Here is a 71,710-nt window from a genome sequence, read left to right as displayed (position 1 = left end):
TAGCGCTTAAATTGGCCTTGCCGGGTCGAATTTGGGGTACTGTGGACACAATTCGACGGTATTGGCCTCCGGGAGCTATCCCAGAGTGCTCCATTGTGACCGCTCTGGACAGCACTCTCAACTCAGATGCACTGGCCAGGTAGACAGGAAAAGAGCTGCGAACTTTTGAATCTCATTTCCTGTTTGGCCAGCGTGGGAAGCTGCAGGTGACCATGCAGAGCTCATCAGCAGAGGTGACCATGATGGAGTCCCAGAATCGCAAAAGAGCTCCAGCATGGACTGAACGGGAGGTACGGGATCTGATCGCTGTATGGGGAGAGGAATCCGTGCTATCAGAACTCCGTTCCAGTTTTCGAAATGCCAAAACCTTTGTCAAAATCTCCCAGGGCATGAAGGACAGAGGCCATAACAGGGACCCGAAGCCGTGCCGCGTGAAACTGAAGGAGCTGAGGCAAGCCTACCAGAAAACCAGAGAGGTCAACGGCCGCTCCGGGTCAGAGCCCCAAACATGCCGCTTCTATGATGAGCTGCATGCCATTTTAGGGGGTTCAGCCACCACTACCCCAGCCGTGTTGTTTGACTCCTTCAATGGAGATGGAGGCAATACGGAAACAGGTTTTGGGGACGAAGAAGATGATGATGATGATGAGGTTGTAGATAGCCCACAGCAAGCAAGCGGAGAAACCGGTTTTCCCGACAGCCAGGAAATGTTTCTCACCCTGGACCTGGAGCCAGTACCCCCCGAACCCACCCAAGGCTGCCTCCTGGACCCAGCAGGCGGAGAAGGGACCTCCGGTGAGTGTACCTTTTAAAATACTATACATGGTTTAAAAGCAAGCATGTGAAAGGATTACTTTGCCCTGGCATTCGCGGCTCTCCTGGATGTACTCCCAAAGCCTTTGCAAAAGGTTTCTGGGGAGGGCAGCCTTATTGCGTCCTTCATGGTAGGACACTTTACCACTCCAGGCCAGTAACACGTACTCAGGAATCATTGTACAACAAAGCATTGCAGTGTATGTTTGCTGGCGTTCAAACAACATCCGTTCTTTATCTCTCTGTGTTATCCTCAGGAGAGTGAGATATCATTCATGGTCACGTGGTTGAAATAGGGTGCTTTTCTTCAGGGGACACTCAGAGGAGCCCGTTCCTGCTGGGCTGTTTGCCTGTGGCTGAACAGATATGTTCCCTGCTGTTAGCCACGGGGAGGGGGGAGGGTTGAGGGGGTAGCCACGCGGTGGGGGGAGGCAAAATGCGACCTTGTAACGAAAGCACATGTGCTATGTATGTAATGTTAACAGCAAGGTTTACCCTGAAAGACTGTAGCCACTGTTTTCTAAAATGTGTCTTTTTGAATACCGCTGTCCCTTTTTTTTTCTCCACCAGCTGCTTGTGTTTCTATGATCACAGGATCTTCTCCTTCCCAGAGGCTAGTGAAGATTAGAAAGAAAAAAAAATCGCACTCATGATGAAATGTTCTCTGAGCTCATGCGGTCCTCCCACACTGACAGAGCACAGACGAATGCGTGGAGGCAAATAATGTCAGAGTGCAGGAAAGCACAAAATGACTGGGAGGAGAGGTGGCGGGCTGAAGAGAGTAAGTGGCAGGCTGAAGAGAGTAAGTGGCGGGCTGAAGACAGGGCTGAAGCTCAAATGTGGCGGCAGCGTGATGAGAGGAGGCAGGATTCAATGCTGAGGCTGCTGGAGGATCAAACCAGTATGCTCCAGTGTATGGTTGAGCTGCAGCAAAGACAGCTGGAGCACAGACTGCCACTACAGACCCTGTGCAACCAACCGCCCTCCTCCCCCAGTTCCTTAGCCTCCACACCCAGACGCTCAAGAACACGGTGGGGGGGCCACCGGCCAACCAGCCACTCCACCACAGAGGATTGCCCCCAAAAAAGAAGGCTGGCATTCAATAAATTTTAAAGTTGTAAACTTTTAAAGTGTGTGCCTAAAGTGCTGTGTGGCATTTTCCTTCCCTCCTCCACCACCCCTCCTGGGCTACCTTGGTAGTCATCCCCCTATTTGTGTGATGAATGAATAAAGAATGCATGAATGTGAAGCAACAATGACTTTATTGCCTCTGCAAGTGGTGATCGAAGGGAGGAGGGGAGGGTGGTTAGCTTACAGGGAAGTAGAGTGAACCAAGGGGTGGGGGGTTTCATCAAGGAGAAACAAAGAGAACTTTCACACCGTAGCCTGGCCAGTCATGAAACTGGTTTTCAAAGCTTCTCTGATGCGTACCGTGCCCTCCTGTGCTCTTCTAATTGCCCTGGTGTCTGGCTGCCCGTAACCAGCAGCCAGGCAATTTGCCTCAACCTCCCACCCCGCCATAAACGTCTCCCCCTTACTCTCACAGATATTGTGGAGCACACAGCAAGCAGTAATAACAGTGGGAATATTGGTTTCGCTGAGGTCTAAGTGAGTCAGTAAACTGCGCCAGCGCGCCTTTAAACGTCCAAATGCACATTCTACCACCATTCTGCACTTGCTCAGCCTGTAGCTGAACAGCTCCTGACTACTGTCCAGGCTGCCTGTGTACGGCTTCATGAGCCAATGCATTAAGGGGTAGGCTGGGTCCCCAAGGATACATATAGGCATTTCAACGTCCCCAACAGTTATTTTCTGGTCTGGGAATAAAGTCCCTTCCTGCAGCTTTTGAAACAGACCAGAGTTCCTGAAGATGTGAGCGTCATGTACCTTTCCCGGCCATCCCATGTTGATGTTGGTGAAACGTCCCTTGTGATCCACCAGAGCTTGCAGCGCTATTGAAAAGTACCCCTTGCGGTTTATGTACTCGCCGGCTTGGTGCTCCGGTGCCAAGATAGGGATATGGGTTCCGTCTATGGCCCCACCACAGTTTGGGAATCCCATTGCAGCAAAGCCATCCACTATGACCTGCACTTTTCCCAGGGTCACTACCCTTGATATTAGCAGATCTTTGATTGCGTGGGCTACTTGCATCACAGCAGCCCCCACAGTAGATTTGCCCACTCCAAATTGATTCCCAACTGACCGGTAGCTGTCTGGCGTTGCAAGCTTCCACAGGGCTGTCGCCACTCGCTTCTCAACTGTGAGGGCTGCTCTCATCTTAGTATTCATGCGCTTCAGGGCAGGGGAAAGCAAGTCACAAAGTTCCATGAAAGTTCCCTTACGCATGCGAAAGTTTCGCAGCCACTGGGAATCGTCCCAGACCTGCAACACTATGCGGTCCCACCAGTCTGTGCTTGTTTCCTGAGCACAGAATCGGCGTTCCACAGCATGAACCTGCCCCATTAGCACCATGATGCATGCATTGGCACGGCCCATGCTTTCAGAGAAATCTGTGTCCATGTCCTGATCACTCACACGACCGTGCTGACGTCGCCTCCTCGCCCGGTATCGCTCTGCCAGGTTCTGGTGCTGCATATAGTGCTGGATAATGCGTGTGGTGTTTAATGTGCTCCTAATTGCCAAAGTGAGCTGAGCGGCCTCCATGCTTGCCTTGGTATGGCGTCCGCACAGAAAAAAGGCGCGGAACGATTGTCTGCCATTGCTGTGACGGAGGGAGGGGCTACTGACGACACGGCTTACAGGGTTGGCTTCAGGGAGCTAAAATCAGCAAAGGGGGTGGCTTTACATCAAGGAGTATTTCAGGCAGGACTTCACGGAGGGTTCCAATAAGAAATGGTGCACCTAAGTTATTGTTCTTATTGGAACAAGGAGGTTAGTCTGGCCTCTGATTGATACATGGCTAGATTTACCTCGCTGCACCGTCTCTGTGAGTGACTGCAGTGTGACCTAGAGGAATGAGTCCCTTATAAAAGGCCAGGCCTCCAGCTCAGATGGGAGAGAGCTGCCAGATGAGCAGCACATCTCTTCCCCGCTGTGGAAGCACAGACCTAACGGAGAGCGCTATCCTGACAGAGACCCAGAGGGGTTGCCAGATGCCAGGGACACTGAGAAGCTGTTGGGGCTGCCACTCACTGTCCTCCCCCAAAGCTCGCTGTTGCCAGCGGGGAAAGGGCTGGGGGGAGTCCTCCTCTCTGGCCCCTATCCCGGAGCAGCCTGCCTGCACCCCAACTCATCCCCAGCCCTGCCCCACTCCAGAGCCCACACCCCCAGCCAGAGCTTTCACCTCTCCACCACACCCTCAACCCTCACCCTGAGCCCCTCCAACACCCCAAACACCTTATCCCCAGTCCTAGCCAGAGCCCTCATCCCCCCATACCCCAACCCTCTGCCCCAGCCCTGAGCCCCCTCCAACACCACAAACCCCTCATCTCCAGCCCTAGACAGAGCCCTCATCCCCCCATACCCCAACCCTCTGCCCCAGCCCTGAGCCCCTTCCAACACCACAAACCCCTCATCTCCAGCCCTAAACAGAGCCCTCATCCCCCCATACCCCAACCCTCTGCCCCAGCCCTGAGCCCCCTCCAACACCACAAACCCCTCATCTCCAGCCCTAGACAGAGCCCTCATCCCCCCATACCCCAACCCTCTGCCCCAGCCCTGAGCCCCTTCCAACACCACAAACCCCTCATCTCCAGCCCTAAACAGAGCCCTCATCTCCCTACATTCCAACCCTCTGCCCCAGCCCTGAGCCTCTCTAACCCCCCAAACCTCCCAGCCCCAAACAGAACCCTTACCCCCTACACCCCGACTCTTGCCCTGAGCACCTCCCAAACCCCTCAGCCCTGCACCCCCTCCCTCTGCACCCCCTCCCATCTCCAAACTCCCTCCCAGAGCCTGCAGCCTGCACCCCAATACTCTGCCTAAGCCTAGGGCCTGCACCCCAGACGTCCTTCCTCACCCAAACTCCCACCTGGAGCCTTGGGGAGGTGGGGGGCCAAGTAGGGGCGGGTTCTGGGCACCACCAAAATTTCTACAAACCTGCCACCCCTGAACCCATATATACACGGAATGGGTGTGTAGCAAGGAGCCTAGGGCAGCTGAATCGGTTCAGCTGTGTTATTGACTACAAGCCGGCCAGTGTGTTGCTGTCGGATTTTCCCCACTGACGCAGTGGCGGACCGCTCCACGGCTGTTAGGGCCCTGGGTTGGGACGCAGTGGAGTGAGGGGGCCTGGGTTCCCCTACCACCGCCACCCCACCGTCAGGAGTAGCAGCCTCCCCACTTGGTTGTCAGGAGGCCTGATTGGTCTGGCACCCGCCTGAATCAGGACGCCAGACGGTTGTGCTGACTCTCCCACCAGAGAGCTAACCTCCCCCAGGCTGCGACGGCTCCGCCGGACTGTAGGCCAGAGCCCCCCTACTTGATTGCTGCCCCGCCCTGATGAAGGGCCAGGCAAATGGACCTTCTGCTGCTCTGCCTGCCTGACTGTAGGCCACAGCCCCTACTCGACAGCAGCCCTGTCCTGAATGAGGGCCCCGGGCAAACAGACTCTCTACCGTTGGCCAGAGCCATGAACACTGAGCTATTTCCCCTGAACCAAGGTACCCCGGAAGTATCGTAGCGAGGGACATGGTCTCCCACCCAGACAGATGGGGAGGGAGCCGCGAACCCCCTACAGCCTCTCTTTCTACTTGTTCATACTTTTTCTCTAAATATGTCAAAACACAGCACGCTGTTAGGGCCCTGGGCGGGGACGCAGTGGAGCGGGAGGACCTGGGTTCCCCTATCCCCGCCACCGCACCGTCAGGAGCGGCAGCCTACTTGATCGCTGCCCCGCCCTGATCAAGGGCCAGGCAAATGGACCTTCTGCTGCTCTGCCTGCCTGACTGTAGCACAAGCACGCAACCTTCCCCCGGCCAAACACAGAAAAATAATACAAAATAAATGTTCAGAAGGGCCGATGGTGCCAAAAATGTACACGACCGGAAACGGGGACGGAGGGCGGGATGTAAACTCTACACGGGGCATGGAAACCTGTCAAAAAGTACATGGTGATAAAAGCTATTGAGCGGTTAACTACTCACGTGGCTGGGCAGGGCTAGATACCACTCACCATTGCAGATGGCCTCTAACTTCTCCTGGCTCTGCTGGTCCAGCTGCCGGGCAGTGAGGCCTACACACACAAACAGCTCATTACATCCCTGCGTCCCCAGAGAGGGTGTCAAAGCCTCTGTCACCCTCCAAGCAGTGGGGCTTTCCCCTGCCCCTTGTTGTCCAGGACGCACTCCTGAGTCCCCAGGGGAAAGGGCGAGTCCCCAGGAATGGCTGTGGGGCTGGTTGCCAAAGGAGAGCATAGCGTCTTGAGGTTCCACTACCAAGAGCCCATGGTGGGGTGGGGGGAGAGGGGGATGGGGACTGCATGGGGAGCAGTGGAGTTCGAGGGGGCCCATCAGCCGATCAGGGCAGTTTGGGGTGAGCTTGCTCCTGCGGGTTTCTGACACCCCTGATTCATTCGGCAATCAGGAGCCCAGGGGTTTCTTCTCGCTGCCGGCAGGGACTGAGGAGAGCCTGGGACTGGATCCAGCCCCTCTGCTTAAGGGACCCCTCTGCACTGTGGTTACCTAGAAACCTGATGGCCGCTTCTCGAATGGGAGCCTGCGGGTTTTCCACAAAGGCCATGGCCTGGCAGAGGAAGGTTTCTGCCCTCCCCTTGTAGCACGCCACCTAGGAGCCAGAACAAGGGAGCACAAGGTTATTAAAGGCCTTTCCATCCTGCAGGCCAGGTTCCAGATCTGTGGAGTGTCCTGCTTTCAGCCCTCTTTCCTGTGCCGGGGGGATCACGCAGAGGGACTACAGCCAGGGCCAGGTGTGGTCCCGGGGCTGGGGCTCGGTGTGGGCACGGAGCCGGGCAATGGAGGGCTCCCTCACCAGGCAGTCACAGCCTCGCCAAAGCTCCTTCTTCTGGACGAGAGCACCGAGCTGGCTCCACCTGAGGAATTCCAGAGCACTCCTGAGGGTGTCCCAACACACCTGTAAAACAAGAGGGGTCGGGGCGAGCCGGCCACGGTTACGGGAGCTGGAAGCCAGGGCCGTCCCTCGGCATACGCGGCTGCATAGGGGATTATGAAATTTGGGGCACCAAATTGCCCTAAATTTCATGGTGCCCCTAGGCGGCTGCATGCTGCACATGCAGCAGCCCCAGCCCCAGCGACCCGCCCTATACCTCGGCCAGACCCGCCGCGGGCTGCGCCCACTACAAAGGGCAGGGCCGTCCCTGGGGGGGCCTGGACAACTCCCTCCGCCCTGCCTCTTCCCCTTCCCCCCTGCTCCGTCCCCAGCCCGCCCCCATTCCACCTCTTCTCTGCAAGCCTCTTCCCCCAGTGACCCCACATTCACTGGCAGTGGCAGGAAGTGGAGCAACCCGGTCCCAGCCCGCTCTACTCCAAAGGATTGCCCCCCGCACTCACCGGCGGTGGGAAGCGGAGTGCCGCAGCTGGGAGCTGGCAGAGTAGAGCGGACTGGGGCCAGGCTGCTCCGCTTCCCGCTGCTGTCAGTGAGTGTGTGTGTGGGAGGGATCCCTTTCCCCAAAGCCCCTCCCTCGAGCGACACAGCTGGAGCCGGGGCGAGGGAAGCAGAGCGGGCTACTCCCAGCTCTCCTCTAATCCCCCAGGACACTCTGGCCTGTGGGCCCCCCAAAAGTGGCCCCACACAGCTCCTGCCTCCCAGACCCTGGTCGGGGGGAGGGGGAGGCCTGGGACCCCACACAGCCCCACTGCGGGAGGGCTGGATAGGGCACCCAAATGGCTAGGGACAGCCCAGCTGGAAGCCACTAACATAGTTACTGGAGGCCGTGTGTGCTGAACGGTTCCCGGCCCGCGGCTGCTTGCGGAAGGGCGGAGGTGTGGCTAAGGCAATGGCTGGAGACCTGACTCAATTCCCAGCTCTTCCTGCAGGAACTCAGGCAAGTTGCTTCGGCCCAGGGCTACAAAGGGATTTAGGTGCCTAATGCCCATGGGCATTCAATACTTTTGAGGCACTAGGCCTCACACTGTGCCTTAGTTCCCCACCTCCTGGGGGGTAGGAGGGTGAATTCATTACTGCTGGGAGCATTTGGCTCCCAAGTGATGGGGACCATGAGAGCGAGCGTGGGCACAGGCACCTGGGGCAGGGCGGACGGGGGGCTTGGGCATGTCATGGCTAGTAAGACCTGACCGGGCTGCTTGGCCAAGGGCACATTGGGTCTTGGGCACCATCCGGAGGCTGGGTAGCTCTGCTCCGGGTAGAGACCATGGCCAGGGTTGTGCTCTTCCCACCAGCACAGCCAGGGGAATGTGCAGAGGCCAGTGGCTGTAGGAGAGGTGAGCTGACCCCTCCGCCCACCCATTCTCTCAGCCTGGCTGCAGCGGGGGAGTGTTGGGCTCAGAGGAGGCAGGGAAGACTCAGCAGTTGGGTGAGGCGCCATGGTCATGGAGCTACTGGACTCAACGTTCAAGTGATTTTGAGCACCTGATTGTCACAGCACTGAGCACCTGCCCTCTGCCGGCCAGACCCTTGAAAGGGGGGTGTCACATGTTGGCCCCCCCAACAAATTACTGGTCACTCTGTAACGATCTCAGCTGCAGGCTCCAGCTCGTGGCCTCACCTGGGACACATTGGGACGCTCATCATGCAGGAGGAGGAGCAGCGGGACCAGGCTCTGGAGGACGTGCTCCTTCATCTTCCTCCTGCTGGGCCCCCTTACAAGCTCCAGCAGGTGTTTAAAGAGGGCGATGGAGAGCACCCGGAGTTTGCTGGACTCCTGCAAGAGAGGATGTGGGGAGGAGACGCTGTGACGGTCATGCTCACCCAGCAGGGTGAGCGCTCACTGTGACAGAGATGTCTGCCCTGCAGGGGGTATTGCTAACTCACCCCCAGTCACAGGCACAGCTGGGGGCCAGAGTCTCATGGGCATAGCGCCACTGAAGGCAATAGAGATGCAGTTTTCCACCAGCTGAGGGGCTGGCCTGGTATCTTCTTGGCCAGAAAACCTGTTCTGTTCCCCCCGGGCCCCACAGGGTTTTGGTTTAAAGGCTCACCCCAGGGCGAGATCCTGCATCTTCAGTCTGGGCTGCCCTGTCCCTTCGGTCAGCTGGGGATCCAGGAGACCCTGGGAACAGCTTTAGCTGGACCTGTGCCACTACTAAATAAAGAGCGGCCGGGTCCCAGCAGAGTTCGGGAGGGCTGAGGGTACGATTTAGCCTTGTGAGAGCTGGGGAGGTGGGTGGTGCCTCCAGGAGCCCCCACTGGGATGTTACCCCTGGAAGGCAGTAATGGATGGGTCCCTTTCTCCTGCCCACTTTGCTGGCTCTCGCCGTGCAGTGGGGGACTGAACATCAGTCTGGTGAACACGCTGGCGGGGGCTCGTTTGTGGTTACAAAAGGCCTGGGGAGAACTAGCCCCTCCTTTGATGCTGCCCTGCCATGAGAATGAAGGGGAGAGGAAAGGGTGGTAGCTGCAGAACCTACAGATGGAGCCGTTTCCTTATGGAGCTGACAGGCCAGCTGTGGGATTCCTGGCCAGGGAGGGGAGGGGCAGGATTTTCACCAGGGTACCATCACTTGTTACCCTGGAAGCCAGCAGGAGCATTGCGGCACCCTGTGCTGCAGAGGCCCCCTCGCTGCATTCAGGCTCAGGAATGCATGTCCTTCCCTCAAGGGGAGCCTCGTCCCCAGGCTGCCCTGATCCTTGTCAGCAGGCCTGCAGGACACCAGGGTTCCCACCCTTACTGCCATATGCTCTGATGGAGAATGGGCTAGCAGAAGAAGGCGGGAATGGGTTCATGTCATTTACGACAATCCTTTTTCTGGCTAGGGCCATAGCATAGGTCCCGCTAGCCCACCCGCCAGCCCCCATTCATACGTCTGTGGCTTGAAGGGTCTCCCGCGGGCCGCCAGGCCTTACATCATGAAAGAAAGGCAGGAGTTTCTCAGCCACTTGCACAGCCACGGGGCTGGCGCTCTGCCTGTCCATGCCAGCGAGGATGTCTCTCAGCACCGTGATGGCATTGGAGATGATGTCCCTGTCTGCCTCGTGTAGCCGCTCCATGACGACTGGGAGTTGGCGCTGGAGTTTCCCTATCTGTGTGAAAGGAGGAGCTGCTTTACGAAACACCCTCCGGTGACCCAACAAGACATTTCCAAAACAACGTCTGCCTCCCCTGCAGACAGAGCCACGGGAACTAGGAGTGCAGGGCGTGCTGCAGCACTCCAAGGTTTTACGCGGGGCTCTGCTCCTGGCCCCACACACAAGGTCCCAGCTGCCGGCCCTGCGCCAACTCCCAGCTGTGGCCCCAGCCTCGGCCCCCTTGCTCCATCCATCTCCCGCCCCCCTAGAGCCATGGCCCTGCTCCTGACCCCAGCTCTAGGGGTGGTGGGGTGTGTGCACAGGTGTAAGGGGGTGCTCAGCACCTCCACTATCAAAAGTCTTCTAGCGCCCCGCCTCCAGATGACATGTTAGAGCCTCAAAGCCCTTGCACAGCCCCAGCTAGGATCGCAGGCAGCGGGGCCGGCTACCTGCAACATAAGCAGCTGCTTCCTTGTACCCCCGATCCCAGGGGGTGGTATTTATTAGCAGGTATCATCTGTGGAAACTTCTCTGCACAACACCTTGACCCCAAACAAATCAAGTGTATTCTTCTTATAAGGGTTAGAATAGCACCTCCAGCGCCTATCTGCAATCAGGGCGTGTGCTGGGGCCTTTCCAGGCACAGAAAGAGACATTCCCTGGCCTAGAGCTTACAGGCTAGACACACAAAGGAAGGATTTCTATCCCCATTGTACAGACATGGAACTCAGGCACAGAGAGGCGACGTGACTCACCCATGGTCACCCAGGGAGTCTGGCAGAGTCCGAAACTGAACTTGGGTTCTCCTGAGTCCCGGGCCTTACAGCCCAGCCTCGGCGAGGGAGCCGATTTTGTACACGAGTTCTAGGCTTGATCTGTTACTAAAAGCCAGATTCAATCATTTCTGTATTTAGCTTTTGAACTGTTCAAAGACAGCCCCAGAAAACCTCAACCGGGATCAGGGGGAAAAGTGTCCAATACAGGCTTACCGATTCCGGAAGGAAAAATAAAACACAAGCAAGTGAAAACCAGGCTGAGGACATGGAACAATGGGAATGGTGGATAACAAAGAGAATTACAGTCATGCCCTCTCCATGTCTGATCGATTCATCGTCCGGGTTTAATAAACCGGACTGACCTGCTATTCTCAGGGGAAGTAAATTATCATTAGGGAGAGTTGCCTTCAGATTGTCTCCTCTTTGACCAGGCTGCCAGATCTGTGTATTTAAGTCCCAAGGGTTTTCTCTGCCTTCACTATACTGTGTCTATCACACTTGGTATGAGGTCTGAGCAGCAAAAGGCCCTTCTCGAGCTCTTCAGAGGAGCGAGTGCTGCGGGACAGAGCTGTGACGTCAACAGTTAAAACCTACGAGGCTCAAAAAGGGGATTCGTAGGAAAAAATGGTTCCAATTGAAGCAAAATGGCTCTTTCCGGGGGTCCCGGATCACTGGTGTCACCAGCAATCCCTGGAGCTCTAGAGTCCACAGCTCTGCTGCTACTCTAGTGCTAGGGTTCTTTGGATCACACACCCAGAGACGCACCCTGCAGGAGCCAGGCCCTGCCCTGCAGAACAACAGACAAAAGCCAGGCAGGGACTTGCCCAAGGTCACCCAGCAGGTCAGTGGCAGAGCCAGGACTAGAAACCAGGGCTCCTGACTCCAGGCCACGGCCAGGTCCCCTGGGAAGCTTTCAATGACCCCAGCCCTGCATCAGCTCCCTGATGAAGGAGTTGCCAAGACTTTGAAGGAAAGAGCTCAAATTCAGAGGGATCATGGTAAATTGGAGGACTGGGCTATAGACAACAAAATGAAACTCACCCAAGACAAAAGTGAGGTGCTACATTTAGAGAAGAAAAAGCAAATGCACAGAAACAGAATGGGGGATAACCGGTTGTACTGCTGAGAAGGATCTTGGAACTGCGGTGGATCACAGCCTCAGCATGAGTCAGCAAAGCGATGCTGTTGCAAAAAAAAAAAAAAGAAAAAAAAGCAAATGCAATCTTAGGTTGCATTAACAGAGGTATAGCCTGCAAGTCATGGGAGGTGATAGTACCACTCTACTCAGTGCTGGTTAGGCCTCAGCTGGAGTACGGTGTCCAGTTTTGGTCACCAATGTCTACAAAAGATGTGGAGAAACTGTAATGGATCCAGAGGCGAGTGACAAAGATGATCAGAGGGATGGAACACAAGCCATACGAGCAAAGATTGAAGGAACTGGCTATGTTTAGTTTGGAAAAGAGGAGATTAAGGGATGACGTGCTAATGGTCTTCAGATTCTTCGAAGGCTGCCAAAAAAAAGATGGCGAAAAGTTGTTCTCTCTTGCCACAGAGGGCAGGACAAGAGGGGATGGGTTCAAAAGACAGCACTGCAGATTTAGATTAAATCTCAGGAAAACCTTCCTAACTGTAAGAAGAGTAGGACAATGGGACAGACGACTAGGGAGCTTGTGGAAGCCCCTTTGCTGGAGGTTTATAGAAGGAGGCTGGAGCCATCTGTCTCGGCTGGGATAGACACAACAAATCCTGCATCTTGGCAGGGGGCTGGACAAGCTGACCTTGCGATCCCTTCTCACCCTGCGGTTCTATGAGAGCTGTCCCAGAGCACCAGGAGAGGGTTTCGGCGTGTTCTGCCTCGACCATAGCGCTGGCTAGAGTCACGCTCTCTCTCTTCGGCCCAATGGCGATACCCAGTGGGAGACTGAGAGACACCCTGAGGCCGTGGAGGGGAAACACGGCGCTCCTTCCCTTGCTGCAGGGGCTGGAACTTACGGCCAAGGGGGCGACGCCAACCTCTTGCTGAGAGACGTCGTGATGAGGGTGCAGCGGTCGCTCCTGCAGCGTGTTGAGCAGCTCCCGTAGGACCTTTCCTGCGGTCTTGGGGTGGGATGTCAGCACCCTCCACATCTCCACAGCAACGCTGCAAAGGGAGAGAGCCGATTTCACCTGGCCAGAGCCCCGCCAGCCTCCTGCACCCACCGCCACCCGCACCCTGCTGGGTCTCCCGCCACCGGTAGGCCCTTTGTTGCCCTCCTGCTGCAGCAAGGGCCCCCACTGCCTGGGGCAGGCTGCATGGGGGCCGGGTCTGAGTGTCAGCCCCGGGGGAGGCCGAGGGTAGCCATCTGGGGTTTTGCAGGCTGGCCTGTCTCCACGGCATGTCAGCCTGCAAAACCCTCCAGAAGAAGCAGAAGCTCTGCAGGGAGCAGGAGGTCTCTGGAAGGTTCTGCACGCCCCTGACCCTGGCAGCGGGACCAGTCCGGGGGAGCCGGAGCGCAAGCGGCAGCAGCCCCAGCCCCATACCTGTCACATGACAGCGAGCAGCCCAGCAGGGTTGTGACCACCTCCTCGCTGTACTGGTGGCCCAGCACGACAAGGGCCTTGAGCAGCTGCTGCTGGGCCAGCGGCTCGCTGATGGAGTCCAGGTTGTGGTATATGCTCGTCACAGCCTCCGACACCTGGAAGAGAAATGGGGAGCTGGGGGCTTTGGCTTCCTCGCGCTGCTATTGATCTGGGGTGCCAGGGAGCTGCCGTACCTGAGAGCCATCTGCCCTCCCACATCCTCTTCTCCAGCTCCAGGCCTAGAACACAGGGCCAATTCCCGGCCTATCGATTCATAGACTGCAAGACCACAAGCGGCCATGGAGATCACCTAGACTGAACCCCCCGCATTGCACAGGACCTGCCCCCCAGTAATGCCGAGCGCCCAGAGACAGAGTCTCCCACGGATGGGCTCCCCCAGCAGGCTGTTCTCACTGCAACTCTTACCCTCTCCAAGCTTGGGCTGGGGACCCACAGGATCACATGCAGCATGTGCCTGGCCGCCACCGAGTCATGGACGCTGGTGTCTTTCATGCCCTCGATAGCCGTGAGGAGGAAGTCCATGTGCTCGGAGGGGTTGAAGTACTTCCCAAACATCTGAAAGAAACCTGCCAGTGAAACCCCTTTTGCTGCCCAGTGCGGTTCCAGTCGGACCGAGCAGCCAGGAGTGGCCCAGCCAGGAGTGCAGGCAAAGCCCGCTCTGCCGGGACAGGGCTGGGTTACTGCACCTGGGATGCACAGTACCCAGCCAGCAATCAGGAGCTGTCGTACATGGCAGAGGCCGGTGTGGCAGTGCACGGGGGCACAATACTGCACAGCACGGATACACTCTCTAGTGCTCAGCAGGGGCTGGCACTGGTGCGTGGACGCAATGATGCCTTGGAGAGCATTAATCTCTGGGGAAGCTCCCACCACACCTGACAAGGAGCTGGGATCAGGTTTGGATGAGACCCAGTGCATCTTGGGATGTGGCACAGAAGGAGGCATATTGGCCCGCCATAGTAGAAGGCTTGCCAGCAGATCGAGAGAAGTGATTATTCCCCTCTATTCGGCACTGGTGAGGTCACATCTGGCCCCCCAAGGATGTGGAGAAATCGGAGAGAGTCCAGCAGAGGGTAACGAAAATGATTAGGGGGCTGAAGCACATGAATTATGAGGAGAGACTGAGGGAAGTGGGCTTATTTAGTCTGCAGAAGAGAAGAGTGAGGGGGGATTTGATAGCAGCCTTCAACTACCTGCTGGGGTCGGGGGGCAGGGGGGCGGGTTCCAAAGAGGCTGGAGCTCGGCTGTTCTCAGTGGTGGCAGGTGACAGAACAAGCATCAATGGTCTCAAGTTGCAGTGGGGGAGGTCCAGGTTGGATATGAGGAAACACTATTTCACTAGGAGGGTGGTGAAGCACTGGAAAGGGTTACCTAAGGAGGTGGGGAATCTCCATCCTTCGAGATTTTTAAGGTCAGGCTTGACAAAGCCCTGGCTGGGATGATTTAGTTGGGGTTGGTCCTGCTATGAGAAGGGGGTTGGATTAGATACCTCCTGAGGTCTATGATTCTATGAGGTGGAGTGGGCCATAGGCAGGGCTCCGGCCCAGCTGGATGGGGTCAGTCACACGCCTGGGTCTGTCCCTTCCCCCTGACTCCCAGGGTGTTAATTTCTCTCTCCTGAGGACTCTGGGCACAACAAACCCCGGAAGCATTGAAAGTAGTTACCATGGCGATATTGCTGGTGTTGGTGAACCAGGTGACCCAGAAGGTGTTCTCCGCTCGCCACTCCCTGAAGACCTGCAGATACTCTGCACTCTGCTTTGCCAGCGTGGTGCCTGAAGCAGGGAGGGGAAAGAGACAGCAGGCAATAGAAATCAGAGGTTAGCTTTGGAAACGGGAGTTTTGCAAGGAAGTTTACAGACAAGTACGTCTAAGAAACATACTGTAAATTCAGGCCAATAAACTCCCCCCACCCCCGAACAAAACTAAACAAACTAACCCCCCTGGAAGAGTCAAAATAAACCAGGCAGAAGTGCAGCAGCAGTGTGAGGCTCTCCAGTGGATTGCACTGAATGCAGCATGTAGGATTACCAGCCCTGTGGGCAGGTAGCACATCTGGGCATTTGGCCCAAGGAGCTACTGCCCTCGGAGACCAGGAGGCCAGAGGATCTGAACTGGTGGAGCCAAGGGAGACAGCGAGGTACATAGAGGAGACTTTTAGGGATGCAGTAGAGTGGTCCCACCCCCAGTCTGACAGCCTCTGTGCTGCTGAGGAGGGTGAAAGTTTCTGGGAAGGAGAACATCGAGCTGGAGCAGAGGGAGACGATCCCATAGTTGGGACCCACCTGCCAGATGAAGTCAGGATATCCTCTCACACTGAGGCTGCCCCTCCTGAGGCGGGAAGCCCAGTTACAAAGAAAAGCCAGGTAATAGTAATGGGGGATTCAATCAATAGACATATAAGCAGTTGGGTTTGTGATGAGTGGGAGAACCGCATGGTAAATTGCCTGCCTGGTGCAAAGGTTGCAGCTCTCACGAGACATCCAAACAAACTTATGTGCAGTGCTGTGGTATGTAAGCTAATGTTTAAATCGGCCTCTGTACGAGATAGCGAATGTGACAGTGAATTTTATAAAAGTCTCCAGATGTGATCCCTGGCAAGCCTGACTTCAGCACCAGGCAAATTGTTGAAATGATAGGAAAGAAGAGAATTATCAGACACATAGGTGAACACAATTTGTTGGGGCAGAGTCAACATGGCTTTTGTAAAGGGAAGTCATGCTTCACCAATCCAACCAAAGTAAGCTGTCATGGGATAAGAGGGAAGGTTCTCTCATGGGTCAGTGGTTAAAAGATAGGAAGCAAACAAGAGGGATAAATGGTCAGTTTTCACAGTGGAGAGAGGTAAAGAGCGGGGCACCCCAAGGATCTGTGTTGACACCAGTGTAGTTCAACATAGTCATCAATGATCCAGAAAAAGGGGTAACCAGTGAGGTAGCAAAATTTGCAGATGATACAAAATGACTCAAGATAGTTAAATCCAAAGCAGACTGCGAAGAGCTACAAAGGGATCTCACAAAACTGGGGGACTGGGCAACAAAATGGCAGATGACATTCAATATTGATAAATGCAAACTGGACACCACAATCCCAACTATACATGCACAATTATGGGGTTTAAATTACCACTCAAGAAAGAGATTTTGGAGTCATCGTAAAGAGTTCTCGGAAAACATCCGCTCACCGTGCAGTGGCAGTTAAAAAAGCCAACAGAATGTTGGGAACCATTAGGAAAGGGATAGATAATAAACCCGAAAAATGTCAGAATGCCTCGATACAAATCCAATGTGCGCGCCCACACCTTGAATACCGCGTGTAGTTCTGGTCGCCCCATCTCAAAACAGATATACCAGAATTGTAAAAGGTGCAGAGAAGGGCAACAAAAATGATTAGGGGTATGGAAGAGCTTCCATTTGAGGAAAGATTAAAAAGACTGGGGGCAAGTCTACACTTAAACCACTCTATCGCCATAGCTGCACCGGCGCTGTAGCGTTGAAGAGAAGATGGTCCTCTGCCAACAAGCTCTGAATCCACCTCCCGGAGAGGCGCTAGCTATGTCAGTGGGAGGGGTGCTTCTGCCAACAGGGGTGTGGATTTTTCACAGCCCTGAGCAATGGAGTGATAACAATATAGGTCTGCAGTGTAGACCTGGGACCATTTAGTTTAGAACAGAGCTGACTAAGGGGGGAGATGACAGAGGTCTATAAAATCATGACTGGTGTGGAGAAAGTGAATAGGGAAGTGTTATTTACCCCTGCACATAACACGGGAACTAGGGGTCACTTTCTGAAATTAATAGGCAGCAAGTTAAAAGCAAAGAAAAGAAGGTATCTCTGCACACAATGCACAGGCAACCTGTGGAAATTGTTGCCGTGGGATGTTGTGAAGCCTAAAAGGATAATTGGGTTCAAGATAATTAGGCCATGCAACCCCAGACTCTGCATGTCCCTAAACCTCTGACTACCAGAAGCTGGGACTGGATGAGAGGGGATGGATCACTCCAAATTTCCCTTTTCAGTTCATTCTCTCTGAAGCATGAGGCACTGGCCGTTATCAGAAGACCCAATACTGGGCTAGATGAACTGAGCTGAGTCAGTATGTCCATTCTTATGTGAGTTATGAAGAGTAGAATATGGACAGGGGAAGCTAAAGACATCAGGGGAAACTCCATGGCTTGAAGGACTATGGATACTAAGGAGGTTTTTTCAAAAAGTGTATTAGGAACAAAAGAAATCCTAGCAATGGTGTAGGCTCATTACTAGATGGAGACTGTTTAAAAGGATGTAGAAAAGGCAGAAGTGTTCAATAAATATGTTTCCCATGTTTGGAAACCCCATGTCAATGTATTTAGGAAGGACAAGGGTCTCCAGTGCTCTTACGTTTTTGCCACAGCAGGAAGGCGTAGAGGTGGTGAAGTCCCTCCATAGCCGATCGGCAGATCTCCTGCTCCTGCTCAGCACAGAGCAGAGTGAGACAGCCCACCAGCTGGCCCAGGACTCTGAACTCCTCCAGTCCCTGACGGAGAGAGGGAGCAAGGGGAGTCACTCGCCCCTGCAGGCCCAGCGCAGCATGTCCCCCTGGCATTGCACTAGCAAGGGGCTAGAACCGGGCGAGGCAGAGCCCAGCGCAGAGAGACTGGGGACAATGAGAGCAGGAGGAGCCATGGGGCCCATCACCAGGGACTGAGGGAAGCTAAGCAGGGACGGGAAGTCTGGGTAGCAAAGTCAGCAAACGTTGCCCTCGAGTGGGGACCTGGGTAAGGAATGAACTAACTTCCAGTCTCCATCTCAAGGGCAAGCTCCTAATCCCAGCCCCTTCTCCCATCCCCCTCCCTCCACTGACCTCAGGTCCAGGAGCGTGAGGTCACCTTGGACTCCTCTTCTCTGCATTCCGCCTCTCTCACTCCATCCTGGAGCTCCCCACAACCCCCACTTTCTGCGCCGCACCCAGCCTGCCGGCTCTCTCCTGCCGGTTCTCTCCTGCAGCCTCCCCCTCTAGCCTCCCCCTCCTGCCAGACCTTCCCTTGCCCCTCCTGCAGCCCCTGCGCTCGCTCCCTGCTCTTCCCCACGTCGTCGCACCAAGCCCCTTGCCCTCCTCTCCTGGGGTCTGCACGGCCTCCCCTGACCCACTCCCCATTGCTCTGGCTCCTTTGGCCCCTCCCATCCCTTTCACTGTGTCCCCTTCCACCTCCCTCCTTCTCTTCTGCTGCCCCAGCCTCTGGGGGCATATCATCCAAGCGCCCCCCTCCAGCTGCCGGAGGGGAGGCCCTGCCACAGGGGGGATGGAGCAGCTGGAGCAGCTCAATGGCCCTGAGCACCCAGAGCAGGGGGTGTTCATCTGGCAGCCTGGCAGGAGCTGATGCCAAAGCATCCCGGGGGCAACTGACAAAGGGGCTGAACAGACACCTGGGTTCAGAGGGTGCTCTCAGGGCGATCCTGTGTAAATCCGCTGACCCTGCGGAGCAGACTTTGGTCCTAGGGGAACAGCGGGGAGAGTCCTTGGAGATAGAATTATGGGGCTCCACCCAAGGCCCACTGGAGTCAGAGGACAGACCGTCCACATCAGGGCTCATTAGATTGGACTCCTACCGAGGATCTTGCTGAGTCACTATTCCAGGCCCGGGTTTTCCCTGCCAGGGAGCGCTGCACCGCGAGGCTGCTCAGTGCACTTAGGAGACGGCCAGAGTCACAGGCTGCTCACCTTGAATTGGTGTTGACCAGAGATGAATTTGGTCAGCCAGGTGATTCTTCCCACTGCCCTCAGCCGCACATGCACCTCCTTGGATGCGGTCCAGGGGAGCAGGACCTGAGAGAAACAGATTGGGACAAATTGCGAAGGAGAAGTACCAAAAAATAGCACAAGCACACAGAGTGAAAATCAGAAAGGCTAAGGCAAAAATGAGTTCTAACTGGCAAGGGACATCTGAGTATCTGAATATCTGAATATACTGATACTGAGTATCTGAATATACTGAATATTCAGAATATTCAGTATCTGAATATTCAGTAGACTGAATATCTGCCGAGGACATTTCCCTCTTTTTGGAGCACAAACCACCCACAGAATCGACTTCCTGTGGCCCCAGAACTAGAACATTGGGGGAATCTAGCTCTGGGCTGTGGCCAGTATTGGTGGGGCCCATGGTGAACACAAATGAATCCCGGGCTCAGATGAGGCTCAGTGGAGAACACGGCAGATCCCGCACTCCTCCACTTCCGCCCCATGCAGACGTTTTTCAGATATAGCGGGGGCACTTGGTCCTCCAGCCCAAGAACCTTTTTATAGAACATACTCTGAGGAGCAGAAGTCCCATGCTTGGGATTAAATGGAGCCTTGGTCCCAGAGCCCCACCCCAGCTACAGGACTCGTCCCCTTCCTGCCCCCATGCCTCCACACCTCCACGATGTTTTGCAGCACCACAAGGTTGGGCTTCTCATCCTCACACACCAAGGCCTTCAGCAGCTCATCCATGGTGTTCAGAGTCTGTGTGCAGAGCAGAGGAGAAACCACAGCAAGTGACGTTATCCAGCCAGGCCACGAACCAATGCCCTGGCGTGTGACACGCCCCAGGCCACGGCAGCCCCTGCTATTCCAGCTCACCCACTCACTTGTACCTGCAGGGGACCTACTGCAAACTCCTCCTGGCAACAGGACCCCACCCGCTTTTGCTGTCCCCAGGGAGGACACTGCACACAGTCTAACGCATTAGAAGAGTCAGGAAGGACTCCGCATTTGAGGGGGAGGGGAGATTTCCAGCCAAGCTTCACTTCCCCTGGCCTGTGTGCATCTCAAGCAGCCGATCTCAGGCCTGTGCCCCCAGCCATGCACTGGGGATGAATGTGCCTGGGAAGGGAGTGTCTGTTCCCCACTAATTGCCGGTGCCTGTGAAGGATAAATGCCTACTATTGCTACCCTATGAGGGAGTTACTCCTTTATCTGCGGCGGTGGGGCTTGTGCTTTGGTACTGCAGGTCCTGAGCTGAAGCGCTGCCAAGGAGCTGTGATCATTACACTCTTATGCCAGCGCCAGGTAACCCAGGGGGCAGGGACACAAGTGACTTGCAGGATTCCCCCTCGGTTTGGGGCAGCTCCTCATGGCTAGTTTGGGGCTTACGTTGTTGTATAGAGCAGCCTCCACGCCCTGGTTGGTCTCTGCTGGAGGCAGGGAGAAGGTGCTGGAAAAGCAGACATTGAGCAGGCTGGATAGCTCCATTCCCCGCAGCAGTGGCTTCACTTTGCTAAGAGAAGAGACACGCGCGGATTGGAGGGCTGAGGCGAGACTGATGCACTGATGTTGGCCTCAGGCTCCCAGGACATGCTGGGCAGGCTTCTGGGAAGCTCAGAGCAGGGCGCCAGCGGCACTGAGAGAGAGCCCCCCATGGCGCAGGCTGTGCCACGTGCCAGGGCTCAGCCTGCCCAGCCTCTGAGCCACAGGGAGTCGCTGAGCTGCCGGTGTGATGCAGCTGGCACAGCTGGCGGCGACTCCGGTGGCTCCCTCCAGCAGTGCCCAACTGCCCCTCTCCCCCCGGAGCCATCGCCTGCGGGTCCCAGAGGGGACCGGTCCAACCCCCTCGCTCCCTCCCCCACATCTTCACACGGCCACTTGGAGAGGTCGCCAGGCACCGAAGGATCCTCCACCACCAACCCACGGGTGCCAGCGCACATGCACCAGCACCATGGCCTGGTGCCACGTGCCCGGGGGAATCAGAAGACGGGGGAGGAGCAGAGGGGGCAATGCCCTGGAGAACTGGCCATGCCAAGAGGCTGGTGTGTCTGGCTGCACACAGCACTAGCTGGGGCTGCGCGGGCAGGCCGGGTACCTCAGCTCCATGATGGCGAGCATCGCTTGCTGACGCATCCCGCTGGTCAGGGAGTCAACGTACTCAAGATCAATCAGCTCCTGGGGAGACAATGTGGGGAAGTGCCAGCCGGGCTCCGAGCTCCGGTAAGGCTGCGACTGGGGAGCAAAGCGCAGGGCCTGCAACACGTGGCCTCGGCAGACAGGTCGTCCTACTGTGGGCTTGACGGTGTGCAGGGCTCCAGCTGGGGAGCACAGTGCAGGGCCTGTGGTCAGTGCCCCAGCGTCACGCGCCAGTGCACTGCAAAGGCTCCATCAGCATTAGCACCCAGGGACTCCACCTGAGATCAGGCTCCTTGTGCCAGGTGCTGCACACACACAGTGAGAGCCAGTCCCTGCCCCAGAGAACTCACGAGCGAACTGGATGAGACAAGGCATGGGAGGGAAACTGAGGCACAGAGGGGGAAGTGATTTGCCCAAAGGTCTCACTGAGGAACTGAGCCCCAGCCCACTGGACCACCCACCAGCACACGCTGTCCCACGTTCAGGGAAGGGAGGTAAGCTCCGGAAAGCTTTCTGCAGCGCCGCAGAGCAAAGACTTTCCAAATCTACGGAGCAGATTTGTTGCTAGTTCCCTAGTGGGCACTGACTGCGCAGTGCTGGGGCTCTGTGCAGGGAGACTGGTGTATACAGTGCGACCCGGTGACTTGGGAAGCTGGGCGCAAGGGAACAATCTACGTTTCAATACAGTGACACGTTCAGGACCAAAGAACGCAGGCCACACTCCCAGCATGGGGGGCTATAACCTGGGAAGCGGTGACTCTGGAAAAGACTTGGCAGGCATTGTAATCAGCTGCACAGGAGCGCCCAGTGCGAGGCTGGGGCCAAAAAGGATTATGCCATCCTGGGCTGTACAAACAGGGCAATCTCCAGTTGTTAGAGAGGTTATTTTCCCTCGGTATTTGGCACTGGTGTGACCTCTGCTGGGATCCTCTGTCCAGGTCTGGTGCCCACAATTCAAGGAGAATGTTGATAAATTGGAGAGGGGTCAGAGAAGAGCCACAAGAGTGACTGAAGGACTGGGAAACATGCCTTATAGTGAGAGACTCCAGAAATCAATCAGCTCAGCTTCACAAAGAGAAGGTTACAGGGTGCCTTGATGACAGTCTGTAAGTACCTACACAGGGAGCAAATGCTTGAAAATGGGCTCTTCAGACAAATGGGCTCTAACAGACAAACGTCCAACACGATCCAGCGATTGGCAGTTGAAGTAGACAAATCTGCAGAGCTCTCCAGGCCAATCACTAAACCCGCTAAGTAACATAGCCCGACTGTGTGTTTTACTCACCTTTATCTTCTCCACTAGGAGGGCTTTGCTGAGAAAAGCTGCCAGGTTTCTCTCTGGGTGCCTCGTGAGGACGGCCCTGCTGATGGTGATGACACGATCCAAGAATTCAAGTTTCTTGGCCTCCTCCTATGCCCCGCAGAGATTAGACAAAAACAGGAAGGTTAGCGTGGAAAGGAGCTGCCAGTGGGAGAGATGTCAGAAAGCTTCCCCGCAGCGCTGCTCAGGCTTTGATATGCCGAAGGCCAGAAGGCCATTCATCTCCCAACAGGAGTGACTATGTGGGGAGGGCAGGGCAGCTCTGTGTGAAACCAGACCAGAGAGGGAGCAGATCTCACGGGGTAGGGGTCCAAAGAGGAACTGCAACATGGGGGCGAAGCAGCCAGACAGTCTTACTGGGGGGCTTGATAGAGTGGGAGGAACATCTGGGTGTGACACCCTGACACCCCAATATTCGCCACTGTCATCTAATTAGGATATGTTTGGTACCAAGTATGTCTTGTAAGGTATCAGTCTAAAAGTCTTTCTCTGCTAGACATTAATGTCGCATTGGATTGCATGTGCTATCGTTGGATGTGACGTTCTGAAGTTCAGCTGTGTATGTGTTCCTGAAAAACACTGTGAGGTTCAAAACAGCCTTTCAGGTAGAACAGCAAAAAAGCCAAACACTGGCTCACGGAGGAAATGCACAAGCATTAGGGCTACCCCAGGAACTGCGTGCAATAGAAACCTCCCCGAGATAACGAGACACAACGGGACCTGTTGGACCCAGGTCACAGGAAAAGAGTTTTCCAGCAGGTGGGAAGAGAAGATAAAAGGGGAACAATGACATCGCGGGGGGGACGGGACAGGACCTCAGACTCCCTGCAATAAGATACCTGGAAACACCTGAGAGACAAAGATTGAACCATGAGAAGTGATGGTCCCAGGCTAGAGAAAGAGATTCCTAGCCTGTGCAAGAAAACCTGGGAAATCCAAGCTGCAAAACCAAGGCAGCTTCTGCCTTAAGAATCTGCCAACCTGTTTATCACTCAGGGAGAATTTGCTAATGTATATCCTATCTATCTGGTGTGTAAAGCTTCGTTTGTGTGTTTTCTTTATTTACTACGGTAATCTGCTTTGTTCTGTTTGCTATCTCTTATAACCCCTTAAAATCTACCTCTTGTAGTTCATCATCTTGTTTCTTGTTTACACCACAACCCAGTTTGTAGTATAAATTAGTAAGTGGGAGGAGGGGCAAAGAGTTGTTCATACCTCTCTCCACATCGAGGGAGGGGGCGAATGTCATAAAACCTTTGGGTCTGTACTCCAAAGGAGGTGGGCACCAGAGAACTGGGACAAGGCCCTTCAGCTGAGTCTTCCCAGAGCTGATCTCAGTGTCTGTGTCTTTCTGCAGCTGGGTGTGGCCCTGCCTGTGTGTATGGCTGGAAGAGGCTTGTGAGCCGAGCCCAACAAGACAAGGTAACGGAGGCCCAGGCTGGCAGAACAGGCGGGCTCAGTGATAAGCCAGTACATCAGGTGGCACCTCAAAGGGGGGCAACCCATCACGCTGGGGACTGGCCAAATCCAGTGGGCACAAGTGGGCAAGGGGCATGGTGGGTGCCTTTTGTAACTCAAGACAGGATGTTTTTAAGATGCTGTAGTTTAAACAGGAATTATTTGGGGGCAGGTCTCTGGCCTGTCTTATACAGGAGGTCACAGTGGTCCCGTCTGGCCTTAGAATCCATGCCTCATCCGGAGAAGGACGGATGGTGCATGTGGACAGGGCAGTAGCTGAGAGATCAGAGGAGGGCTCTTGGTACCTGTTCATTGCCGTTGAGAAAGGCGTTGATGTACTCTAGGGTCTCTTTCTCCTGCGAGTCTGGCCCCATAAAGCAGGAGGCATTCCCCCGTGATGGTGAATCTGATCAAAGATAGAGAAGTGGTAATACCTGAGGCTGCCAAGCTGCAGGCTGGGTGAGAGAGATCTTAGCAGAAACCCTTGCCCCCCGCTCCCACCCCAGCAGGGTAGCAGCCCCGATGCACAACAGGGTCTGGCACAGCCATCCCTGGTTTTCCCAACTCTTTGCTGCTCAGCCCAGCAAAGATCCAGTCAGAGCCCTGGTTCCCAGCTGCAACCCCACTTCCCCGCCGCACCCAGCATGCAGGCTGAGCCTGGGGACTTGGGGAGCGCCACACCTGGAAGGAGGCATGATGTCAGGCTATGAGTGGTGTCCCCACTCTCCGGGCCATTGTTGAAGGGGGCAGAGGGACTGGCAGTGAATCGGTCTGCTCCCAGCTGCGGGAGAGGGAGGAGCTACCCAGTCTGCACAGGATACGGGGACCCAGGGCCTCCCCGTTCTGCTTCCTCTGACTGCCTCTCCTGCCATCCACAGCCACGGGGTGTAACCTGGGCAAGCCCTGGGCTCCCATCAACAACCCCGCCACCCAAATGCCCTGTGCTGTGCCATGCGTCACCCCCCTGCAAAGGAGCCAGCAGATGGGGCTGCAACATCAGGGGGCATCTCATGCTTTGGCCGGCGCCCTGCAATCCTAGGCTGAACAACCCACCGTGCACAGAGCATCCCCTTCGACCATTGGAAAATATCTTCCGACCCTGCAGTGTGACGGATGGGGGTGAGCAATTCAGTCAGTCTCCACCTGATGCTTCTGCTGCCGCCCCTAATGCCCCGATCAGATGTAGGGGCTGCAGCTGCTGCCAGCAGGAGGGGCCATTCCCCCCTGCCTGGGTTTTCCTGTCTCTCCATCTCATGGCAGCCCAGAGTTGTATAAAGGTGATGGAGTCTTCTCGCGCCACTGACACCCTGGTCTTGCAACCCCAACCGCAATGCAGGGTCACGGCCTCTGCCATTTTTGCAGCCCCCTCCGCCCACCCAGGAGGCACCCACTCACCAGCATGGAAGGGCTGAGGCACACACAGCTCCTGCTGCTGCTGTGGGCTCTTCTGTGGACTCTTCCCTGGAGGAGGTCTCGTCTCCTCCCAGGCACGGATGGGCTTCAAGGGGACCTTGCGGACTTCCTCAGCCATCCTGCAAGAAGCCAGGACAAGGCATTGCTTGTGAGGGGTGAGAGGCGACTGCCCCGTTCAGCATCAGGGCCAGTCCACGTACTGCCGTTCCACCAGAGCCTACAGCTGCCAGCTGAGATCAGGGCCCTGGTGCCCCAGGTGCTGCAGACAATCCCTGGGCCGTAGGGCTCAGACTCTAACTAGCCAAGGCAGCCAGCAGGGAAACAAGCCAGTGGATGGCCTCAAAGTCACCCAGGCAGTCAGCAGTACAGGCAGGATTAGAACCCAGGTCTCCAGACTCCCAGGCCCATCCCGCAGGCCAAACAGCCTCCCCCGGCTCACTCCCGCCTCTCCTTCTGCTGGTTCACAAACTGCCCAGCAGACAGGCTGCATCCAACCACTCAGGATTCTTCCTGCCCAGGGAAATTACCCTGATCCCTTCCCCCAGGAATATTGGGGCTGTGGCAGGTCCCAGGTGGGGGAGGCAAGCGGGGTGGGGGAGCGGGGGGCGGGTTGGTGAGCAGCAGGAGTTGCTCTGACACCACCGTGAAGGGGAAGGAGCAGAAGGCGGGAGAGCGGCAGGCAGGCAGACTGTGCCGGGGCAGAGCTTTGTGGCGATTTCACAGCTCGTCTCTCCAAGGCCTGTGTGGCAGCAGCTGCTGCAGAGAATCCCAGGCCTGATTCCCCCCACGCTGGGTCTCCTGAATGGCCCCTGCGCTGGGGGGCTCCATTCCTCACCCAGTGTCTCCTGCTGACTCTCCAGCAGCTGCACGGCAGGTGTCCTAAGGCACCTCTAGTCCTCTCCAGAGCTCAGGGGGACTGTCCTGGCATCGGACTGTCCTGGTGAATGGACCAATGGCTCCGGGCAAGCGGAGAATGCCTGTTCCCCTGGCAACCTCAGTGCCATTCCCTCTGGAAGTGATGGTGTCAGCAAAGGTGCTGGAGGTGGTCAGGCCTCGAGGTTGGAGCTGGACTCAGGAGGCCAGGGCGTAGGTGGAGCGAGGCTGGAGCGAGAGCAGGGCTGGAGTACGACGAGGGGCAGGGCCACCAGCTAACTCCAGGTCTGGGCACTTACCTGGCCCCACCATGCCAGGGGCTGAGCACACACGTGTTGTGGTATTTAGGCTCTCAACCCCCGCGCAGAGCAGGGACGTGCTCTCCCTCGTTAGCTGAGGCCCGGGGCAGCGGGGACTCATCTGATCTCACACAGAAGACTTACAGAGGAGCGGGGAACTGAACACAGCTCTCCTGGGTCCCAGCCCAATGCCTCATCTAATAACCTGTGCCACCTTCCCGTGCCTTCCCACCAGCCCTGCCAAACCCTCCTCCTTGTTTTCGTCCCCTCCGGGCTCGACTGGTGCGACCCCTTCTGTTGAGCCGCCCTGGGCTCCCTCCTGTGCGCATGCTGCTGCCCGCTTCCTCATTGGCACCAGACTAGACCGCCGGCACCGGGGTGCTTGGCAGACGTGCGCCGCCCAGCCAGGAGCTCGGGGAAGGCTCGGTGTGGTTGGCGATGCAATGGAAAAGCAGAGGTGGGCACTAGAAGATTCTCCTACCTGGAGTCAGGAGTGGGCAGAAGCCTGCGTGTAAATGGGCCACCCACTTTCTGCTGCCGGTGGCGGAGCTGGAACTGCTGGCTCAGCGTTCCCCAGTGGCACGTGCCAGCTCTCGCTCTGCCAGAGCCAAGCCTGGCAGTGAGGGGATGAGGCTGTGCCAGCCAGCAGGGGCGTGTCACAATGGGCAGGCAGATGAGTCACAGGCCAGCCACTATGTGACTCCCCAGCCATGGGATGCCCCAGCACAGACTTGCTCTGGCCTCGCCAAGGCTTTAGAGCCTGTCCTTCCCCACCGGGGTCATGGCAGGGACCTTCCGCTCCCCACAGTCACAGACGTTAGGCCGGAAGGGACCGCTGGGCTCCTCTAGTCCCAGCTCCTGCAGACCCCAGGCCAGAGCTCCTCCCTGCGTCCATGCTATTGGAGCCAGGGGGTCTCTGGATCCCCGAGTTGGAAAATCAGTTCCATCCCGGTTCCTCCTTCTTGTGACAGTGCCGAACAGGGATTCATGAACTCTCCCCACTCATAGCTCCCAGCCCACAGGGGAGGCTCTTTCCACTTTCCCAAGCTGCCGGGTGCTTTGGCCATGGGGTGTAAAATGGTCCCATCTCTGCTTCCTCTCCCACCACTGCAACGACGCAGAAGCTGCTTTAATAGCAGTCCCCCTCCCCCCCCGCCCAACTGAGTCTCAGATCTTGCTAACGCTCAGTGCCATGACAGCCCCAGGAGATGATTGCTGTGGCATGTGACGAAGTGGGACTGTTCTTAATGTTTCCTCTGAATAGTGTGGGGGTGCCTCAGTTTCCCCTAGGCAGTTCTTAAGTCTCTAGGTGTTGGGGTAAGGGTGTATGATCATTGCAGAGCCCTAGAGGGCAGCTATGTGCAGGAGTCTGGACACAGATAATGGCCGACACCCTGTTTCCTGGGTGCTGATGGCCTGGCCCTTCCCCGCTGCAAGGTGAGAGCTAAAAGGGTTGGAGAACAAAGGAATCCGGTGACCTCCTGGCCCGGGAAAGGGACAAAGCCCAGAGGAGGAGGGGCTGGAGAGAGTTTCAGTTGAGGCTGGCTGGGGACATGGAGTGAAGTACAGATGTGGTTGTCTGGCTCACTACCTCCCAAAATGGACTCAGCTGAGGGGTCCTGTTCTCTGCACCTACATGCTCTGTGTTAGACCATGTTCCTGTCATCTAATAAACCTTCTGTTTTATTGGCTGGCTGAGAGTCCCGTCTGACTGTGGAGCTGGGGTGCAGGACCCTCTGGCTTCCCCAGGAGCCTGCCTGGGCGGACTCACTGTGGGAAGCTCACGGAGGGGCAGAGGATGCTGAATGCTCCAAGGTCAGACCCAGGAAGGTGGAAGCTGTGTGAGCTGTTTGCCCTGCAGACAGGCTGCTCACAGAAAGGAGACTTCCCGAGAGTCCTGACTGACTTCGTAGGGAGCAGTTCCAGAGCATTGCCCGGGGACTCCGTGACATGGGGGTCTCGGCCCAGGGGGAGGCAGTGACTCCTAGAAGCAGGGAGAGCACCAGCACCGTAGATCAGGGAGGTCTGGCAATGCCAGTGGCTGTCTGGGGTCTGGCACCCCAGGCACTCAGAGCAGATTGTCAAAGGCCAAACCCCTCTCACCACCGGCTCTGTAGCTCCCCCTTGCTTTCGGTCTGTCTTAGGCACCATCCTGGCCCTCATCCCCCTGGCATCCGAGCACTACCCAACCTCAATAGCATTTATTCTAACTGCCCCCTTCAGGGCAGGGTCTGGCAGCTACCCCCACTGTACAGACAGGGAACTACAGCACAGAGGGAAGAAGGGACTTGCTCGAAGACAAACAGAGCATCTGTGGCAGAGGTGGGAAATGAACATGGGTCTCCTGGGTCCCGGGCTGGCACCTTCTCGTTCAACCTCCTGCCCCCTTCGTCCCTGGTTCAGTGGGAGCTGTGGGAGCTCTCTGGGGCACAGGAGCTGGCTGGTGCCCAGATGGAGCTACGTTGCCTATTGCACAGATCTCACTTTTCCCGAACATTGAAAATGCTGCTCCAACCATACCAGGGCCTGCCAGGATCCTTGCAGCTGGTCCGTGCTAAATTGTGAACTGTGCCCTGGCCTCCCAGAGCGGGGCAATGGGAGAGGGTGGGTCTGGCCCAAGGCCCTGCTGGATTGCGGCTCACGCGTACGGGGTCCCAGTGCTACAGAGTTCTGTGCCGGGGCAGAGCTTTGTGGGGGTTTCACAGCTCCTCTCTCCAAGGTCTGTGTGGGAGCAGCCGCTGCAGAGAATCCCAGGCCTGATTCCCCCCATGCTGGGTCTCCTGAATGGCCCGTGCCCTGGGGGGCTCCATTCCTCACCCAGTGTCTCCTGCTGACTCCCCAGCTGCTGCACGGCAGGCGTCCTAAGGCACCTCTAGTCCTCTCCAGAGCTCAGGGGGACTGGCCTGGCATCGGACTGTCCTGGTGAATGGAACAATGGCTCCAGGCAACCGGAGAATGCCTGTTCCCCCGGCAACCTCAGTGTCTGGGCACTTACCTGGCCCCATCATGCCTGTGGCTTAGGACACGGGTGTTGTGGTATTTAGGCTCTCAACGCCCCCTCCGCAGAGCAGGGACGTGCTCTCCCTCGTTAGCTGAGGCCCGGAGCGGCGGGGACTCACCTGATCTCACGCAGAAGACTTACAGAGGAGCGGGGAACTGAACACAGCTCTCCTGGGTCCCAGCCCAATGCCTCATCTAACCACCTGTGCCGCCTTCTCGTGCCTTCCCACCAGCCCTGCCAAACCCTCCTGCTTGTCTCCGTCCCCTCCGGGCTCGACTTGTGCGACCCCTTCTGTCGAGCCGCCCCAGACTCCCTCCTGTGCGCATGCCGCTGCCCACTTCCTGACTGGCACCAGGCTAGATGGCTGGCACCGGGGCACTTGGCAGACGTGCGCCACCCAGCCAGGAGCTCGGGGAAGCCTCGGGGTGGTTGGCGATGCAATGGAAAAGCAGAGGTGGGCACTAGAAGATTCTCCTACCTGGAGTCAGGAGTGGGCAGAAGCCTGCGCGTAAATGGGCCACCCACTTTCTGCTGCCGGTGGCGGAGCTGGAACTGCTGGCTCAGCGTTCCCCAGCGGCACGTGCCAGCTCTCGCTCTGCCAGAGCCAAGCCTGGCAGTGAGGGGATGAGGCTGTGCCAGCCAGCAGGGGCGTGTCACAATGGGTAGGCAGGCGAGTCACAGACCAGCCACTGTGTGACTCCCCAGCACGGGGATGCCCCAGCCCAGACTTGCTCTGGCCTCGCCAAGGCTTTAGAGCCTGTCCTTCCCCACCGGGGTCATGGGAGGGACCTTCCACAATAAAATAAAAACCAGCAGGATCTCATTAAAGGGAAAAAGGCAAAATACCACATTTATTGTGAATACAGAAAGAATCATAGTAAGCAGTTAGTTATAGCTATAACATTCCATTCAATCTCATATTTAGTCACACATTCATTCCTACAAACACACACACACAGGTTCTGCAAGGTTGTTATCATAGTTACCAGCCTTAGAGTTGCTCATGCCAAGTGTCACGGAGTCCCTGGGCGATGCTCTGGAACTGCTCCCCATGAAGCCAGTCAGGACTCTGGGGAAGTCTCCTTTCTGTGAGCGGCCTGTCTTCAGGACACAAAGCTCACACAGCTTCCACCTTCCTGGGTCTGACCTTAGAGCATTCAGCATCCTCTGCCCCTCCGTGCGCTTCCCACAGCGAGTCCGCTCAGGTGTGGCTCCTGGGGAAGCCAGAGGGTCCTGCACCCCAACTGCGCAGTCAGACGTGACTCTCAGCCAGCCAGTAAAACAGAGGTTTGTTAGACGACAGGAACATGGTCTAATACAGAGCTTGTAGGTGCAGAGAACCGGACTCCTCAGCTGGGTCCATTTTGGGGGGCAGTGAGCCAGACAACCACGTCTGCCCTTCACTCCATGTCTCCAGCCAGCCCCAAACTGAAACTCCCTCCAGCCCCCCCTCCTCTGGGCTTTGTTCCTTTCCCTGGCCAGGAGGTCACCTGATTCCTTTCTTCTCCAATCCTTTAGCTCTCACCTTGCAGGGGGGAAGGGCCCAGGCCATCAGCGGCCAGGAAACAGGCTGTCGGCCATCCTCTGTGTCCAGACCCCTGCACACACCTGCCCTCTAGGGCTCTGCAATGATCATACACCCTTATCCCACCCCCTAGATACTTAAGAACTGCCTAGAGGAAACTGAGGCACCCCACACTATTCAGAGGAAACATTAAGAACAGTCCCACTTCATCACACCAAGCCACTGGCCAGGTGGCCTGGACATGAGGAGGGAGCAGGGCCTTGTCAGATGCTCATCTGATGCTCCTGGAAGTTGGTTTGCAGAATCAGACCCCAAAGTTCTCACTTTTTAGAGTCTATTTTTATTGGAATTTCTTCCTATGCCAGTCTATGGGAATTGCTTCATCATGCTGTTGCTGAATCAATCAGCAGATAGCACATTCCTGACGGCTCCGTGCTGCTAGATGTTATCTTGTTCTTTGGTTCTCCCATTCTTGAGGCTGTTGGGTGGATTCCAGTCTGCCCTCCGGGGGTCCTCTGGTTCCATCCCGGTTGCTCCTTCTCGAAACAGTGCAGAACGGGGATTCATGAACTCTCCCCACCCCCAGCTCCCAGCCCACAGGGGAGGCTCTTTCCACTTTCCCAAGCTGCCGGGTGCTTTGGCCATGCGGTGTAAAATGGTCCCATCTCTGCTTCCTCTCCCATCGCTGCAACGACGCAGAAGCTGCTTTAATAGGAGATGCTGCCAGCTGCAGGGTGAGAGCGGGGAATGGCTGTGGGGAGACAGATGGGTCTCCCTCAGCTGCGGACGCTTCTATATGTGCTGTTCCCCTCCCCACACACCCTGCTGTGGGGGAGGTTGGAGAGGGGCTGCTCAAGGACCGGCCTAGAACAGGACACCTCCTCCCAGTTCTGAACATAGGAGAAGCCCGGCCCACTGGACTCAGTGCCAGGGTCCCAGGGATGCCGATGGGCTGTGGGTCAGGGACTCAGGGTGAGATTCTTGAGAGTTCAGACCCAACGTGATCTCAGCGTGCTGAGCACTGGGGGAATTAGGCCTGAACACAGTCAGTCTTAGGGTTGCCAGGCATCCGGTTTTCTCTTTCGAAAAGAGACCCTGGCGGCTCCGGTCAGCACTGCCAACTGGGCCGTTAAAAGTCTGGTTGGCGGCAGGGGGATGAGGAGGGGGCCTGCAGCAGCTCTCTCTGTGGAGCTCGGGGGCGGTGCGAGCCCCCGCTGGCAGGGGGTGGATCCCAGCAGAGGGGCTGGGAAAGGCATTTGGCTGCAGGCTGGGGCCGGCGGGGTTAACCCCCGGCAGCAGCCTCTGCGGTGGCCAGGGGTTCCCTGCAGAGCGGGCACTGTGGCCTTTAGGAAGTGCCTTCAGCCCCCTCCCTACCCGGCCCACTGCTCCCCAGCTGTTGGGAGCTGAGAGAGGAGGGGTCAGCCACCTGTCCTGGGTCCCACAACCTGCGCCCTGTGGGGCTACTGTGCTGGGTTCAACTCGGGACCATGCGGCCAGCAGGTAAGGGGCTGTGGGCAGGTCACTCTCCTCCCGGGGATGAATGGCCTGCGTGGAAGCATGGGGTAAAATTGGGCTGCTCTGCTTGGGAACGGGTCCGAACAGAGTCGGGCAGCAGCTGAGTGTGGAGGCCCCAGCCAGCAGCCGGGCTGTGGGGGAGAATGAAGGAGAAGGGTTGGGGGTCACTGCAAATGGCAGGAGGAGGGGGGGGGCCTGCATCAGCTCTCTCCCTAGAGCTGCTGTGATTTGCACTATGCTGGGGGAGCAGCGAGCCAGGGGCAGCAGTGGGATGGGTGTGTCACTAGCGGGGAATTCTCTCACCCCCCCCATTCCAGAGAACAGGAAAAACTTTTGTCCTCACCGAGCCAGGTGTCCAGGATTCATGGCTGTTAGAGCAGCCTCTGACACCCGGGAAATGCCAGGGCAGTGCTGGTGTGGCTGCTATTTAAGGGGCCACCTGACATCAATGCCTCCCAGACCCCCACAAACCACACCAGCCAGAGTCACCCAGAGCCTGCACTCCAAGCCCCCTCCCGGGCCCCAACCCCCTGCAACAACTCAGAGCCCCCTCACACACCCATACTCCCTCCTGGAGCCTGCACCCCACATTCCCTCCCACACCCGAATTCCTTCCAGGACTCCACACCCCTCTCCCACACTCCGAACCCCTTGGCCCCAACCTAGAGCCCCCTCATACACCCCAAGCCCTTCATACGCAGCACCACCCCAGACCCCGCACCCCAGCTGGAGCCCTCATCTTTCCCCCCACACCGCAACCTCCTGCCCCAGCCCAGAGCTCCCTCCTGCGCTCCGAACCCCTTGGCCCCAGGCTGGAGCACCCTCCTACACCCTGAGCCCCTCGTCCCTAGCCCCATCCCAGAGCCCACACCTCCAGCCGGATCCCTCACTCCCCCACAAACGCCAGTCCCCTGACCCAGCCCTGGTGAAAGTGAGCGAGGGTGGGGAAGAGTGAGAGACAGAGGAGGGGGGACGGAGTGAGTGCGGGTGGGGCCGTGGGGAAGGGATGGGGTAGGGGGAGGGGCTTCGGGGCAGCGGCGGGGCAAGGATGTTCAATTTTCTGAAACTAGAAAGTTGGCAACCCTAGTCACTCACCTTCCTGAGACGGTGGATCCTCAGGGCTGGGGCCGGTGCTCGGGATCAGCTTCTGGCCTGGGCAAAAAACACAGAGAACATCAGGGATGTTCAGCGGTTCAGTGGCCAGCCAAGCAGAGATCATCCCAGAGATGCAGCTGCTACAAATCCCTAGACCATGTCTCTCCAAAGGAGCCTCAGACACACTGGGCCAAATCCCAGCTGGGGTAAATTGGCCCCGCTCTACTCGAGTCAATGGGCCAGATCTCCAGCTGGTGCAGATCAGCCCTGCTCCATTGACATCAGTGGGCCAGATTCCCAGCTGGTGTAATAATAATTAATAATCATAATGCACTAGCACCTGACAGTCAAATCCAGGTCAGGTCTCATTGAGCTGGTAGCTTTACAGACAAGATAAATATCAATCCCTGCCCACAACGATCATGAGTGGATGAGAAAGAGAAACTGGCCAAGAGGTGGGGTTGGAAAATGGAGTTAGAAATCTAATAAGAACATAAAAACAGCCAGACTTGATCAGACCAATGGTCCATCTAGCCCAGTATCCTGTCTTCTGACCGGGGCCAATGCCGGGTGCTTCAGAGGGAATGAGCAGAACAGGACAATAAATGAGTGATCCATCCCCTGTCATCCTCTCCCAGCTACTGGCAGTCAGAGGTTTAGAAACACCCAGATCATGGCTAATAGCCATTAATGGACCTAACCTCCAGGAACTTATCTCATACTTTTTTCAACCCAGTTATCCTTTTGGCCTTCACAACATCCACACGTTCCATGGCAGGAGCCCACACAATTATAAAATGCCTGACACCATCCAGCTGTTCCCTTCCCCCTCCTCACATTGTGTTGGGGTCCAACAACTCACCTGGTACATTCAGTGTCTGGGGGAGACTGAGACGAGAATTTTTCACCTGGTTCTGGTCGCTCCTGTACTGGTACATACATCGAAACTGGCCTGAGCTCCGCACAGAGATGTCATGTCGATACAGTGACCGGCCTGGCATGACCTTTTGGCTTGATATTTCTTTACCATCCTGACAGAAAATAACTAAAGCAGCTAAAGTCTTGAGACGAAGGTGACACTGAGCCGAAATGGAGTCCCTGACCTGAGCTCAAGAGGTGCTCAGAGACAATTTAGGAGAAGGGAAGTCACCTGCAACAAGAAAGAGAGACTAAGGGTACATCTACATGGCAAAAACCCAACGTGACAGCAAGTCTCAGAGGACAGGGCAACTGACTCAGACTCATAGAGCCACGCAAGGGGGCTAAAATTGAAGTGTAGACACTCTCGCTGTAGTGTGGACACAGGCTAGCACCACTTGAGTACCACGAGTACCACTAGTCCTCCAGTGCCTTCCCACAGTTCCCGTCGTGTGCCCAGAAACGCCAGACTGGCAAAGAATTCATAGCACATCTCAGTTTTCTGCAGCTCTCCGAGCCGTGGGCCGTGCCCCAAGAAGCTGTACGTAGCCCCACACTCGAGGGAGAGCAGAATCAGTGTGGGCACAGCAGGGTGCCTGTTCTCGCACGAGCTCGGCTAACTCGAGAGGAGTCACTGTGTGCGGATAACTTGAGTTAGCTCTGCAGTGAAGGCAGAGCCAGGCAGGGAATGAAGCATTAGTGATGGATTAGTGAGAAGTACGCTTGGCTGATTGAAAGAGCCGTTTCTCTTCACGTTGGAATTAAAATAAATACAGTGCAACTCAGGAGATTTAAGATAAATTCATTCTAACAGGTTTCAGAGTAACAGCCATGTTAGTCTGTATTCGTCTCTAAGGTGCCACAAGAACTCCTTTTCTTTTTGCAAATTCATTCTAGTGCAGTGCCCTGGTCTCATCAATACACTCCTCTATTAGCACCAACTCTGCCAAGATTTACACATGGAAAGTTAGTTAAACATGTATCTCAGTGACACTGGGCCAGATCCCTGGCTCATGTAAATCAGCCCTGCTCCATTGGAGTCAACAGAGGTATTCTGATTTATGCCTGCTGAGGATTTGGCCAAGATGTGTTTCACTTCCAGTAAAGTTTATGGTCTGTCACTGTGGGAAGTTCCATTTACAGTGCGATTACCAGGATTTCAGGCAGGAATTGTACAAGAGGCATTGCCCACCCACCCGCCTCCTACACCTCCCCAGCCGCCCTCCCGTTGCCATTGTCTGGGGGTTTCGCTCCTTTCTATGTCTCCCCTTCTTCCACGTCTCTTGTGCTCTCACTCACCTGGGGAGCTGCAGGGCTCCTGGCCTGTGACCCCAGCACCTGCACCAGACAGGAGAGGGGGTGAGTGGCAGACACAGCAGCTCTAACTATATTAATGTCACCCCAGCTACACTAGGGTGACATTAATATTAATAATTAAGCCAAGACAAGCCAGAAAATCCCAACTCAGGATCATGTTGCAAGAGCCATACACCCCGATCCCACAATTGGATCCATCTGTGGGCCCTGGGTCTCACCATGGCTATCGATGGAAAGCCCCAAGTGGGAATCTTACAAAGTTTGAATATTTGCAAGGCAGGATTAAAGTTTCCATTAACGTCTAAGAAATTTGTTCTAATAGTAAAACACTCCTCACCATGTAACCTGCTGAAAACAAAGAACACGAATATTCATGATCTTCAAAACATTTTATCACTGTCTTTACTTTCCTAATCAGCTTCAACTCTTTGTCCTCGTCCCTGAAATGAGCCCCGCACAGCCAGTCCTAACCCTGTCATTTCCAGGTTTGTAACCTCAATATCATCCTTTTAATGCAGGTCCATTCTATGTACTATTCAAGATCTGCTCACCGGCTCAGACTTTCAGAGCTGTATAGGTGATTTGGATGCTCAGTTGCCATGAATTTGAACAAAGTGTCCAAATCCCGTCGGCAGCTTTGAAAATCTCAGCCATAGGTTGTAATATATATGTGAGTACAATACACACACACAGGGACATTAGATATTAAATAAAATAGCTAGATATCAAAACAATGTTCTGAGCATTAAATATTCTCTCAGAAATTGGTAAGAAACTTTGGCCATGAATTTCAAACCAGTTTTTAAACCCAACATGAAATAACTGCTTAGAGCTCAGTATAACATCAACGTGCAGCTGTTCGTTTAAACCATTTTTACCATAACTTCCCCTCCAGGCTGTTCCCCATGTCCCCCCAGCACAGGCAGACCTATAAACCTGCCTGCCCCTAAACCGCTGGGCAGAGAGCTCACTGCAAACTCACAGAGCAGTCACAGCAGGATCATGGGGTGATCGAGAGCCGGCGACTCAGCCTGAATATCCCACAGCAGCATCGAGTCTACATCTCTGATGAGCAGCCACTGGGGCTCTCTGCCCCAGGTCCCTCCTTCTCCCTTCCTTCTTCCGGCTCTGGGCTCTTGTAGCGTGTCTCAGGGAGGCCCTGATGTGTCTGTGGCCAGAGGGGCCCTCCCTCATGAGATGAGAATGGAAACATTATTCACCATCCCCCCCACACACACATCTGGTCTCTGCATCGGGGAGAGTTGGACCCCCTGGTTTCCCATTGGAACCTCCCTGTGACAGGCTCAGTCCTGCTGAGCCAAAACTAGTGAATTTCTAAATCCATTCCCAGGAAAAGGGCAAATTCCTCTTGACAATTTCCACTATTTTACCACTAGCTCCAGCTGTTCCCTGAGACGGGAGACACCAGGGCATGTTGTTGGTGTGAGCTGGTGTCTGTCTCGGCGTCTCCACCCTCCACAGCCTGCCGCACGCACCACTGCCAGGGCGGGCGTTGTGTGTGGGGGTGAATTTATCACAAAATGATGCGCAGGGGTCATTAACATCTGTTCTGAGCTCCCAGCCTGCTCTGGCAGTGTGAGCTCTCACTCCACTGGCCTCTTCGCTGCGCCCCCTCAGCCCTGCCCCCAGGGGCCGTGTGTCCCTGTCACACTGACCCAGGCCTGCCCGGCCCAGGCATAGGGCTCGGGCAGACACTGTGCCTGTAGAACAACCAGCCATGGAGAGGGAAGGAATGAAAACCCAGCGTGCCCCAGGTGTTCGTGTGAAGGGGACCTGAGACACTGGCATCACATGGAAAACGGGGACCATGCCGGTAACACCAGGACGTGGTCTGTGGACAGCACTCCCTTTGGTTGGGGGTGATACAAAGGCCGGGAATTGGCTGGCCACAGGACCTTAGCATTGGAAAGCTAATGTGCCAATATATAAAAAGGGTAAACGGGATGACCCAGATAACTGTAGCGCTGTCAGTCTGAGGTGGCTTCCCGGCAAGATAATGGAGTGGCTAGAATTAAAGGAGGGTAAGATAAGAATGTAAGAACGGCCATACTGGGTCAGATGGTCCATCTAGCCCAGTATCCTGTCATCTGACAGTGGCTGGTGCCAGATCCTTCAGAGGGAATGAACAAAACAGGGAAATTATCAAGTGATCCATCCTCAGTCTTCCAGTCCCAGCATCCGGCAGTCAGGGATTTAAAGACTCCCAGAACATGGGGTTGTGTCACAGGCTATCTTGGCTAATAGCCATTAACAGACCTGTCCTCCAGGAACTTATCTAAGTGTTTTCTGAACCCCATTATACTTTTGGCTTTCACAACATCCCCTGGCAATGAGTTCCACAGGTTGATGGTGCATTGTGTGAAGAAGTATTTCCTTTTGTTTCTTTTATACCTGACAACAATACATTTCATTGGCTTCTTGTGTTATGTGAATGGGGAAATAACACTTCCCTATTCACTTTCTCCACACCATTAATGATTGTATACCCCCGTATCGTATCCCCCATAGTCATCTCTTTTCTAAACTGAACAGTCCAAGTCTTTAATTTCTGCTCATCTGGAAGCTATCCCATACCCCTACTCATTTTTGTTGTCCTTCTGTATCCTTCTCCCAATGCTAATACATCTTTTTGACATACAATAACCAGAACTCCATGCAGTATTTAAGATGTGGGCGTACCTTATATCAATAAAGTGATATTTTTGAGTTTCCATGTCCTTGAGTGTTCCATATTATTTATTATATTTATAAAGTGGCTTTGTGATCATTTCTGTCTTATTATCTATCCCTTTCCTAATTGTTCCTAATATTTTGTTAGCTTTTTTGACTGCCACTGCACACTGAGCAGATGTTTTCAGAGAACTTGTATTGATTCCAAGATCTCTTTCTTGAGTGGTAACAGCTAATTTTGATCCCATCATTTTGCACATGTCATTGAGATGATGTTTTCTAATGTCTATTACTTTGCATTTATTCACGTTGAATTTCATTTACCATTTTGTTGCCCATTCACCCATATCTGTGAGATCCCTTTGTAACTCTTTGCAGTCTGCTTTGGATTTGAATATCTTGACAAATGTTGTATCATACACAAACTTTGTCACCTCAGAGTTTACCCCCTTTTCCAGATCATTTCTGAATATGCTGAACAGTACTTGTCCCCATACCAATCCCTGGGGAACACCTCTATTTATGTCTCTCCATTCTGAAAACTGACCATTTATTCTTACTGTTTGTTTCCTATCTTTTCACCAGTGAGATTCATGAGAGGCCCTTCCCTCTTATCCCATGACCACTTACTTTGCTTCGTAGACTTTGGTGTGGGACCTTGTGAAAGGCTTTCTGAAACTCCAAGTACACTATATCTACTGGATTACCTTTGTCCACATGTTTGTTGACCCGCCTCAGAGAATTCTAATAGATTGGTGAGGCATGATTTCCCATTACAAATCCCATGTTGACTCTTTCAAAGCAATTCATGTTCATCTACGTTCCTGATAAGTCTGTTCTTTACTGTAGTTTTAACCTACTTCTCTGGTACTGAAGCTAGGTTTTCCAGCCTGTAATTGCCAGTGTCACCTTTGAAGTCTTTTTAAAAAATCGGAGTTACATTAACTAAGCTCCAATCATATGGTACAGAGTCTGATTTAAGCAACAGGTTACATACCACAGTTAGTAGTTCTGCAATTTCACATTTGAGTTCCTTCAGAACTCCTGTATCAAGTGGGAGTGTTTCCAGTGGGGTCCCACAGGGATCACTTCTTGGCTGTAAACTAGTTACCATTTTCATTGACACTCAGAAAAAAACATAAAATCATCACTGAAAAAATAGGGTGAGGTGTAAATAATCACGAGCACAGGTCACGGACACAAAGCACATTCTGAATGGCTAGGGATAGAACCACCGAATCTCCGGGTTGCAAGGGACCTCAGCAGGTCATCTATTCCAACCCCCTGCTCAAAGCAGGACCAATCCCCAACTAAATCATCCCAGCCAGGGTTTTGTCAAGCCTGACCTTAAAAACCTCAAAGGAAGGAGATTCCACCACCTCCCTAGGTAACGCATTCCAGTGCTTCACCACCCTCCTAGTGAAAAAGTTTTTCCTAATATCCAACCTAAACCTCCTCCATTGCAACTTGAGACCATTACGCCTTGTTCTGTCATCTGCCACCACTGAGAACAGACGAGATCCATCCTCTTTGCAACCCCCTTTCAGGTAGTTGAAAGCAGCTATCAAATCCCCCCTCATTCTTCTCTTCTGCAGACTAAACAATCCCAGTTCCCTCAGCCTCTCCTCATAAGTCCTGTGTTCCAGTCCCCTCATCATTTTTGTTGCCTTCCACTGGATGCTTTCCCATTTGTTCACATCCTTCTTGTAGTGTGGGGCCCAAAACTAGATACAGTACTCCACATGAGGCCTCACCAATGTCAAATAGAGGGGAACGATCATGTCCCTCGATCTGCTGGCAATGCCCCTACTTATACAGCCCAAAATGCCGTTAGCCTTCTTGGCAACAGCGACACACTGTTGACTCATACCCAGCTTCTCGTCGACTGTAACCGCAAGGTCCTTTTCTGCAGAACTGCTGCCTAGCCATTCGGTCCCTAGTCTGTAGCGGTGCATGGGATTCTTCTGTCCTAAGTGCAGGACTCTGCACTTGTCCTTCTTGAACCTCATCAAGTTTCTTTTTGGCCCAATCCTCTAATTTGTCCAGGTCCCTCTGTATCCTATCCCTACCCTCCAGCATATCTACCACTCCTCCCAGTTTAGTGTCATCTGCAAACTTGCTGAGGGTGCAGTCCATGCCATCCTCCAGATCATTAATGAAAGGTAAGCTGGGTACAAGCATACATTTAATATGGCTAAATGTAAATGCATACACCTAGGAACAAGGAATGTAGGCCATACTTACACAATGTGGGACTCTTTCCAGGGAAGCAGTGACCCTGAAAAAGATAGGAGTGCCATGGTGGATAATCAGTGGCACATGAACTCCCAGTGTGATACTGTGGCCCAAAAGGGAAATACGATGGTTGGATGCATAAATGGGAATCTCGCAGAGGAGTAGAGAGGTTATTTTACCTCTGTATTTGGCACTGACGTGACCATTGCTGGAATCCTCTGTCCAGTCCTGCTGTCCACAATTTAAGAAGGATGTTGATAAATTGGAGAGGGGTCAGAAAAGATCCATAAAAATGCTTAAAGGATTAGAAAACATGCCTTTAGTGACAGACTCAAAGAGCTCCATCTGTTTATTTTAACAAAGAGAAGGTTAAGGGGTGACTTGATCACAGTCTGTAAGTGCCTACATGGAGAATAAATATTTAATAATAGGCTCTTCAGCTAGTGGAGAAGGTCAAACATGATCCAATGGCTGGAAGTTGAAGCCAGACAAATTCAGACTGGAATAAAGCATAAATTAACCATTGGCACAATCTACCAAGGGTTGTGGTGGATTCTCTGTCACTGACAACTTTTAAATGGAGATGGGATGTTTTTTTCTAAAAGCTCTGCTATAGGGATTGCTTTGGGAAGTTCTCTGGCCTGAGCTATATAGGAGGTTAGACTCGATGATCTGGCCTTGGAATCCATGAATCTGTGAATTTCCTGGCTCTGCCCCCATTCAGGGTCCACACCCCCTATGTCACTAGCTGGGATGGAGCTAATGCAGGTGTCTCTATGATAGGACTGTGCCCCCAGAGGACCCTAGGCTTGAGACATCCTGCTGGGACCAGATGCACCTACATTCGGGTCACTTTGGGACCGGCAGGTGCATTGTATGTAACCACACTCCCGCACAGGGGAAAATCTGGCTCAGTGACTGTACCAGGGTCCCATGGGATCAGCATAGGCTGGGAAATGGTGCTGGGGAGAAGGTGCCATGCTCCCAGCCACCTGGGCCTGCTGAGAATGCAGTGCAGGGACCATCTGCAGCATAGAAGTGAGCGCAGCAGATGGGCATTGTGTCGGTATGATGCTATCTAGGGGTACTCAAGGTTGTGAGGCATCTTGCTACCACCTGGCCTTACATGACACTTTCTCAGGTTGTCCAGGACCATGAATCACCTGGTTACCCCCTCCTGTTTCCAGCTAGAGGAAGACTTGCTGCTTCTTAGCTGGGTGTCAGCTCCTCTGACACATTCAGTCTGGCAGCCACCCACACAATCTCTTCTGGGTTCTGCCAGCCCTTACCTAGCCTTGCAGGAGAACAACACGTGCACTGCAGCCCCTGTGCCCCTCGGAAAGCCTCCCCCTGTAGTATCCAGCCCGTGCCACTGGAGACTCACAGAAATCACCAGCTTTATTGTCTCCACGGGAAAAGTGCACACACAGCCTGACTGGTACGACTCAGGGACAGTCCTTTAAAACATCACAGCACAGAGACTGAGTTTGAGTGAAAACAATATTGAGGTTATTCTCAAAGATAAAGATGTAAGGAGAATGGACATAGTAATGGTTCCATATAAAACGAAAAGTATAACATGCTTCTTAGAACCTAAGCTTAACTGCCGCAGGCTAAAATCCTTGTCTACAGTCTTTTCCCCACCCAAAGCAATCTCCCAGCATCACCCGCCAGCATAGCTCGGATCCACCTTCCATGAGTGTAAAAAGAGCTGTCCATTTTGCTTCATCAGCGATGGATAAAGTTGAGTCCTTTTGACTTCTTGTACTCCCCACGTTGGTTGCTTTGTCCCTGAGGTCAGGACAACCCCCTGTGGTTTTATTTCTGGGTCTTTCCATCCCCCTGTTTATTCCCTATGCAGGTTTGGCTTCCATTGTGTTGGCTCACAAAGCTTGATTTACAAAGTTGAGGGTGATGGGGGGAATCAGCTTCCTTTGTCTAACTCAGCCCCTCATTGTCAGTCCTGCCTTGAGTTAGACGTCAAACCATTGTTTAGTGCATAGACACAGCTTTCAATATCACCCCTACGTATGTCACCCAACAGTTCTGGGAATCAGTATGATTCTGGCTTTCATTTAAGTTTTCATTGGACATTCCTTATACGTAAATACTATGACTGCAGCGTATTGTGTGTAGTGAGCTTTTCAGGACTATCAGAGGCTACAATGACGGAGCAGAGACCCCTTTGCCAGGTGGAATTGAGGGATCCTAAGGGTCACACCCTAGCGAGAGGGAGTCTTGTCTGTATCTGAGGTGGGCCAGCTCCTTGAATCCTCCAGCTTCCAGCAGCACAATCACGGCCTTCGAGACCTCTGCAGACCTCGCTATCTCTGTATAGGCTTGTGATGGACACCCTCCATCCCCTGAGTCCTCCGATTGTCCTTCTGGGGTGCCAGGCCCTGTTCCAATGGACATGCACAGAGCTCTCAGATTCGCCATTCCCAAAGGAACAGCACACCCCGGCTTACCAAGTTCCACACAGGGTCACCACTCTGCTTCACACGCAGCACTGAGATAGATTCATAGTGAAAACAAGGACAGGTTTGTTATGAAAGATCAAAGATTAGAGTCACAGTAAGTAAGAATATTGGAAACAAGCGGTTACCTATCAAACAGAAGCACAACATATTTGCTAGAGCTGAAACTTAGCTAACAAGGCATTCCCCTGTCCCCTGCCAGATAGCTTACCCTAAGCCATTCTCCCAGCATTTTCAACCAGGTTGGCTGAGATCCCTTCTCAGACAATCCAGCCCACTGGCAACTTACGAAAGGAAATGGGGGTGGGGTTCGTCTGCACCCCAGACATAGTTTGAAAAGTTCATTGTCTTACCTCTAAACAGGAGAATCCCTGCTGGCTTTGTTTCTTCCTAGAAACTCCTCTGTATATTGGTTAGTATTTTGCTCAGATTGTAATTGGGCAATACTCAATTAGCACATGACCAAGCAGAAGGAGAGAAGCATTTCTTCTCCTCTGCCTGCCAGGAGCTTGGGAATCACATTTCTGTGACCTGCCTTATCTCACAGACCTGGAGAACATACTTTCTAGTATTTAGACATGACTCCTCCTGTATTATCTGTACATATGTCTCACAATGATTGTGATGACCAGTGTGACAGAGGCTTCCATTAGAGCCCTTCCATGGCATTCTTTGGCAGACTAATGTGTAGATACTGCCCCCAAGGAATCCCTGTAACCCTCATGTACCCCATGTCCCCTGCCGGTTGGCACCAAGAGGTCCGTGGAAATGGGCCATGAGAAGGTCGCTGCATCAGGGGAGCAGCATCGCTCTGGGTCTGTGCATCTATATATACCCCACTGAGCCATGTGGCGTGCACTGCTCTGAGCTGCTAGCGCATCTGGGTTGTGGGGATGGGGTCAGTGCAGGGAGAGGTGCCTGCATCTATTTTTTTCTCTGTAAAATGTGCCTTGGAATTTAACCCCCTGGTTGGGGGTTTCCACAGCCTGGGCTACACAGATCCAGGGATGGTAAAGCCAGAGGGGACCATTGTGTTCATCTGTCTGGCCCCCTGCATCACCCAGGCCAGAGAATCCCATGCAGTGATCCCTGCATCTAGCCAATCTCTGTGGTGGAGATGGAGAGTGTCTTCTGGTAACAACAATCTTGATTTACAACCACTGAGTGTTGGACCATCCCCCGTGTCCCCAATGGCAAAGGCTCCAGGGCCAGGCATGAGCACCTCCTCAGACAGATTTCAGAGTAGCAGCCATGTCAGTCTGTATTCGCAAAAAGAAAAGGAGGACTTGTGGCACCTTAGAGACTAACAAATTTATTTGAGCATAAGCTTTCGTGAGCTACAGCTCACTTCATCGGATTCATAGTTGTCTCCCCAACAAGCTGGCCAAACACAGCCACTTGGTTATAGGACTGTTTAACTTTCTTAACAGCTTTCACTCCATCTGAGACCTTCTCAAAGCTCTCCACACTGGATCTTTCAACAGGAATGTCAGTGGCTTCATTCACAACAGAAAATTTCTGGTTGTTAGGAACTGAAACTTTCTTGATTAAATCACTTTCACACCCTTCAGTTGCAGTAAACTGCTTGCAAAGACTCCATGAGGATTCCTTTCCCTAGGGTCTTTTCTATGCAACAATTCACCCCTCACAGAAATTCTGCCCTAACCCTCTTCACCTAGAGCTTGCTCTAGAGGAACACTTTTCTGAGCAACAACAGACTCTTTCTGGGTCTCATTACATCCAGAATTACCTCTGGCCCATCAGGCGGATTCCTACACAATCCCCTTTCAGGCAAACTTACAGACTTCCTAGATAAAAGGCTGGAAGCATTCCCCTTCCCTTTGCCACACACAAGTTCAGGAATCTTTTCCTTCTTGCTACAGGTTTCCACACCCTCAGTAGGTAATACAATCAAATCACCTTTATGCTCTCCTTGTGCCCTGGCTAGGATCTCACCCTGATTAGACAGAGTTGCTCCACCCTTTCCCAGCCACACACTAGCAACAGGCAAAATACAAGCACCAGAATTGTCTGGTCTGCGATTTTGCATAGACACTAACTGGATGCGACCAAGTTACTGGGCCATTCTCCCTTGCAGACACAAACTTAGGACCATTCCCTTCCTGGGCTTTAGCGGAACCCAGAACCAACTCTGAGACAACTGCACTATTCTCAGCCATCGCTGTAGCTCACAAAAGCTTATGCTCAAATAAATTTGTTAGTCTCTAAGATGCCACAAGTACTTCTTTTCTTTTTCCTCAGACAGAGCAGCCGCCCCCTAACACTGCACAGACACCTGGGCTCAGGGCTGGTTCCCAGGGACGACCCTACTGAATCACCAGCTCCACATTCGGCAACACTCTGTCTCTTGGGGGCTCTCCCAGCAGCTCTTCCCATCTCCCCTGGCTGAGCCAGCAGCCCAGGCCTGGAGCAGCATGACTGGTAGAGACCAACATTCATGGAGGAGAGTGAATGATTGGGAATTTCTGGGAAATGTATTTCACTTTGTTGCCGGCACCCAGTGCCGAGAGGCTGAACAACAGCTTGAGTTGGTTCGTTACCCGGTGTGCTACACCCAATAATCACAACGGGGTGGAGAAGCAGAAAAGTTTATTTGAAGCTTCAAATAGGTACAGGGAGATTTGAATCTCAAATCCTGTACACAGAGCAGGAAGTTAGACAGGCTTTTATACATCCTTTTTCCCAGCATACTTATCCAATAGCAAGCTGCCCCAAGTATCCATATAGCCAGCCAATCCAGTTCCCAGCTAGTTCCCTGGTTCTCTGTATCATTTCTTAAACCATACATAAAGCTGCTTCATTCACCATTGTTCTTCCATATCTCCCCTGTTTGGCCTTGCTTAGTTTCAGGCAGTCTGACTCTGCAGCATATTGTTGCAGATTCTCAGCATAACTGCTGTGTGTGCCTCCAGGCTGGGGGCCAAGGACACTTGGGCCTAGTATGAAGAGCTGCTGCGAGTGCCTCCAGGTGGGAGCGGGGGCCAAGGACACCTGGGCCTAGTGCGAGGGGGCTTCATCAACACTCGTGGTCTTCCATCCCCTCGAGTTACCTAGTGGCCATGCCCCAGTGTCCCCAACAACTTTGTCTTGAGAAACCCTGAATGAGACATGAGCCAAGTAGAGACCTCTTTGGTTTGGTCGCTCTCCGACATGGACCGAGGCAGCCCTTTGTTAGGGGATAACATCGTCCCCTCCATGGAACTCAGTGGATGGGCCGTTTCTGAGCCCAGAAGGAATGTGGACATTGGAATGACCCCAGAGAGTGACCTGCCCTTTCCTTCACCCAGAGGCACGGACGGCCCATAGACATAAGGAAGAAGCAGTGAAATTTAGTGACTAGGACACAGGCATGGGAATCAGCAGACCTAGGTTCTAGTCCTGGTACTTCATGGTAACTGCGGGCAAGTCACCCCATTGCTCTTTGCCTCGGTTTCCCCTCCCATCCTTTGTCTTCCTGGTCTACCTAGATGATGAGATCTTTGGGGCAGGACCTATGCCTCACTATCTGTGTGTGCAGTGCTCATTGTGCAAAATATAAAATGGGACCCTGCTCAGTGATTGTGCCTGGAGTTTGCTGTGTGGAGCCTGGCCAAACTCCTCCCTGCTCGGGGACTCCTGATTGTGTCAGGCTCCACAAACATCCTTTTCCTTGGGGTTTGAGAGAGAGACAAAAGTAACAGTTCAGAGTTCCTGCCCGACCTCTGACACCTTTCCACCTCGCCAGGTTTCACAGCCCACGCTCCTGCCCAAGAGGGAACATCTACACTGCTATTTTCAGCCCCGTAGCTTGAGCCCTGCAAGCCCAAGTCTGTGGACCTAAGCTCTGAGACTTGCTGCCGTGGGTCTTTCTTTGCAGTGTAGACACTGTCAACTTTGAGACCATCTCTCACTAATTCCTTTGTCCTCAATATTACGTGTACACATAGGGTCCTATTTCCAAAGCCGTCTAGGGGTATGGTGGGAGTTGTGTGTCCAAATCCTTTGAGCGGCTTTGAAAATCTCAGCCATAGGGATTATTGTACATTAGCATAATGACAAACAATTTATATAACCCCCGGGGTATTAGCTGTACTGCAGAGCAGGGGATTGTTACAAACATCTCCTGAGGGCTAAATATTCTCTCCGACCTGCCTCAGAAAACTTGTGCCAGGAATTTATACCCAGCTTCTCACTCCTCCTGCACTGTGTGGCTCCCATCCCCGCATTCCTGCTATTCCCCACTTGTGATGGTCACCCAGCCCGGTTCCCATGTTCCCCCGGTCCAGGCAGAGCCATGAGCCTGCCTCTCCCCCTGCTCCCCACCTCCCGGAGACCCCTTTCCCAGTCCATTGGAAGGGAGCTCTCCCCAAACTCACAGAGCAGCCACAGCAGGATCATGGGGAGTGGGAGCCAGGGACCAAGCCAGGGACCCTGCAGCAGCATCTGGGCCTCCAAAGAGAATCCACCGCGGCTCTGTGCCCCCAGTCCCCTCCTTCTCACCACGGGGCGGGGAGCAGAGGAACTGGATGGGCTGTGGGGTCTAGCAGTGTGTCTGGGAGCAGCCCTGACGTGTGTCTGTGGCCAGAGGGGCCCTCCCGCACTGAGGCAAGGTGGAAACGACTCTCAGATGCTTCTCTTGTGAGGCTCAGGATGGGCTGTGTCTTGGAGTGTCAGACACGCAGGTTCCCCAGAGACAGCCCTCCCCCATATGACAGGCATAGGGTCCCCCAGGTGTGACGGGGCAGGGCCCCCTGGATGTGACAGACACAGGATCCCCCAGGTGTGATAGGGGCAGGGTCCCCCCTGTGTGATGGGGCAGGGCTCCTCAGATGTGACAGGGGCAGGGCCACCTGTATGACAGGCACATGGTCCCCCCGGTGTGACAGGGGAAGGACCCCCCTGGATGGGACAGACACAGGATCCCCCAGGTATGAGAGGTGCAGGGTCTCCCCCATGTGACAGATGCAGGACACCACCACCCCCCTCCATGCAGATATCACAGGCACAGGGTCTCCCCCATGTGATAGATGCAGGGTCCCCCAGGAGTGACAGGGGCAGGGCCTCCTGGATGTGACAGGGTCCCCCAGGTGTGACAGAGCCAGGTTAAAGGAACACCCTGCCTCTCACACTGATTTTTCTCACAGTCTAGCCCTGTGGATACACCCAGAGCCCCAAAGGGCAAAGACAGAGCAGAGACACAGAGACTTCTGGGCAAAGGGTTCCTTGTTCTTTGCAAACAACCCTCAACTCAGACAAACTCACAACACTGAACATGCATCTTAGAGGATATTATCCATAAAGAGTAATGTGTAAGATAGCTACAGAGAGCGAGTAACTTGTCACGACTCATAATCATTGTGAGATGTTTGTACAGGTAATCTTTAAGGAATAATGAATTTATTTCCAGACTTGGAGTAGAAACTAGTCACCAGGGGAGAATATGTCTCGGTAATGGCCCATTCAGATACGGGGAGCCTACTTTATTAGCTAGGAAAGGTAACTTAATCAGTGTAGACTCGGGTTTGTCGTTTATGATTTTGTTCTCTGGCATAACCATTTGTTGCCATCACTTTCTCTTGTTTCTAGTTAAATCTTTATCCTTTCTTAAATAACCCTGCCTGGGTTTTATTGTAAGTGCTCATGAGCGCTGTGTGGTTTACAGGCATGGGTGGTTAAGGTAAAACCAGTAAATTGGGGTACCCTGCTCCTGTGGGGGGCAGAGGCTCTGGAATTTCTGTGAGTAGCCAGTAACAGGGGCTAGGTATCACCAGGGAATGAATCACAGGGACTCAGGGTCTGGGCTGCACCTACTGTTAACCTGCAAGGTGTCACCCAGACAAGAGGGCCTGAGCAGCTGACAGGCTGGTGGTGTCAGGGAGCCGGGCACAAGCAAGACTTTGCACACTGGACGCGGAGGTGGGGGTGAGTGGGCAGTAACAAGGTGACTCACAGTCCTGGGTACCTACCTGCCCACCAGAATCAGTTTGTGCCTTCCCAGCCTGTCCCCATCATAGCTCAGCATTAGTATGGGCTGGGTGTGGAGAGTCTCATAGACTCATAGATATTAAGGTCAGAAGGGACCATTATGATCATCTAGTCTGACCTCCTGCACAATGCAGGCCACAGAATCTCACCCACCCACTCCTGCAATAAACCTCTCACCTATGTCTGAGCTATTGCCGTCCTCAAATCATGGTTTAAAGATGTCAAGGTGCAGAGAATCCTCCAGCAAGTGACCCATGCCCCATGCTACAGAGGAATGCGAAAAACCCGGAGGGCCTCTTCCAATCTGCCTTGGAGGAAAATTCCTTCCCGACCCCAAATATGGTGATCAGCTGAACGCTGAGCATGTGGGCAAGATTCACCAGCCAGATACCCAGGAAAGAATTCTCTGTAGTAACTCAGATCCCACACACCCGTCAATATCCTCAGTGATGTCACTAGAGATGAGCTTTGTGGAACGTTTCCTCCAGCAGCTAAGAGGTTAATTAGTTCTGGTTTAGAATTTGAGTTGGGCTGTACACCCACCCAGGGGAGGAAGTAGGAAAGAACCCCCAGCACAAGCCACCAGGCTCGCTAGAGTAACAGGCCTGACCCATCCCGATGCAGGGAATGGACTGGGCCTTGTCTTAAGTCAATGAAAAGGCCAATGAAAGCAGGATGGAAAAGACCCCTGGGAAGACACAAAACATAATGGCTCACTGGTGTCAACAGACACCTCTCCTGCACAGGCATACTACCCTGTAAGGCATCAGATCTGGTTCAGGAGGGAACATCATGGAGGTTCATGATGTGTTTGGTGGCCACAAGAGTGACTACAGGATTGGAAAACCTGCCTTATAGAGATAAACTCCAGGAGCTCAATCTATTTAGCTTAACAAAGAGAACTTTAAGGGGTGACTGGATCTCAGTCTGTAAGTACCTACAGGGGGAACAAATAATTGATAATGGGCTCTTCAGTCTAGCAGAAGAAAGTCGAACATGATCCAATGGCTGGAAGTTGAAGCTAGACAAATTCAGACTGCAAATAAAGACTAAATTGTTAACAGTGAGAGCAATTAACCACTGGAACAATTTACCAGGGGTCGTGATGGATTCTCCATTGCTGACCATTTTTAAATCAAGATGGGATGTTTTTGTATGAGATCTGCTCTAGGAATTACTTTGGGGCAGTTCTCTGGCCTGTGTTACACATGGAGTCAGATCAGAGGATCACAAAGGTCCCCTCTGGCCTTGGAATCTAGGAATCTGTGTTGTCCCAGACACCACAAGAACTGACTAACTTGTCTCAGTTCCCACTGCAAATGCACCTACCAGCACAGCTGAGCCCGCATATGGGGGAGGGGAGAGGTTGCCGTCACTGGCTGCTGGTTTGGGCCATATCCAGTGTCACAGCCGTGCTCTAGCCTTGTGTCTACGTCAATAGCCAGTTAATAGACAAGTGCTCTCCGGAGTGCTGGCACAGTACCTGGGTGCTGAGTGACCAACCACACTTGCTGTGGGGGCTACCGGTGGCTTCCTCTAGCTGCTCTTTGCACCAGCACTTGACATGAGACGTTTCCACTGGGTGGGGTCGATTGTGGGGGCCCCACTCGACCTGCTGGGCACTGAGCAGGCCCATGACTGCGTGTGCAAGGGCTACCCCTCTGCAGAAAAGGACCTAGGGGTGACAGTGGACGAGAAGCTGGATATGAGTCAGCAGTGTGCCCTTGTTGCCAAGAAGGCCAATGGCATTTTGGGATGTATAAGTAGGGGCATAGCGAGCAGATCGAGGGACGTGATCATTCCCCTCTATTTGACATTGGTGAGGCCTCATCTGGAGTACTGTGTCCAGTTTTGGGCCCCACACTACAAGAAGGATGTGGATAAATTGGAGAGAGTCCAGCGAAGGGCAACAAAAATGATTAGGGGTCTGGAACACATGACTTATGAGGAGAGGCTGAGGGAACTGGGATTGTTTAGTCTGCAGAAGAGAAGAATGAGGGGGGATTTGATAGCTGCTTTCAACTACCTGAAAGGGAGTTGCAAAGAGGATGGATCTAGTCTGTTCTCAGTGGTGGCAGATGACAGAACAAGGCGTAATGGTCTCAAGTTGCAGTGGGGGAGGTTTAGGTTGGATATTAGGAAAAACTTTTTCACTAGGAGGGTGGTGAAACACTGGAATGCGTTACCTAGGGAGGTGGTAGAATCTTCTTCCTTGGAAGTTTTTAAGGTCAGGCTTGACAAAGCCTTGGCTGGGATGATTTGATTGGGGATTGGTCCTGCTTTGAGCAGGGGGTTGGACTAGATGACCTCCTGAGGTCCCTTCCAACCCTGATATTCTATGATTCTATGATTTTGGGATGTATAAGTAGGAGCATTGCCAGCAGATCGAGGGACGTGATCATTCCCTTCTATTCGACATTGGCGAGGTCTCATCTGGAGTACTGTGTCCAGTTTTGGGCCCCACACTACAAGAAGGATATGGAAAAATTGGAAAACGTCCAGCGGAAGGCAACAAAAATGATGAGGGGACTGGAACACAGGACTTATGAGGAGAGGCTGAGGGAACTGGGATTGTTTAGTCTGTGGAAGAGAAGAATGAGGGGGGATTTGATAGCTGCTTTCAACTATCTGAAAGGGGGTTCCAAGGAGGATGGATCTAGACTGTTCTCAGTGGTAGCAGATGACAGAACAAGGCGTAATGGTCTCAAGTTGCAGTGGGGGAGGTTTAGGTTGGATATTAGGAAAAACTTTTTCACTAGGAGGGTGGTGAAACACTGGAAAGCGTTACCTAGGGAGGTGGTGGAATCTCCTTCCTTTGAGGTTTTTAAGGTCAGGCTTGACAAAACCCTGGCTGGGATGATTTAGTTGGGGATTGGTCCTGCTTTGAGCAGGGGGTTGGACTAGATACGTCCTGAGGTCCCTTCCAACCCTGATATTCTATGATTCTATGATACCCCAGAGGAGGGGTCTCTGTGTCACAGGGAGCAGCCTCGCTCCGGGTCTGTGTTGTTAAAAATACTCCTCAGTGCCGTGGTACAAAAGGCTACGAGCTGCTAGCAAAGCCGGGCCCAGCAGGGGCGGGGGGAGCAACTCTGCACTGGAGATGCCTCTGGTAATACAGTGACCAGTCCAGGGGTGGCCTGCGGCCGGGTCTCTGTGTTTGTGCATTGCACCAGCAGCACGTGTCTCCTGAGTTGCACAAACTCACTTCCTGACCACAGCTCAGGCTGGGCTTATTTATAGGTGGCTTGTGGCTCTGCTCTTTCTTCCTGCAATTTCTTCTCATGTTATATTTTCTCTTCTCAACCCTAACAGTCAGTGCCCTGCTGTCCCAGAGCTGGGCTCCCAGCCACCCAGCCACCCAGCTCTTCCGGTGCCCCTCGGATTCTGGCTTCACATTCTCAGGCCTCCTCCACTGGAGATCCTCAGTCTTGGAATGAAACACACTTGGCAGCGCAGCTGTTACTGCTGGTGTGTGGTTTTGCCCTGGCAATCAATGTGTGTAAAGTGCAGTGTCCCCTGTGTGTGTCTTTCAATCCTTAACACAATGACTGGGACCCAAAAATCCACAGTCAAAGGGCCTGTTTTTTTAAAACAAAACCTGAACTCCAAGGAGTGGTCAGATGAGAGAGACACGGCTCACTGAGACTCTGAGGAGCAGAGAGACAGGCCTTCCCTGCTGCATCGCCAGACCATGCTGTTATCACCTTGTCCCCTAAGCATCCCGACGCTGGGTCTCTGGCTTCTCTGTGAGTATGGCCAGCACTGGCCGGGTTTAACTGGAAGGGTGAGATCACGGGGCAGAGGATCGTTTGCTTAATTAGGCTCCAATCCTGTGAGGTTCTGAGCCCTCTGGTAACGTGCTGTGTGGACCTGAAAGTGCCAACACTGCCCGGGATGGGATCAGAGCTTGCCACCACGCACCGAAGCTTCCAAGAGATTTAATAATAGCAATTGCATGTTTAATTAGCACCACCTGACTCAGGGTTAAGGACGATGGAAATCTGTTACGAATTACACCTTGTAGGACACGCACACAACTGCTGCGAATTATACCTTGTAGGACACGCACACCAGTGCTGCGAATTATACCTGATAGGACACGCACACCAGTGCTGCGAATTATACCTGATCGGACACGCACACCAGTTGTACGAATTATACCTGATAGGACACGCACAGTTCGAATCTAGGCTGAGGCACAGAAACAAAGTCCACAACTGCAGAGTTCCCAAAAGACACTAAGTTTATTACGCTTGAGCGTGGTGCCCCCCTGCTAGCCAGGAGGGGACCCTGAATACAGATTATACAAAGGTTATATACTTTTTAGCAAAGCATGTTGCCCTCGTGCATCGGAAACCTTAGCCAATAAACAAACCCTTTTCTTATTTACCACCTATCCCTGCTTGGTGCATTCCTTGTGCTAAACCAGTATGTTAATTACACAGCATGGTCCTAAAGCCATGCATCAGTAACTTTTATTATCAGGATGGGAGGCCTCACATCAAGGCCAAGAAACAGGGAGTTAGAGACTAACAAAAACCAGATACTGGGAGTCAAGGCAGGCTGGAGACAAGGAGGAGGATTTTCACAGGGATTCAGTATCTAAGGATCACTCCTCCTGGTGTATGATGTGCTGGCATTTAAACAATGATGGGCCCCAAACCAAAATGGAGTCACATGTGCTAACTTTTCCTTAACAAAATCGCTGGTTAGATTCCAGCTCTGAACCTCAGCAACGAGGTCGTTGCGTCACCCCGAAATGCTCTGTCGTTTTCCAAGGGCTGCACCCTGGCCCTGAGCCCGCACACACCACCCTGCACTCACACCCCAAGGCTGCCAGCGTGTGGGTGTGTTTGCCACCTTCACACCCACAGCATGTCACATGGGGGTGCAGATGTCTGTGAGCACAACGGATTTGCACCATCCCACTCGCTGCACACACAAAAGGTACTAGCTCATGCGAGCTGGCTGGGCTAGACACAGAAGGGGATGCCCATTTTCACACTGGGATGCTGTTTTGCACACTCAGATTCAGGTGTAAATCTTGGCATGCATGAAATCACTGGCTCAAGATGACAGACATTTTGTTTGATGAAACCTAAACTGGAGATGACGTCCAGGAAGGGAAAATGCTAAATGTTCACCTCGCACACGGGCACAAACAGCAGAAATGCCGCATACGCAGCCAAATGTGATTAGATTTTATGGGGTAACGATAGGATTTCCCTGGGATCTGAAAAGCCCAGCTGAAATTAATTAAAATATTCTCTGATTCTACTATTCTATGAAAATAGCAGTTAATCATTAATCACTGTGATCATTACCAGGATTAGAAGGCTGGTCCATGGTTGGGACTTTAGAGGGGAGGGATGAATTCCCTGCTCTGCCACAAACTTCCTGGGTGACCCTGGGCCAGTCACTTAGCCGCTCCGTACAAAGGGGATACCAGCTCTGCCTGCTGCATGGGGGGTTCTGTGAATTGCTCCTGGCTCTTTGCTGATATTTATGGTGAATGCAAAATATGCCGAGCTAAAGATCTGAGGATCAGGAGACAAACCTGTGTTCAGCCTCCCACTGACTCGCCTAGCTGCATTTCCCCAGCATGTATGTGCTCATGGGCCTGATCATGCAGATTGTTTTTCTGGAATAGGCCCTGACGCCTGCCCAGAGTCTATTCAAGTCAAGGGATGCCTATGCGAGTGGAAGGGATGGATCATCGGCCCGCAGGATCAGGGCCATGGACATGTCAGCCCTGACCCTGCTCCCACTGCAATGAATGGGAGAGCTCTCAGTGACCCCAATCGTGCAGGATCTGGCCCATAACATGACATGGGGTCAGGGTCGGCTATTGGCCTAACCCATCTCCAGCGAGTCTCTGGCATGCTCATACCAGCCTTCAGCCATGGGTCTGGGGTCCAGCGAGCTCTACATGCTGGTACAGGGAACCGTTCGTTATCCGCACTGAGACTGAAACGCACCAACTAATCCCGGACTTCTCCCCGGGCAAATAACAAGTTATGGACTGTGGGTCAGATCCCCGGCTGGTGTAAATGCACCTGGCTCCATTGCTCCAAAAGGGGCAGATCCCTAGCTGGGATCCCCCAGGGGCCGATCCACACTGGGAGCTGGACACCGAGCTGCACTTTGTGCTTGTGAAAATCCCCCACTGTGCTGAGAGGAAATTGGCTCCAGGGAGCTTAACAGCAAATTCATTCTGTCTCTGGCGAGGGGATAAACAAAGGGGCAGAACATGGCCCATCATTTTTCTGGGACTGAATTTCTCTCTACTGGCTGGAGCTAGATTTGCCTGGGCCTGCGAAAGCCAGAGATGCTCACTTTCCTTTAGAGGATGCGACTGTATTTCCAGCTCCAGTCCCTATAATTCCCTGTTCCACCTCCCCTCCTGCACTGAGACCCTTTGTGTTTATTTCACAGGCTCCCTTGTCACAAGCCAGGAAATCTGCAGCTCTCCCGGTGAGTGACTGGTCCTGGGAGCACAGCAGGGATAGGAGGGTTCGGGTTCAGACATGTTCCACTGGAGTGGGTGAGTCAGGTCCCCAGCAGGTGTAAATCGGCCCCACTCCAATGGAGTGAATGGAGCTTTGCTGATTGACGCCACCGGGGGATCTGGCCCCAGGTGTTTAACACTGATGTGTTTGCTCCCCAGGCACTCTCCCTGCCCCGCGGCTGTTCCTGGACAGGCTGTCTGCTCGCCAAGGGGACACAGCCATGCTGTCGTGTTTAGTCCCTTTGGACACCCCCATGACCCGCATTGTCTTCTGCAAAGATGGGACTCACCCTATACAGTGTCCAGGGAGAATGCAGGGACCTTTTCCTGCCGCTACCAGCTCAAGGATGACAACAACCAGGAGAACAATTCTCTCCCCAGTGACGCCCGGTACCTGCACGTGGATGGTAATGCAAAGCACTAATGGTGGGCTTGGTGTGGAGGGTCAGGGAGCCAGGACGGGCTGGGGACACACTGTGATATCTAGAGTTAAGACGTAAAACTTCCCCCTCGTTCCCTGACATTTCCCAGGTGAGAACTCTGTCCCTGGGGCAATGGTTACATGTTTTTAGTGATGAAGAACCATCCTCTCATCATGACAGGTTTCAGAGTAACAGCCGTGTTAGTCTGTATTTGCAAAAAAAAAAAAAAGGAGTACTTGTGGCACCTTAGAGACTAACCAATTTATTTGAGCATAAGCTTTCGTGAGCTACAGCTCACTTCATTGGATGCATACTGTGGAAAGTGTAGAAGATCTTTTTATACACAAAAAGCATGAAAAAATACCTCCCCCCAGCCCCCTCTCCTGCTGGTAATAGCTTATCTAAAGTGATCACTCTCCTTACAATGTGCATGATAATCAAGGGGAAGAGCAAGTTTTTCCCACTAATTAAAAGACAAAAGATCGTGATCTTCTCTGAAGGGCAGAGTGTGAAAATGGACAAACTGTCACAGATATTCAGCAGTTTTATTGTCATCATGGTCTACTTTACTAAAGCCTTCATGAAGTACAAGTACGGAACAGAGCAGCATGACTCACTGATTTTTTTGGCTCACTGGCTCTTTCAAAAAAATTTTTTTTCAAAATTTTCAGTGAATCAAAAAGTTGGAAAAAAAACCTTCTTGAGGCTGCTACTCTACACCTCATTGGTAAGAGGCTTTTGGCGTTTGAAGTGATGTGTAATCGCTGTGTATTTGCCCCACAGATGGTGACGGCTCTGGAGAGGGGACATTGCTCCAAGGTAAATGGTTTTGCTCCCTGCTGTGGGATTTCCCTGTAGGAAAGCGGGAGGGCTAGGCTGGGACGAGGGGGGAGCACATGCCAATCTCAATGGGGGGACTTTACCCCACCGCAGGTGCCTGTGGGGGGGTGGGGGTCAGGAGGCCTCAGGGGCTCACCTCCGTGTGGGGAATGTAAAATGTCCAGGCAGCCCCACATGCCACCGTCTGCTCCCCAGGAGGCTGGGGGCTGCCATGTCCCCGTGCTGTGGCTGGCGGTGTGGAGGGAGCCGGGCTCTTACCCCATGGCGATGGAGGCCACGGCTGTGCAGAGCCTGGCGGGGGCAGAGACAGGGGTTCGGATTCCGCAGGCAGCGGAGCCAGGAGATAAACGAACTAGCCAGTTCTCCTATCACAGAGCCCCTAGCGATGGCCTGGATGGACGTGTGTCCATGGGGCAGGGGCCTGGGGAGGAGGCAGGGTCCGTGTGGGCTCTGGCTTTGTGAGGCACCATCAGGCACAAACATCTGGCCAGGGAGTCAGTGGCTGCCGGGCTGCGATCCTGCCCCGCACCGGTCAGCAGCAGACCCTGGTAGGGTTCCCATATGTCCGGGTTTCCCTGGACATGACCTCTCTTTTGGTCCTCCCTTATTTTTGCGCTGCTCTGAAGGCAATGCTAAGCCCACTGCAGGGCTCTGCCCCCTCCCCATTCAAAGCAGAAAGAATCTTTGTACCTTCCCTCCCCCTTCAGCTTCCCCTTCCCCCAGTAGTGTCCTGTATTTGGGAACCTGAAACATGGTAACCCCAGACCATGGTGTCAGTGCTGGCCCTTGGAAAGGGCTCCATGGCACAGGTGAGGGGCCGACCCCAGCTGCCCCTGCCTTGGTGCTGGGTACAGGGTGGCAAAGAACCAGGGCAGAGCGAGATCCCTGCGGGGTTAGGAGCCAGGCATGAGGTCTCTAAACAGCTGGGCTTGGGCATTCACAGGCTCCCCGAGGCTCATTAGGAACGTATCAAGGCCAGGTGCAATGTCCCCTGTGCAGAAGGGCCAGCACTCAGCAGCGGCCCCTCCAGAAGGTCTGTGAGCAGGACTCATGTTGCAAGTTCATCTCCACCTTCAGACCGCTCACCCTGTTCCATCTCCTGTCCCAGGGCCTGCTATCCCGCTCTGGGTCTGGATCCTCTGCTCTGCCCTGGTCCTGCTCCTGCTGACTTCTGCCCCGATCGTCACCTGCATCCAGAGGAAAAGAGCTATCATTCGGTACGATCCGGAGGGCTTTAGGTGGAATGGCATGGAGGAAGAGGAAGGAGAGGTGACTGAGGGCTCTGGATGTCTCCCCTGTCCTGGGCAGGTTGGAGGGTCGTCTGGGTTTTCAGAGAGGTCTGTGGTTTATGCCTTTGAGCAGAAACCTGTCCATGAGGCTCAGGGGGAGTAACTCATTGATCAGACTTGGGGGGGGAGGGGAGGTCCCTGATAAATGTGTGACACCAAGCAGCCCCCGTAGGTTCCCCTTACATGGGATATGAAAGTTAGCTTAACTCCAGACCCACCCATTTCCCCCTCTTCCCTGGCCGGTGGCTAGGCCAGCTCCTGCTCTCTGTGCCTGTATACTGGGGCAGCAGTGGTGAGCATGGCCCATCTCCTCACACTGCCCTGCCCTTCAGTCACACCAGTGTGTGTGTGTGTAAATCCAGAAAACCTCATGGCCTGCAGCAGCTTTACTCTGGGGTCACGTGCATGTCACCAGGCCAGGATCCAGCCCCTGTGTTTGAGCAGAGACATATTTGCTTAATAAGGGTTTAATTTTCACTCCTGCTGGGCCAGGCTAGGGGCCAGGGAGCCGGATCCAGCAGGCCAGAGCTGTGGGCCCTGCTCCGGTACGACACACACAGACGGGAGGGCTGGGAGCTCCCAGTGATAGCTGGAATTTTCACAATGGCTGAACTCTTTGAACACCCCACCGCGCGCACACACACACACACACACACACACACACACACACTGTTCTCCAGAGGCTGTGATTTCTACCCTTGGTTATTGTAGCATAGGGGCAGACACTGAAGTACAAGCCCTGTTCCATACAGCCCCGAGTCCCACTCTGCTCTGCATTACAGGCGTGCGCTACAAGTTTATGCTGTAAAGAGGCTGAAATATTTGTTGCCTAAATATGAAATCGTTCCAAGTGGTTGCAGAAAATAAGCTGCGGTTTGGTGTTTTACTCTGTCAGGCCAGACCTTGAACAATACACACTGTCACCTGCTCTACCAGGGGCTGGACTGGGGGTTATTCTTCCAGCCCCTCAGCCATGCTGCGAATGCAGCACTGCAATCATCCCTGAGACAGAAATGAGCATGGCAGACAAGTGATGGGGGATCATTGTGTCTTGAGAGCAGCATCGCTCTGAGACTGTGTCTATAAATACTACCGGGCTGTGGGGACAGGGTCGCAGGGGGCGGGGGAGAGACTCCTGCACTGGGAACAGGACCACAGCCAGTAACCACAGGCCCGTCTCTCTGCTCACCTCACAGGCAGGGGGTCTCTGTTTAGAACTAGGATTGCACGGATTTGCTTCTTATTGGTAAATGTCAGCAAACATCAATTTCCCAGGACACACACAAACCCACGAGAAAATATTTCCATCGATAATAATAGAAATATGCAATTAAGCGAAGTAAGAGAAATGCTGAGTGAGACATTATTAGAGGCTGATTTAAGGATATATACTGTGTATATATGACAATTTGTGTTTTAATGGTTATAAAGCTTTAACTTTTTGAATCTCAACGTCTACTGTCATTAAATAATTATTGTCTGACCCCCTCATTGTAATTTCCTCCACTGTGAAATATAAATCAATAAATATAAAGACGTTGCCGAAACCCCATGATTTTAACCAATAGTGAACATTTAAATTGATAACAAATGTTAAAAAAAACCTTTAAAATCAATATCGACATTATGTGTCAAAATTATAATAAAAATTGAATTCTGAGAAGCCTATTTATAACCCTGGGCTGGGACCTGCGGGAGCCACCAGGGGATGTCATCCAGAAACAGACACAGCATATGTTATGGGGTCAGTCATGTGACTCAGCCACACCCCCAAGTGATGTCCCAGCACCCCCATTGTGATCTGCCCATGGGCAGCTAAGCATACAGAGAGGGATGGGACATGGGGTGCTCTGGATCCAGCATCCTGGCAATTAGATGGAGGCACAACGCTCAGCAGGGGCCTCTCCCAGGGCACGGGGGCGGTGTGGGGAGAGGGCGCAGTGACACCCCCACATGGCTAGAAAAGGGACAAGGGGATTGTCTGGTGGCGGGAGGGAAGGGGGGCGGTTGCTTCTTTATGAAGAGCCCTGGAGAGCCCTCCTGGGGAAATGGAACAAACTGGGGAATGGGATGAATTCTCGGGGGGGAGGGCAGGAGCAGATGGTACTCATGCATGAGGGGAAATGGAGGCCATTGTTATGAGGATGGCCACCGCTTCCATTGGAAACAATGGGAAGCAGCACTGCCATGACAGTGATACCTTCGGGTATGACAGGGAGGGTGCCCCAAGTAAAGATGGCCACCATTTCCCATTGTTTCTAAGGGAAATGAAGCCACAGTCTTCAATCCCGCAGGCCACAAAAAGGGCAACCTCTCTGCCACATCAGAGACATGGGTGGCCATCTTCTCTGAGGGCAGCTTATGGCTTCACTTCCATTTGAAAACAAGGAGGAAATTGGACATCTATGCCATGGGGAGCCTCCCAAGGCTTTATGGAAATGATAACCATTACCCAGAGGGCAGCCTACATCTTCAATCCTAGCAGAAACAATGGAAAATGGCAGCCATCTTTACTAGGGGCAACCTCCCTTTCACATCCATGGTATTTAATGGCATAGTAGCCATTTTCCCTGAAGGCAGCCTGTAACTTCAGTCTTATTGGGAACAATGGGAAATCAGAGCCATCTTTACTAGGGGCAACCTCCCTTTCACATTCCAAGGCTATAGTCTCATGGCAACCATCTTCCCCCGGGCAGCTTCAGGCTTTTTCTATAATGGTATTAAAGTCACAGGCTTCCCTCTAGACAGATAGCTGCCATGTTGCTATACCCTTGGGATGTGAAAGGGAAGCTGCCCTTAGTAAAGATGGCTGCCATTTGTGAGCGCAGGATATGCAGGGAGGAATTTCCAAAGGGGCTTGAGTGTCTGAGGTGCTGACTGCCATGAAAGCCCAGGAGTGAGGGGTGCCTTACTCCTTTGGGGCCTTTTCAACACCTAACCCTAAAATAATGTTGTTATTGTGGAAACAGCTCCATTTTTAGGGGCTTTATCTGGAGAACCTCTTTCTCAAAGGGCCTCAGATTTCCTTCACACACTCTGCCTCAGCCACTCACCCAGGCTTCCACTTTTCAGGTGGATTTGACTTGTCCTGTGGATTTTAGGCAAAGTTTAATATTCTGCTTTAAACAGAAACTTTGTTGCTGCAATAACTATGGGAAGCCACCATTGCTCTGTAATTCTCTCTCTTGGCTCGCCTGGGAGTTGGGCTCAGAGGGGCTGGTCTAGTCCAGTATCAGACCCCAAAGGTGGAGAGTTGGGTTCAGATGGGCTGGTCTGATCCATTATCAAACCCCAAAGGTAGAGAGTTGGGCTCAGAGGGGCTGGTCTGATCGGGTATCAACCCCTCAATCCTCAGCATTTGGGAACAACAGAGAAACTGCCCAGCCCATGAGAGAGGAGCTGTGCAAACAACCTCCCCCTCTCACCAGGGAGTGAGGTCCCTGGCCATTGCGAGGCCGGTAGCAGACACGGCCCCGTCTCTCACAGGGGCTGTGGCTTTTCTTCTCTCTGAACCTTGGGGAGCACGTGGTAGATCAGAGAGCACCTGCAGCTTCTCTGGTCCCTGCAGATCAGCAGCGGAGAGGCCAGATCAGAGAGCCACGGCATTTCTCTCACTGAGACACTAAGGAGCAGAGCCTGAGAGACGGCGCCTGGATCCCCGAAAGGCAGATGCCGCTATGGCATTGCCAGCCTGTGGGGTTATCACGGCTTCTCCCCATGATCCTGCGGCTGGGCCTATGGCTTCTCTGTGAGTATGGACACAACGGGCCTGGTTGGGTTTTAGGAGAAGGCTGAGATGAGACAGGCAGAGAATTGTTTGCTTAAATAGTCCTGAGAGGCATGTTCCAGGTGGGCTGTTAGACTGCCATCGCTGCCCTAGACCCCAGAGAGGCCTGTGCCAGCCCCCCACCCCCCTCACACGCCCCTGGTCTCCAGTACATCCCTAGCACTGCCACACACTGTTACTTTTCCCTGCTTACTGTTTTCTATATCAGGGGATTTAAAACACTTTCAACCCTTCAGGCAAAATCCACATATTTTAACAGCTGCAATGTCTGTGCGATCTCAGGCCCTGGCCCTAGCACGGACCCAGCACTGAATATTGCCAGGGCCGTTTTAAATCACTCATTCACCTGACCAACAGGTGGGGGAAAGGTGAGAGTTCAGGGAAGAGCTGCAGGAATGACGCGAGGTCTGGAACAGCTGCCTGACAGTGAGAGGCTGACGGAGCTCAGTCTGGTTAGCTGGTGGGAGAGAAAGTTAAAAGGTGACTAGATTACAGCATAGAAGCCCCTCTGCAGGGAGATTTCTGACAGCAATGGTAGATTTCTTGAATCGATCAGACAAAGGCTGAATGAGAGCCAACGGCTGGAAAGTGAAGTCAGACTAATTTACTCTGGAATAAGACCCACGTAGGGAGGGTGTCTCGTTTACCACTGGATCAGATTAATAAGGGAAGCAGTTAGATTGTCTGTCACTTGGAGTTATTAAATGAGGAGTGGATGTGTCTCTAAGTGATGCTGTCTAGCTCAAACACAGGTGCTTGCCTAGATGAAGGAATCATCTTGTCAGGTTCTCTGTAGAGTCCTTTGCAGGAAGTCAGAGCCAGATGATCACAATGGTCCCTTCTGGCCTGAGAATCCATGAGCCTAGGGATCCCTTTACTCAGCAGTGCAGTTTGGTGGGTGAGAAGCCGTCGCAAGGGAGAGGGATTTGTTGGAAGAGTGCGATTAACAAATGCAGTTTATTGCACAGGAGAGATTTAAAGGAGGGGATTCCACAGCTGTCACCATCCTGTGTCTGTATGTTCCCTTGCTGGGAGAATATCCATTGATTTTAAACTGAATTAAGTGTTCTACAGCACATCTGTCTGCCCTACTAACAGGAATGTGGTGTATTTTATTTAAAAGGTTCGCTTGCTGCAAGCCAGGAAATTTGTAGCTCTCCAGGTGAGTGCCGAAAAAGTGCCTAATAATGAGTGCAGTGGGCTGGGAGTCAGGACTCGGCAAGGGGAGTGGGGTTTAGTGGGTTAGAGCAGATCATTGCGGGGTCAGAACTCCTGGGTTCCATTTCTAACTCTGACACACAAAGCCCAAACCTGCTTCCTGTGGTAGAATTCCTTGTAATTTGGGAACAAGATCAGAAAAAATCCTCTGCTGGTGTAAACAGGTCCAGCTCCACTGAAATCACAGGAGCTGCATCCATTTACACCAACCAAGAATTTGTCCCATCAAGTTTCAGCACCTAATTTAAACCACTGAGGGCCAAATCCAGTGGCCGTGTCGACAGCACTGTGACACATGAGGGGCGTGAGGTGGCCAGTAAGAGGTGATAGATCAAACCTTGCCGAGCAGTGGAAATTGCACCCATTTGGTATTCAGTGGGGACTGAATTCAGCCACTGGCGTAAGTGGGTGCATGTCCTGCTTAGCCCAGAGCTGGGTTTGACCCTGAGGACCCAGAGTATTGGGGTCGGTGCAGCATCAGTGTAAGTGTCTTGGGGCCTGACTCCCCTCTCTCAGGTGGGACTCCACTTGAGGTGAGTTACTCCTGATTTACACCAGTGTGGGTAGAGAGACATCTCTTTGGAGGGTGGAGGTGGCTGCTTTTCCTTGCACACAGCTGAGAGATGCTCTTCCTGTAACACTCACACCTCCCATCCCATTACATCTTTACAGCCCCAATGGAACGGGCTCCCTGGGATGTTCTGGCCATTGTGCACTACTCCAGTGACCCCCAGCGTCTGCCATCCCACCGGCAATGGCCCATTGATGTGGGTTCACACAGCAGCACAAAGCTGCTGGTACACACAGGGGCATCCAATCCCAAATGGGGGCAAATAGCAATCTCTGCCCCTCTGCCTGTCTCCTGGCTGAACCCTTGTAATCCATAGCACTGCACTGGAGTGGAAGGGAAGCATGCACTGGGGCATCGGGCCCCAAAGTGGAACAAGCAAAGCTAAAAACTCTGCGCACTCCCAGTGCATCCTGTCCCTCCCTCCAGACACTGCAGCCTCAGGGAGTGACACCACCAAGGGGCCAGATCCCAGCTGGTGTAATCAGCATTGCTTCATTGGAGTCAATGGAGCCAGATCCCCAGCTGGTGTCAATCAGCCCCACTCCAAAGGAGCAAATGCAATTTTGCTGATTGACACCAGCGGGGGATCTGGCCCCAGATGTTTAACACTGATGTGTTTGCTCCCCAGGCACTCTTCCAGCCCCGCGGCTGTTCCTGGACAGGCTGTCTGCACACCAAGGGGACACTGCCATGCTGTCATGTTTAGTCCCTTGCGGCATCCCAGTGACCCGCATTGTCTTCTGCAAAGATGGGAAGGAGATTTCTGTCCAGCCCAAGGGAGGAAACACAGTAGTCTACGACTCACCCTACACAGTGTCCAAGAAGAGTGCAGGGGCCTTTTCCTGCCTCTACCAGCTCAAGGATGACAACAACCAGGAGAACAATTCTCTCTCCAGTGACCCCTGGTACCTGCACGTAGATGGTAATGCAAAGCACTAATGGTGGGCTTGGTGTGGAGGGTCAGGGAGCCGGGACGGGCTGGGGACATACTGTGATATCTAGAGTTAAGATGTAAAAGTTCCCTCTTCTTCCCCGACATTTCCCAGGTGAGAACTCTGTCCCTGAGGCATGTAACGTTTTTTTTAGTGACTAATCGTCATCCTCTCAGCCATTGCTGAGTTTCATGGTGAGGAAGAGAAGGTTTTTCCCACTAACTAAAAGATAAAATATCGCGATCTTCTCTGAAAGGCAGAGTGTGATACAGAGATATTTGGCAGGATTAGTGTCATCATGATCTACTTTACTAAAACCTTCATGAAATACAAGTACGGAACAGAGCAGCAAAAGACTAGCTGATTTTTTTGGTTCACTGGCTATTTCAAAAAATCCGGGGGTGGGGAAACTTGTTTCAGATTGACTTGTTTCAGATTGACAATATTTTTTTTTCAAAATTTTCAGTGAATCAAAAAGTTGAGAAAAATCTGCTTGAGGTTGGTCTTCTAGCCCTCCTTTGTATGAGGCTTTTGGCTGTTTGAAGTGATCTGTGATCCCTTTGTATCTGCCCCACAGGTGGTGATGGCTCTGGAGGGGACGCATCGCCCCAAGGTAAATGGGTTTGCTCTGTGCTGTGGGATTTCCCTGTAGGAAAGCTAGAGGGCTAGGCTGGGATGAGGGGGGAGCACATGCCAATCTCAGAGGGGAGACTTTACCCCCCACAGGTGCCTGGGTGGGCAGGAGGCCACGGGCTCACCTCTATGTGGGGAATGTAAAATGTCCAGGCAGCCCCACATGCCACCATCTGCTCCCCAGTGAGCCCCGGTATGTGCACGTGGTCAGTAATGCTCTCAGCTAGTGTTAACAAGGGGTGAAGACCCTGCTGGGCAGAGGGGCAAAGAGGGACTGAGCTGGTTCCCTGTCCTGGCCCTCGCACAGAATCTCAGCCCAAGTGACGAGGATTCAGATAGTGGCCGTTAATGCAGCACCAGCTAGAGTCGGGGGGCTCAGCTCACCTCTGTGCCCTCACAGATTGCCATCGGTGTCACTCCATCGCAGTCATCTGTTGTAATCAGTGTGTTGCCCTGGTGACAAGCTGGCATCACACAAGGGTGAATCGGGGAAATCACTTTCCGTTATAACCCCCTGTCGTCCGTCACTCCTCACTCTGGGAAACTTCCATCTCTTGTGCGGACGTTTTCCATGCTTGCCTCTGTCCCAGGGCGAAGGGGTTTTGGGGGCGTAGCAGGTAAATAGAGGAACCTTTGCGCCCGGAGCGTGGTTGCTGCACAGGTGCTAGTGGCAGGTGTGATTCTTGTCGGTTTGGCTGCGATTCAGCTGCTCCTGCACGTGCTTTGCTGGAGTTCAGAAAACGAAGCTGTGAACTAACCGATGCCAAATTAGAATTGCTGGAAGTATGTCGCCTGAAAAACATTCCACCAAAAAAATAGGATTTAATAAAAAAAAATTTCACTGAAAAATGTTATTTTTGACATTTTTATTTTGCTTTAAATGAGAACTTTCCAAAATAGCCAAAAATGTTTCATTCCTAACGGAAATTTTTTTTATTTCCATTTTAAAAAATCACAGCTTTTTTTGAAATTTCTTTCCCCTGCCCCTGCCTCCCCATTCCCCTTTTTTTGCCCGAGTGCAGCAGAATGAATGATGACCGGGGTGGTTTTTTGTTTTCATTTTTACCTTTTTATTTTTCTCTTTTTTCTGCTCTGTAACTTTTCAAAGCATCTCCAACGCCGGCAAACTCACTGAACGGGAAAACGAAAGCGTGGCTCTGGCTACACTGCAGAACCGTTACCAACATAGTCTCCGCGTGGACACACAGCGTACACCGACGGAAGCAGTTGTTCTCCCTGTGGAGGAAACCATGTCCCCAGACAGTGTTAGCTACACCGACAGAAACACTCTTCCCCCCGCTATATCTGAAGCTACGCTGAGGGGGTTATCTGCACAGGTGGTCGCTAAGGGCCCAGGGATTTCAGTGGGAGTTAGGTGCCTAAATACCTTGGAGGGTCTGGGCCCAACTCTCATTTTCCCTTTGGCCCCTGGGTAATTATTCCAAACATGGAGCCATTCTGAAAAGTTACAGAGCAGAAGTGGGTGGCGGGGGGGGGGGGGACCCAGAAAAAGCAGAGGAGAAAAGCAAAAATCCTACCCTGGCCATGGTTTATATTATCACACTCTATGGCAAAAAGGGGGAGGGGGGGAAAGAAGAGAAAAAGTTTGAAATTAGAAAAATGGGGGGGGGATGGGGGAAAATGCAAAACCAAAAATGGGGGAAAGAGAAAAAGGGGGGGAAATGCAAAATCAAGCACTCAACATTTATTTATTTATTTATGATTTAGTTGGGGATTGCTCCTGCTTTGAGCAGGGGGTTGGGCTAGATGACCTCCTGAGGTCCCTTCCAAACCTGATATTCTATGATTCTATGATTCTATGATTTGAACAAATATGTGTAAGCCCTGCCTGCCCGGTCTGGCACTTTGTCCCCCTCTAGTGGTGGACACGCCAGTGAGACCGTGAGGAGCCTAGTGCCCCGCAGGTAAACAAGCTTTTATCTTTTCAGCTAGGGCAGTACATGCTCATGCATTAAGATCAAGAGGTCCCAGGTTTAAGCCCCACTGGTGACGACCCACCGAGGTGTCAGTATTGCATATGTACTGAAATATTTGTTTTAATTACTCTATTTGAATCCTGTAAAACAGAAACATCAATAGTCTGAATTTTTTTTGTGAAACTGGGGTTTCCCCCCCACTTTTTTTAACATTTGAAAATCAACCCAGACCCAAGTGCAGTTCGAGGCCTGGTATAAGCTGAAATATTAGACTGACCTAGCTATGCCGTGCAGGGCTGTGAAAAATGTCACACCCGCAGCGCTGTAATCAGGCGGATCAATTCTTTCAATGAATAGATCGCAAAGCCCTTTACCGAGTAGGTCAGTAGCATCATCACCCCCATTGTACGGATGGGGAAACTGAGGCATGGGGCGAGGAAATGATTTACCCGAGGTTACCCAGCTGCAGAAGGTGAAATAGGACCCGGGTTTCCTGAGTACAAGTCCAGTGCTTTATCCACTCTACTGAGTGCTTTATTACTTTGTTAATCGAATGTTCCCATGTCCCTGTGTGATGGCTCCAGAGTTGGTCGCACGTATTTCACTGGCAATCATTGCCATGCTACATTGGGGTATCAGCTGTCTGAGGGGATCTGTGATCGCTCTGTGTCTGCCCCACAGATGGACCCAGCCCTTCGGGGAGTGACACCTCTGGAGGGGAGGCATGTCCCCAAGATAAAGGGTTTGGCTCAATGCTGCGGGATTTCCCTGTGTGTGTGGGGGGAGGGGGGGAGCTGATCTGAAATTACAGGAGAGCACCCACCACTCTCAGTGGCGAGACCATTACCCTGCTGTAGGCACCTGGATGGGCAGGGGCTGCAGGGTAAGAATCCATGAGGAGCAATAGGGTGTTTCACAAGGAGATGGCTAAAGCCAACTTGTTATCTCACTGTGAAATGTGATGGCAGCCCAGGTGTCCCAGGGCGACTGGCCCCATGATGAGGTGACTGGTCCTGCCCCTCTCTGCACTTCTCCCCTGCTAGGGAACATTATCACAGCCCTGTGCCAGGTCGGCTATGTGGCTATGTCAGTCCAGGCTTGGGATAACAGAAGCCTCCAGGGAGTCAAAGGCGGGAGGAGAAGATGGATAGATGTGGGGTGACCAGAAGTCCTGATATTATCAGGACCATCCTGATATTTGGAGCTTTGTTTTATATAGGCCAATATACTCCCCCCGCCCCCCCACCGGGGGAAAAAAAGTGTCCCCATTTTTCACACTTGCTATCTGGTCATCCTAGATGGCCGGCCTGGGTTAAAAGGGGCTGACGCAGAGAAGCTGAGCGAGGGCTGAAGTTGGCCTCAATGATCCCTTGCAGCCCCGGGAACGAGGGCTGTGGGACTCCTGACTCCCAGGAAGGGAACTCCCTCCCCAAGATGTCAGCTCAGAGCCCAGAAAGAGGGCTGTGATATTCCTCTCCTAAGGGGGAAAGTTACAGGCAGCTTCCGCAGGCCACAGAAGGAGGCCTGTGGGAACCTTGAATCAAAGCAGAACCAGGGATGGAGAAATTTGGTGCCCTGTAAGAGATCTAATCAATGAGATCCCATAAAGGGAGGAGGGGTCTTGGTTCGAGTGTCCCTGGCCCGTGGGGCTCATCCCTGGTCCTGGATCCCTGCCCCTCGGGCTCACCCCCCTCCCCCATCCTGTATCCCCACACCTGGGGTTCACCCTTCATCCTACATCCCTTTTGTGTTGCCTCTGTGTTCTGGATGCTCCCAGCCCCACCCACATCAGTCCCTGGGCTCCTCTGCCCCAGCCTAATCCCTTGCTTTTCTCTCTGTTCCCGGCTGTTCCAATGGTTTTCTAGGAGTGGGACCCATTGTGGGACTCGCCATCATGGCCGGCCTGGCTCTGGCATTGCTGGGCTGTTTTCTCATGAAGACAGGTAGGTGCCAGTGGGGTGGAGCATGAGCTGAGATGGGCGGCTGTTCCAGAGCATCGCTCTGAAATTTTAAATCTCACTCCAATGGCAGTGAAAGGCTGTAACCCAGCTGTAACCTGGCTGAGGCACAGGGAGCAGAACTGACTGGTCTGAGATCGCCCAGCACTGAGGTCTCTGGGCATCTGTCCCCGGCACTAGCCACTACCCTGTGCTGCCTCCGTGGATCTGCGGCTGCAGGGCTCTGTGGGTAGCTAGACCCCACAGACCAGGGGGAGGTGCAGCACATCGGGGGCAGAGGTGCACACCGCCAGGCCCCGACAGTCGCCCCAGGCCGTGACGTGCGCTGAGTTTCCCTGACGCTCTTTTCTTTCTCTCGGTAGTTGTGTCGCGCTGCAGGACTCACAGGGAGGAGGGAACCTCGCCCTGACCCCCAGCTCCATTCTGGGGCTGCTCCCCAGGTGATGCCCAGGTCTGGGGGGGACCATTGCTGCCCTGTCTGGGACTCCGCCCTGGGGAGCTGACCTGGGCCGTACCCCCCAGCTACCCACAGTTGAAATTCTCCTGGGGTTCTGCGGGGGCCTGACCCTTGTCTGGAAGCCTCGTAACCCCCCCGCCCTAGTGATGGCGATGGTGCTGCTGCCCCATCACTCACGGCAGCAGGGCCCCAGCCCCAGCTGCCGCACGTGGGACTGACGCAGCTCTCGTTCCACACAGGGAACCCGGCCCAGAGCGGAGCAGCCCGGCTGCTGAAGATCAGATCCAGTGTAAGAGCCTGTTGTTCCGGCACTGCCCTGGGGGGAGTTCGGCTCCTGCCTTTTGTCCGTCTGTTGGCTGGTGTCAGAGTCCGGGGTGTTGGGGCCAGAAGGGGCCCTGGGTAGCCAGGCCAGAGAGTCCTGTCCTCATGGGGACTGTTCTCCCTGTCTCCTCAGCCTCTGCCCAGCCCAATGACAAGGTGACAGGAGCCGTCGGCCGTGGGCAGGAACGGGACTGGCTGGAGCCTGGCAGCTTCTGCCACAAACTGCAGGGTGGGCGCAGGGGCTTGGGCAGACACCTCCCTGTGTGGGGAGAAAGGAGACACATGACAGGAACAAACAGCATCGCCCCGTTACCTGTGGTCAGCCAGTGTCCATGGGACCTGTCCCAGTTCTCACCCTGCTGATATGGGGAGCAGTCTGGGCACCCAGCATCCATGGGGCCTGGCCCAGTTCTCCTCTCCTCTCCCCCAACATTAGGGTTGCCGAGTTTCTACTCACACAAAACTGAACACCCTTGCCCCACCCCTGCTCTGCCCCTCCTCTGAGGCCCTGCCCCTTCTCCGAGGCTCCGCCCCCGCTCAGTCCATCCCCGCTCCCTCTGTCGCTCTCCCCACCCTCACTCACTAGCTCATTTTCACTGGTCTGGCTCAGGGGGATTGGGGTGGGGGTGAGGGCTCCGGCTGGGGGTTGCGGGCTTCAAGGTGGGGCCAGAAATGAGGAGTTCATGGTGGAGTGGGGGTCTCTGGGCTGAGGCAGTGCATTGGGATGTGAGAGGGGTGAAGGCTCTGGCAGGGCATGTGGGCTCTGGGGTGGGGCAGGGGATGAGGGTTTAGGGTTGCAGGAGGGGGCTCCGGGCTGGGGGGTGGATCTGAGGGGTTCAGAGTATGGGAGGGGGCTCTCGGCTGGGGCAGAGGGTTGGGGCTTGCGGGGGGGCAGGGATGCAGATTTCAGGTGGCGCTTACTTCAAGTAGATCCCGGAAGCAGTGGCATGTCCCCACTCCAGCTCCTATGTGGAGGCACTGCCAGGTGGCTCTGTGCACTGTCCCGTCTGCAGGTGCCACCCCCACAACTCCCACTGGCTGCAGTTCCCAGCCAATGGGAGCTGCAGAGCTGGCACTTGGGGCAGGGGCAGCGTGCGGAGCCCCCTGGCTGCCCCTATGCATAAGAGTCATAGGGGGAACATGCCGCTGCTTCCAGATGCTGCACGGAGCCAGGGCAGGTAGGGAGCCTGCCTTAGCCCTGCTGTGCCACTGACCAGACTTATAATGTCCTGGTCGGCAGTGCTGACTGAAGCCACCAGGGTCCCTTTCCAACCGGGCGTTCCAAGCAAAAACCAGACACCTGGCAACCCTATCCAACACGGGCAGCAAGCTGGGTACCCAGTGTCCATTGGGCCAGCCAGCCCATTAGTGCTCACACTGCGGTGCCCGCCGCTGTCTCTCCTCAATAGGCCCTGCTGGGGTCAGAGTCTGGGGCCCTGGGGGACATGGGGCAGTGTCTCTCCGGGGCGGCTGGTGAGGATGCACTGACCTCGGTTCTCTCCCCCAGACACCGTGGTCACTGGAGCCCGCGCTGACCAGGTGAGTCACCGTGCCGGTGC

This window comes from Natator depressus, chromosome 23 (assembly GCF_965152275.1).
Source record: "Natator depressus isolate rNatDep1 chromosome 23, rNatDep2.hap1, whole genome shotgun sequence".
In the NCBI taxonomy this organism is placed as follows: Eukaryota; Metazoa; Chordata; order Testudines; family Cheloniidae; genus Natator; species Natator depressus.
This window is presented reverse-complemented; position numbering follows the sequence as displayed.